We start from the raw sequence: 68393 nt of genomic DNA on the forward strand, positions 1-68393 counted from the left end.
ACAACTCTACACTTAAAACAAACTCCCATTAAACCCATATCAACATTCATATATGTCCAAAATTCATTACACATGTCATGTGATCATGTGATAATAACATGTTTAAGACATTATCCACACTCATCATGTGATAGGTTTTATCTAAAAGTATATGTTATATAATTTTTTCAACTCTATTTGACAACTTAATTGTAATTAAAATATAAAACACTTATTTTGTGGCAATTGATGAAATAAACTCTCTCAACTTGTACGACTTATTTAAAAGTATATTTAAAATAGTAGAATTAAGTATTTTTGGTTTTTGTTTTCTCAAAGGAACATTTAACAACTCTATGATCAAATGGAGATAGTGGGGAAGGAAAGCAACAAAAAGTGAACTATAGCTTGAAGACTCAATTACACCAAATACTAAACCCCACGGCAGCAACAAACATAGTTTGGTTGCCATATTGGTTCATTTCTGTTATTGGTGGGTCCATATTGCTCACAATTTCAACCTCAAGCCTTTCGTCCATTCCCTTCCTTCTCATCCATTTTCCAATACTAATTCCCTTCATCTCCACCCCACCTTCTCCTTCTCTCTTTCCACCACTCAAAAACACCAACACTCACCAAAACGACGCCGTTTTCCAAAGCGTCCAAAAACCGCAACTTCTAACTCCACAGACACAAATTCTCCACCTTCTAATCTTTTCCTTTATTCTTCTCTTTTCTCCTCGCATGCGCCATGTTATTATTATTATTATTATTGTAACGCTTCGATGGCGACGCGAGGTTTAATCTATATCCGTTTCGTTTAAGCAATTAATGAGCGTCGATTTCACTTACGTGGATTTCCAATCCCGCTTCGTTCCTCACACTGCATCGTGAAAACTCTATTAATCTCAACGAATGTTGATTATTGTTAATATTCCTTCAATTCCAGACAAAGAGCAAAGGTACGCACTGTTTTTTTAGATCCTGCTTTCTCACCTATCGTTTTCCCAAGCGAATCCGAATCCAGGTAAACAACGCCATTCCTTTCTACTCTATCTAGATGAATATCCTCGTGGCGCTCGCATTCTTGTGCCTGGCAACGTTGGCGCCATGGCGCGTTCGCTCGCAACAACAGAGGCTTCTCGTGAACATGACGCTCGTTTCCAAGGCCAAAGCTAGCGGCGCTCGTAAGTTTGTTTTAATTTTCATTTTCGTAGATTCACTATTAATTAATTTTGCATTATTATTCGTTGAAATTTGGAGGGAAAAAATGTTTGTAGTGTGTTTGGACGGAAGTTTACCGGCGTATCACTTGCACAGAGGATTCGGTGCTGGTGAAAACAACTGGCTTCTTCAATTTGAGGTACTGTGCACTCAACTTTCTCTGAATTATTTAAGACATGCGCACTTGTATGGTAAAGATGTAGTGATATATACTGCTATGTTTATGCTTACGAGTTGTTTGAGTCTCGCGAGTTTTATACTATTTTCTTGAAAAATGGGAAGAGTATGCTGGTTTTGTGGTTTGAAAAAGTGGCGATGGTGTCTTTGTTGTTTTGGGGAGGTGAAGAGGGTGATGATTGCGTGATTCATTGGTTGGTTTCTGAAAATGCCACATGACTATGGCTTTTTTGTCGTGCACCTAGAATTTTGCGCGCGCAGCTTTAGGGAACTGGAATTCACTGTTTTACCACTCAAAGCAAATTCTAAAATGAGCCCATCCACGAGATTTTTTTATCGAAACCATCCCCTCGTATTTACATTACGAGTTCAATTCAGCGGCTCAGCCGAAGACGGTGGCTGGTCAAGAGATCAAAATTCGGTTCTGATAACAGCAAATTCTGACCTGTTTTTTGTTTTTAGTTTTTTTTTTCAAAGGTTTTTTAGGAATATTAACATATTTTTAAAAGTATAAATATAAATTACTAAGGTAAATTAATTTCTATTATTAAAAACTGCATTTAATTTAAAATTAAATTATTTTTATCAGCTTAAATAAACTTTAAAAGTTAATTCAAATTATTTACACAGATTAATAAATTTATACATTAATATTAATTCTTTATTTAATAACTTATTTGACTAACATTAATGATTTACTGTTAATGTCAGATTATAAATAATAAACGAATGGTTTAATTGTTATTCATTGTGTTGACTATTATTATTAGTTTATATTTAATAAATTTAGCATTATTGAATGTCTTTATCTATTATATATATAAAATCAATATATAATACAAAATTATAAAGTTATTAATTTAAATTAACTACTATTAATATTTCTGCAAAATAATTTATCTTACAGATTATATTTATGATTCTTAATTTGAACTTTTTTTATTAATAATAATTAATTATATTTTTTGTAACTTTTTTAAAAGATTTTTTCATTTAAGTTATTAAATTAATTTATTAAAAAATGACTATTTAATTTAAAGGTAACTTTTTTCGCCTTACCTTTGATATTTTAAAATTTATGAGCCAAAAAAGTTAGTATTCAATAAACTTTCAGATTCATTGATTTTTAACACAATACGATAAGAAAAATAAATAATGGAAACGGTAAAAAGGTTATAAAATTAGAACTTTGTATTTATTCGAAATTTCAAACTCGTCTGAATATTATTAAAATAAAAATGGATGACGTTTTAATAAATTTGAAAATAAATATATTTAATATATTTTCAAAATGGTTCATTTGATAAAGAATTCACTTTTCTCCAGCTTGAATGGGTGGCCTGGCCACCCTTCAACCCGTTATAAAGAAAAAAATACAGGGCGAATTGAATATTTAAATCAGTTAACCTGCATAGACTTTGGATTTTGTTACTTACATATTTTTTTTTGAAAAAAAATATATTGTCATATAGAATTATTTATATATTGAACGTAATTAAATATTTTATTCATCATTTCAATAATTACGTTCTATTTTATATTCTTCTGTAATATATTTATTTATTTATAAGAAATAACAATTTGAGATATTTAAATCTAAAATTAAAAAGATTTCTATAGTTGATTTTATTCTAATCTTTTGAAAGTTATATGAGTAATTCTCATCATCTCAAATCCGCTTATTTTATTTAATGAGATCTTAGGTTAAAGTAATAATAGTAAAATTATTAATTTTATTCATTATAAAAGGTTTTATTTAAATATTTTTCTATTTTACTTTTTTTCAGTGATTTATTTTCATTGAAGTTTCTTAATTAATTGTCATGAATATTTTCTATATCATTTAAAAATTTCTTATTATGGTATCTCCTTAATTACGAATACTCCAAATTACTAGTATTTCGTTTCAAATTATGATTTAAGTTTCAGAGAAAAAAAAACATTAATTATTTTTCTGATTTAAAATTTACTATTTATTCTACTTATATTTTCAATTACGTTAACATATGAGTTTAAAAACAGTTTCCGGTTCAAAGATATATCTTATCATGAAATATAAAAAAATACAATGTTTTTTATGTTATAAATTTGATTCATCAATTGAAGATATTTTTTTACTTTTTCTTTACTATTGCGCGCGCGCGCGTATATATATATATATATATATATATATATATATATATATATATATATATATATATATATATATATATATATATATATATATATATATGAATAAAATCTTAAAACATTTCTCAAAGTTAGTTAAATTATCTATAATAGTTTTATGTTTTTTGGTATTAAATTATGTTCAAATTGTAGTATTAAAAATTCTTATATTTTCATATAATATATTCTTTACTTAGACTTGTATTATTAATATTTTTCTTTAATTTTGTACAATGTCTTTCGTGTGTATACAGGTTAGATGATGAAAGTTTCAAAATTAGATAAGAGTATATTAGAATAACAGTGTAGTTTATCCATCTTAATAACATTTTACTTTTAATTCTTTATTCAGTAATATAAAAATATTGAGTAGCATCTTGAAAAAATAAAAATAGAAAGAAAAAGACAATGGGTATTCCCCGGCAACACTTTTATAAGCAGTGTCGGAAGTGTAGAGTTATTGTCGGAGAATAAAGTTTTGTATATACAAACTTTGAATCCAAGCAAATAATGGAAACCTGAAATGATTGAATGAAATGACAAAATATTAAGTTCAGTTAGTTTGGTGGAGCCTAAATTAAATTCCAGTTAAATTTCAGTTGAAGAAACCTCCTTTGGATCTACCTTAATAAATCATCAATGATGATCATTGCCTATTTATTAATTATGGTCCCTTCCAGGGAGGTGGATGGTGCAATGACTTGAAATCATGCTTCGAGAGAGCCAAAACTCGGAGGGGTTCATCAAGTTATATGGTCAAATTGGAAGTGTTTTCTGGTATTTTAAGCAACAATGCCACCCTTAATCCTGGTAACTTAACCAACTTTTTCTCTGTTTTATTTTACTTGAGAAATATCAAAATTTAACTAAATATATTTTTAAGATACTGAATACAAATAAAATTTATTTTTATTATAATGTCTACTGTGAGAGTAAATTTTTCTTATCAAATTTCTAAATTTATTTGTGTTTGATGACATCTAAACAAATAAAGAGAAAACAAATATTTCCTTTGATAGACAGTGTTGATGGTAAAATATAATAATAGCTTGGGTCATAACATAACTTTTGGATCCACATCTTGCTGGGTTCTGCTATACCAAGTAAGGGAGGTTCCGTGATGTGCAACTATTGGTGCATTAGAAGCCGGTAACAACTGCATTTAAATGAAATAATACAGAGCAATTAAGTCAGATTGGGTGAATATAACTGTGTTTGGTTAGGTTGGGTCTGGAGCACAATTTCAAGCTTTTCCACATTTTTACATAAATCTGACTTCTAAATGAATATCCAAACACATAATATGACAAAATTCTTAAAGGTCGAGTACACAATGAACGCCATGTGCCTCAAGGCAGTGTTGAGGGTACTTAAAACCAGCATTATCGTGGATTTTAATTTTTATATATATTATTTTGAAATATTTATTTTTTTGTCCTATTTTTGTTGTAATTTTTTTTTTTAATTTCTATTCTCATTTTTAATCATTTCATATTTTACAAATTGCTGTGAAAAAAAATAATCACTGTCTCGATTTAATAGTTTATAAAAAAAGTCATTATTTAATATAATTTTTTAATCTGTAAATTTTTCTAGACTTGAATAAATACAACATATATTCGTAATATGAATTTTATCATTAATCGTATTGCTTTCACTGTTTTATATTTTACTTAATACTAATAAAGATTTTGTGCATTGTAGAAATGTTTTTGGTATTAAATAAATTTTAGAAAATATAATAAAAATAGTCTATGAAGCCAAAATAAAAGCAAAACGCTTAATGAAATTATCTAGAATATTGGAAATCTGTGGTAGAAGAGAAAAAATGTTTGGGATTATGAAATGCTTAATCAATAATGAATCATTTTAGAAATATAGTATTCTTATGCAAGTCATTTTAAAATACATTCAATACATTATAATTTAATATATAAACATGGATGGTTGTTGATGAGTATTGATATATTTTTATTTTTTAATCTATTTCAATTGTTTAACAGTACACAATACTTGATTGTTCTATAAAAAACGCACCACACACTTCATTTTAAAAAATTGAAATCCACACAATGATAAACGATTAATTCTTATATTACCATCAAAGAAAGTTGTCACAAATGTTTTTTTGCCACATTTTTGTGAGAAGTGTTCCTACTCTTTTCATCTCTTGCTTTTAAAATAAGAGAATATGAGAGCCAATTTAAATTTCGGTGACTGTTACACTGATGTCAATTTTTTATACTCTAAAATTTCTATTTAGAAATTTAAAGTAAATATTTACTTTATAGCATACTAGCTACTTTCAACTTTCCTTGAACTTTACAAAACATTTTATTTGTATATTAACATTCTTACTCTTAATTCCTATGCTATATCCCTTTTTAATTACCTCCAGATCCATTATTTCATAGTTCTTTTGGTTTATTACATAAAATAATATAATGATTGGTGATTAATATAAAGTAGTTACTATTATTATAATTGTAACTATCATATTTTTATAATCTCTTTTAATATACCAGTATTGACACTGTCGTGCAATGTAAGGACTACTAGCAGTTTTGTAATTGGTAACATCTTAAAATAGATATTGAATTTGGGGATGTCAATTTAGTTCATCCTTCACTTTACACCTTTTGTGTCCGAGTGGTCCTTAAAACACAGCTGTCATCTGAGTTTAAAAACGATAGTCACACAAATAGGCAATCCAGTTGTGTATACTGTAGACTGTAAACTATAGCTCCTGCTGGGTCATGATTCCCTTTCACGGACTCCTGTCTCCTATCGTGTCGTTTGACGTTTCATTTTTACTTCGGAGTGTTTCTTTTAATAAATTATACATTAACTATATAAATATATCAAAGCCATTATAAAGAAGATTCAAGAAGTCAAATAGGATAGGTGGAAAGAGCTTATGACAAAATAATATAAACGAAGTTTTATGTACATACATTTTAATTTTAACACATGTTTTTTGAATATTAAAACTATTTAATTTTATTTTATAATAATAAATAAAAATTACTATATGATTTTAATGTAAATATAATAAAAATGTTTTCTTTTAAAATAACACAATCAACAATTATGTTACACCCTTTCCAGACAAGTACCAAGACACTTTACCTTTCTCTCAGAACCGGCGAAGGTTGGCTTCATCCTTCGGTATTATAACTCAGAGTGGGCGTTCCATCGTCCGTTTCACATTACTTTAATTAATTAACTCTAGTAAGTTTCAGTTCAACTTCCCCCTCGTATTTGCAACCATATATTACTAGACTACTTAGTTGGCCTTCGGAGGAGGAGGGTATAGTCTTCTCCAGAAGTTCCTTGATAGACTTAACCAACCGATGGAAGAATGAACGAAATTCTTGTTTTTTTTTTGAATTGAAAGGTCACTTCCTTACTCTTCAATTGGGGTTCTCATAGAGCATATTTTTATTTACGATTTCATTTTCTTCATACTGCATCACCATTTTCTAATCACCATCTCCAGCTGAGCTGTCGGTGGACATACTAATCTAATTATTTGGGATGATGTGTATGAGCATCATGTGTTACGCTTAGATCCGCTACACCCACCTGTTAATTTCTTTTCATTTCTTGCATGAAAAAGAAAAATGTATTTCCCTTTCTGTGTGATGAAAAGGAACATCATTTTTGTTAAAAGGTGATTGTCTTAAATTGAAGAATAAAAATAAGGTCAATTATCCAACTCAAAGTTAATAACTTAAATTAAAAATAGTTTTATCCTTTATTCATGAAAATTAATATTTTTTTTATAAATGAAACAGTCAAAATCGTAACAACAAAAAAAAAAAATTCACCTACAAAATATAATAATAAAAAAATATTAATTTAAATTTTTAATAAAATCTTAACTGGTCACAATATCAATTTAGACTTAATTTCGGATTCATAAACGTTGACCGGTAAATAAACAAATTGTTAATTATGTTTATACAAGTTATTTAATTTAATACTAGCATTTTAGTAGTATATAATTGGTTAAATTTTATTAAACTAACTTAGTTTCGAAATCGCTGTTGCGATAGTAAAGTCTAACTAACTATAATAACTTTTTGTCGAATTATGTACTAAAGGAAGTATTTTTTTTTTAAATCTTTTTTTTACCTCTTAGACTTTGTCTATGAATGTTTACAAATTATTAAATCATTGCGTTTGTCCGTGAATGTACTGTATCAGATTTTTACAACTGGAACCGTGTAAAGCTGAGATACTGTGATGGAGCCTCGTTTACGGGAGACGCTGTGTTCTCTAACAAGGTAAGCGAACTCCTCGTTTACGCGAGTCTTGCATTCATTCCTCTATAATAAATAATATCTTTCACATTGGCTAAACCATTTCTCTAACCCAAAATTACTGTAAAACAATGAAGGTAGTTCACCAGTTCAGACTAAATCAGAAAGAAAGCCGAATATAAAGGGAAAACAAGAGCAATGTTTCTTTTGAATTTTTAATAACTGATATTACTACATTTAACACTATGCCTAATTATTATTTTTATTCATTTACTCTTTATTTTACACACTAAACTTGTATCTTGAAAATACTCTTCTACTGTTAGAAGGTCTAACTTTAAGTTATTTAAATAACAGTTTCCAAGGAAAGTTACACTAAATCAGGAGGATATTGGGTCAATTAACTTTACAGGCATTAAGTTTCATCAGCATATGTAACATGTCTAAACCAATTTTGTTGCATTGAAGTAACTCTTGGTGTTTGTGAGATGAATATCAGACAACAACTCTTCATTTCAAAGGGCAAAAGATTTGGGAAGCCATTATTGACGACCTTCTACCACAAGGTTTGGGAAAGGCACGGAAGGTATACTTCAATTCTGTAGAGTTCGCTTTTGTTCATTCTCGCAACTCTGAACTGAACATGAGTGTAAGTCAACAAATTTTGTTATAAGATGAACGAAATTTATAATACACACTATTTTGTGTGTAGGCTTTGCTTTCAGGTTGCTCAGCAGGAGGTTTAGCAACCTTTCACCATTGTGACGACTTCGCCAAGCGTTTGCCAACGGATGCTAGTGTTAAATGCTTGAGTGATGCCGGTTTTTTTCTTGACGAGTATGTTTAGTCTATCTTGAGCCATTCCAACATAGTTTTCGCCTGTATTTCTTCAAAATCTAAGTATTGAAGTTACTTTCCCCTTTTACAGAAGAGACATCAATTTGAACCACACCATGAGGTTTTTCGTTAAAAGTCTAGTTCGGTTACAGGTAACATTCCATAAATGCGACACATGTGCGGTACTTGTCTTTTATAAATAATATCAAAAGAGAATTGAAGGCCCAAATGGTTTGTGGGTATGAGCATTTGGTTTATATGTTATACGATTTTCATCTTCTTAGCAGAAAGAGATTTTTAGACAGTGCAACTGCTATGTTGCTTCACTTTTACAATTTCTCACATCTGATGACATTTCGTTCTCCATTTGTTCACTTTTCATATATTGAAGTTGAAACTTAACAAACCGCTTTTAGAATTTCTACACATTGCTGAATGGTTCAATTTCGTAGTAGATATCACATGGCATAACACGCTTTGGTTACTTTTGTCATTAAAATTGAGCTTAGGTAGAGGGAATTGTTTATATCCCGTATTTTATAGGCAGGATAGCTGAGCAATCGGTCATGTAAATAAGTCTTAATGAAAAGAAAATTTTAGGGCTCAAGCATAACAAAGAAGACGAAGATATTTCTTATTCATTGCTTGTAATCCATCACAGCAATATATTACAAAATAGACAAAAGAGCCTGCATGTTTTTACTCTCTACATTCAGTTTTGAAATTGCATAACAGGAAGCATAGCATTCAACAGTCTTAACATGCCAAAGTCTTGTGCAACAGGGGATAGAGCAGAACCTGAATAGAAATTGCACCAGAGAACAGTACTTTCCAGCCTTGGTATGACTTCCCATGAACTTGCATCGTTAGCTCAGGCAAATTATATACAATTTTGACGTTTTTCATGTTTATATGCAGTGCTTCTTTCCACAATATGCGTTGAAATACATATCAACACCATATTTTATTTTGAACTCTGCCTATGATGTATACCAAGTAATATTTTTTTATGACATATTTTGTTTTTTTAACATCCTATATAGCACAATTGTCCAATTATGAGATAATTACAACTTAAAATGTCAACAGTTCCATCATATATTGGCGCCACCCTCTGCGGATTTGCACGGACACTGGAACAAGTGCAGGCTGAACCCGGCTGCATGTACAGCAGACCAAATTGCTATATTGCAAGGTTCCTATTTCAAACTTTTATTTCTCAGCAGTTTATGAAATTCTATGTATTGAGAAGTCTCTAGTGTTTACAATACAAAAATGTTTTTATTTTGTGAATGATTATATATATAGTTCGCACTTGTTGAAAACTCTCCCATCATGATGTAAATAGAACTAATTTTCCTTAATCCACGTCTATTCAGGTTTTAGGCTCGACATGCTTGGAGCTTTGAAACCATTCTATATGAATTCAAGAAGAGGGGGGGTGTTCATAAATTCATGTTTTGCTCATTGCCAAAGTGAACCACAGGATACATGGTTTAGAGATGATTCTCCAAGAATAAACAACAAGGTGTGGATCTTACTCATTGACAGTGATGATAATAAACCTCTATATAGTGTGTGGAATTTCAAGTTTGTCCGGAGAAAATTTATATTGCATGAAAATAATTAACTGACTTTTAATCATCTATTTTATTTATCGTATATGGAGAAGCAGTTTGCTAAATAAAAGATAACAGTATAAGATCTTTGAACTGTGTCACTATTGTAGTATTTCGTTATTTGATGTTTCCTCCTTTGAACTTTTGGCACTACGAATTTTAGTCTGCGATTAAGGTAAACTATCTTTTACAGAGTATTGCAGAAGCGGTTGGTGATTGGTATTTTAGTAGGAACATAAGCAAGGAAATAGACTGTCCATATCCATGCGATGGAACTTGTCATAATATTATACCCGAACCTAAGCTCAGGTAAATGACTTGTATAAAATTATGTATTTGTTCTCTTGCGTATCTAGGTGGCTTTTAAGTTCCATTGTCTGACTCGATTTGAAATGTTGCAGGTAAGATGGAAGATTAAACTGAACATTTTTCCTCAAGATTCTCTATTTTTCACATACAAGCCCCGATGGTCCACTAAAAGAGATTTAAAAGGCAGTTTTTGTACAAGAGTAGAAAACCATACACATATAGTGAATGCTAGGCAGATAGAAAATTCCTTGATAGGAAGTGATAAAGAAACCAATAAAGAAAATGTTGTTTGAATGATTTCAGTTATTTTCCATTCATTATAAAATATTTTTACTCAATAAAATTAATTTCAATTTTTTTTTTCTTTTTTTTTTCTTATGTCTCATCATATGCACTTGAAACAGTTAATAATTTGTAACTAAAAGAACATAATGTCTCGGTAATTGAATCAAACAGATAAAAGGCGACTATATATAACACCAGGAACTTCATGATTCTTCGGTAGCAACCGATAGAATAAGATGCTTCAGATCAGTAACTAAGAGTTCCCGGGAGATAGCATGAGAGAATACAGAGGAAAATTGAATACCACAAGCCTATCTTTTCATTGTTCTTTCTCCTTCAATTTGATGCTTTTCTCTCATAGCCAACTTTTCCACATTTTTCGCCTCGCATTTTGATTTAATTCTTCTCCCTTTAAGGTTCTTTCTTGACCGCATGTTACAATACCCTTATATAAAAAAGTCACCTAGTCTTCTAGGTTGAAATGAGGGTAAGAGTTGCGAATATCCTCCTAGTCTTCCCAGATGGCTTCTTAATGACAATATGCCATTGCATGAGAACCTGTGGTACATTACAGATAATAGTACAAGTTAAAGTATTAAATTGCTGAACAATGGGACCCAACTCTTGTAGTAAGGCTGAGAGGGAGTTCTTGTAACCTTCTTCAGCAAATAAATATGAAATACAGAGGAATCCTGACATTATAGATAGCTGAAGCTTATGCTACTATCCCAACGCCTGCCAAGACCGGAATAGGACCACCAAAAATATTCTCAATTTAGGGCTTTCGAACCTTAAGTAAATTATAGCTTACAAGTGTTGTAACAACTTATTTCTTGTATGCAAATTTTCTTGGACAACAAGATCCCTATATTGAACTTCACAGCATACCAAAATTACGCAAAGAAGAATTGTAGTAAAACTGAGTCCAGGAAACACAGAATACCAAGCCTTCCAATTACCATAAACAAAGCAATGAGGTTCATTTCAACTCTCTTATTCAATGCTTTAGTTCATCTATTCAATGCTTTTAAACTATGAAGCACCTGGGTTACATATAATATTTTAGTTATTAATGAAGTATCAAATAGTGATATTTTTATAATGATAATAATTTATCATTTTTTTTATATTCACATCTTTAATATATATTAACTTTAATATATATTATTTATTATTATAATTTAATTTTATACGATAATAATAATATATTTATTATGTTTTTAAGAATTATTATATATATATATATATATCACTTTTAATATTTTATTATTTTTAAAATAAATATAATGACAGATAAAATAAATATATTGTATTCGTGCATCATAACTTTGAAGAGGTGTTGAAAAAAAAATAGAAATATGTATTTTATTTGTAAAACTCATTGGTTAGATATTTTAGAAGTATTAAAATATGTTAAGACGTTGAAAGAGATAAAGAATAATATCATAATCTTATACAAAAATAAATAAATTTTAAAGAATTTTTTTAGAGAAATAAAGATTTTTAATAAAATGAAACTTATTTTAATATAACTCTATAACTTAATTTTTTAATAATAAAATATTTGAGTATAATTTAAAAAATTTCTTTGCACTCTTAAATATTATCTAAATTTCAAGTGAAGTTTTATGTCGTGAATTTCCATTATGAGTTCAAGAATCCTTCCGTTGGAATGTTATATTTGTTTAATTTTAGAAGCATCAAGAACATGAATGCTTTATTGTGTATTAATACACATGTTTGAAAAACATTATTTTATTGGAAAAATTGTGAAAGCTATAATTAGTATTTAATGAATGCGAGAAATCACATTTTAAATGCTCGAATAAAGACACTAACAAATCCACCTTAAAGCAACCGAGTAATGTTCACCTAGATACTATGTAGTTTTAGAAGAGACTGATGTGAAAAAAAATATTAAAACACAATCTGGTTTGGAGTTGAAAAGCTCATTTCCCCTTTTTCAAAATCACTTTATTTTTTATAATTTTTTAAAAAGTTATTCTTTTTATTAATTATTTATAATTTTTAAAATACATGTTAATTATATTTTGAATAAAATAATAATAAGCAAGATGAATCATAGAAATAAAAAATTTAAAAAATTCAATTATATGTTTCATAATTTGTTTAATTTAAAATTTAGTAATAAATAGCCTTTATAATTAAAATTATTTAGTTACTATAATTAATGTACTTTAAATTATTTAGATAAATATACTCTTAATTCTGTTACACGAAGAAAATGATTGTGTAAAATTAACGCTAAGAGAATTAGTAACCGCCCTAGGAATGGATATAAATATAACACTCCGCCCGAAGTTTTTTCTCCATTCTCACAAGTGATTATTTCTGTCGACATATTCTTCTGCGAAACACTGATTTTCGTGTCAAAAAGAATGGGCAATGGTTTCATTCAGTTAACTTTGTAATAACACTACTTCTTGATATTAGAATTTTAGAAAGTTTTAGTCTTTTGCGGATGTTTTCAAAGACAAGTTGATTCTTTGATTGGCTGTAGGCTTCTTCTCTCATCATGCTTACCTCAATTTGCAAGTTAAATTTTTATTCTTTCTGGTACCCTATAAGTTCTAAACACAAGAAAAATTGTAGAAAGATTCAAGCAGGAGCAGGGGAGTGAAGAAAGAAAATCAAGATTCAGTCAGGGTTTGTCAAAGTGGTTAATGCACAGTGGCGTTCTTGATTGGGATAGGGTGTTTCAGGTTGATTCTATTTTTTGTTGTGTTTGATGAGATAATGTGTGTTTTGGCAGTTTTGGAAAGGTTAAAGTTTTCTACACAGTGCTTGTGACGCTGTGTTCTTGACCTTCTCAGAAAGATGATGAATTACAGATATTGATGCTGATTGCGAGTTATGTTTTTGTATTTGTAAGTTGCATTCTTTATAAGACTTTTCTGGTATAGATTACAATCTGAAGTTTAAGAAGTAAGAGATCTATTTGCATATTTTCTTTCAGCCAAGCATGGACTGTCTTTAATTGGAAAGTTATTCATACCCAGCAAAAGATGACACAAATTTTTACAGTAAGAAAGACAGATAGAGAGAAACAGAGGAGAAAGATAAATAAATCAATGACATGTTTGTCATACAAGAAGACTATAATAATGTTGTTGGAATAACTCTGAGCAAGAACTGGATGAAAAGAAATCAGCAAAGGTATTTCTACACCCTAACTCTAACTAGTCTCCTTGAAAAATGTGGTGAAAAGCCTACTAATGATCCATTTGATTCAACCAATCTGACTTTTGTTGGAACTATAAGTAAATGTAAACATAATTTAATACAAGTAAAGCACTAAAGAAGTAACTAGATAACAGGAGTCTTACCATTAACAACAGTAGTAACAATTCAATGAAAATTATGGAATGATAATATCATGTTCGATAACACTTGATAAAGAAACAGAAGTATAGGTAGAAAGATAAAGTGAAATATGATGAGTGTTAAAACTTAGGACAGTGTTTATCATATTTTGATATCATATATGAATACTTAAAACTTGAATATCATTTTCAAAAGAATTTAATATTATTCTGTAATTAAAATTGAAATTTTGCTACAATAATTATGATGATATCCAATGTAAATGTTGTGAAATTATAAATTTAAGTGAAAATAATAGAAAAGTTATTGAAATCTTGTCCTAATTATACCATGTAGCCAAGTTATGCAAGGAGTTGATTGTTACTGTGACAAAGGTTTGAAATGTTATGCTTTTTTCACTGGTGGATTTGTCAAACAGAAGAGTCAGGCAGTGCCCTGTATAGCTGCTGCTGCGGTTTCATTGAGGATTTTTGCATCCAGTTGCACACTTAGTATGGATATAAAATGTGCCTGGCTAAAACATAGTACTCAGCGAAGGGAGTTAAGGTATTTCTTATTCCATTTGTGAATTGTAAAACAGTAGTTATAAACATTAATCAAGAGACAAAGCCGTGTAATTTTCCAAAAAACATAAAATGGTACCAATCAAATCACATCTACCAATCCTATCTAAGATGAGTCCGTAAATACCACAGCCCCAGCGTCATCACCATTCAATTCATTCACTGCCACCCTTTCTCCACTATCACGTTATGCATAACCAACACACACTCTTACTCAGACTCCCCTCGTTGCCCTCTCACACTCTCACCACCATTCATCACCCCACAACAAAGACAAAGGTAAGCAGAACGACAAGGAAACGCAATCGCAGTTCCTCCTTCAGAAGAAGCAATTGGGTTGTCCCCAATGCATTGACAATGCATTGTACTTCTCGTAGTGGCAGCGATGATAACAACAACCACAACGGTGCCACTTTCCGCAACTCCAAGCTGAACGAGTCAACCTTCCTGGCTTCTCTCATGCCCAAGACGGAGATTGGGGCTGATCGTTTCCTTCATGCTCACCCACATTACGACGGGCGCGGCGCTCTCATTGCTATCTTCGGTGGGTACCCATTTTTCAAAAGGTGCTCCTTTTTTGTTCATGTTGTGGGTATTGGACATGAGTTGATGTTGGTGTTCTAATTTGAGTACTGGGTGTCTGTATTTGGTTGAAGAACGTTTTTGAATTTGAGGGGACAGTTTTGTTGGGAGACAGAAATATGAGTTTTAGGCATTACTTTCAGGCTGAATTGAGAGGAGTCACAATGAGTATGTTTGATGACTACATTATTAATAAAATTTGGTGTGGTATATCGGGTCCGGAGGGGAAGTATTGCAGTTCTTTAGGATCTTCAATAGAACTGACCTTGCATGATTATAAATTTTCATAGATGCAACTTTCACCACGTAGTACTGTCACTGGCATAGTGCTGATCTAATTTATTTCTTTAAAAAAATTTGATCGACTAATATCTATTATGTTTGTATTTTGATGATCAAATGGTGTACTTGTTTATATGATAAACTAGTTTAATCATAAGAACTGCTTGTTTACAGATTCTGGTGTAGACCCGGCTGCAGCTGGATTACAGGTGACCTCAGATGGGAAACCAAAAATTGTCGATATTCTTGATTGGTAGGAATTATCTAATAGATATTGAAGTTTTATCTTCTTTGTATTACTTTACCAATAAGCAATGATATACTTATTTCCCCCTCCAGCACTGGGAGCGGAGACGTTGATACCTCAAAGGTGGTAAAGGCTGATGCGGATGGTTGTATTTTGGGGGCTTCTGGTTAGTGCTAGCGAAGGAAAAATATGGGAAAATTCTTCAATATATTGTTCTATTTCAACTGTCTAGTGCCTTCATTTTTACATGTATCGCTTGTGATAGTTGCTTATCAATTTTAAATTCTATTGAATTTGAAGTGACAATCGTGGGTTTTTCACAGTTCTCATTTTTAATGACTAATATAAAGTTGTAGTTGATTGAAGTGAAACCATAAATACATGTGCACAGTGAGCGACTACTTGATTTCTAATACTTAAATAAAGTGGCGAAGTTATGAGTTTAATCCTACTTCAACTATTCTGTTTTATTTTTTAGCTTTGTTTTGTGCTCCGTTACTAAGAAAGTATATATAATATTTAATCATTCTTTTCTGTTTCTTTCTTCCTTCTCCCTAGTCAACGAATATGAACCACATTAAGTTCTTGTCTGTGTTTAAACCTTCATGCAAAATCTTTACAGGGGCATCTTTGGTCATCAATACTGCCTGGAAAAATCCCTCTGGTGACTGGCATGTGGGTTATAAATTGGTTTATGAGCTTTTTACTGAAAATTTGACTTCTCGTTTGAAGGTAGCATTGGACATTTTCAGAATATTATTATAGTTGCAATTTGTACTTAATGCCTATGGCTAATAGATTTGATTTTCCCATTTCTTCTCCTAATTTAAATAATTGGCAGAAAGAAAGAAAGAAAAAATGGGATGAGAGAAACCAGGAGGAAATTGCAAAGGCTGTAAAGCAGCTTACCGATTTTGATCAGGTTTTTGTAAAATTTGCTTCATTCGTGTTATATATGCCATTATTTTAGTTCTACATATGATCTACTCATAACAGTTGAACATTTTCAGTAGGCACTAGGCCTTAAATATTTCAGAAGCAAGCTGCTGCAAGAGCTGAGTTAATTTTTTAATGTGCATTTCTTTTTTTCTTGTAATTTTTTCTTGTTTCTCTTTTTTATGCATGCATATAACATGAATAAGGTTTCTGGAAAGACAAAGGGTACTCTCCTTCCTTTTAGTGACAGATGTACATTTTCTATTATGTTTCAGTTTGTTACATTTTTTCTAGTTTCTTCTCTCTATGATTGATAGAGAAATTGCTTCATAGCCTTAAAAGGAAAAGTGAATAAAAGGTGGAAAGAAATTATTGCATTTATATTAGCATTTTGGGAAGTGTGATTATTTCTATGATTATCAGTTTATATTTCTAATAACTTTGCGAACAGATAAAAGCCTTCTCTTGTTATAATATTCCTGTTTGCATTCCATTATATATTTCTATTCCACGTAACTCAAAATCTGATGTATCTTTTTTTCTAGGAACACGTGAAGGTGGAGGAAGCTAATCTTAAAAGGGTTCGTGAAGACATTCAGAATAAACTTGATCTTCTGAGGAAGCAGTCTGAGGTGGGCTGAACTTGTTATTAACTTCTGTTATTCTGTATATTGCTGCCTTTTCCACTCCTTGAAACCAGTATTGTATTCCAATATCCATTTAATTATATGACATTCTGAATTTATGTATTGCTGAATATACTTTTGATGTGTGAAATATGGTGTCATTTTCGTGGTGAATGATGTATTATTGTACCCTGAACTTTTGATTGTATGCAGTTGTTTTGTTTCCTCCACTTTGGGCATTGATCTATATCTTCTTCATGGGGGCATCTATAATGGTTATGGAAAGGAATTGAGGAGTTGTGAAGAAGTTTATATGAGATTCTGTATTATGCTCTGAACAGTGATATCTTTTTATAGTGTGATTATAACCAAGTAAATTATAAAGTAATACATTATTAACATGGACTCCAAATTTAACAGAATTAATGTTTTCTTTCCTTTTTCTTCGATTTCATGATTTTAGGGTTGTTTAAGAGAAATATCATCTGCTCCTGCTATTTCTACTTTTGATACTTTTGTCACAATGATTTTGGAGTATGGGTTGTCACACTGTAGGGTTTTGCAGTGCTAGTCACGTAGTTGGGATGCAAATATCTGGGGTTTTTATTGTTAAATACTGCTTTAACAAAAAAGGGGGGTTTTATAGTGGAGTACTCTTTGCTTCATAGAGTAAACTGGAATAACTCAATTCCAAAACAACATAAATCTATACGAACACATAAAGGAACTAGAAACAACTAGAAATGGTAATAAGAACACATGACTGAATGTATTAGAAGAGATGGTGTGATAGGAATAAGAACTGGAGCTAGAACATGAATATGAGGTCAAAATAAAAAATATAAAGGTGGAGAAGACTTAGATTGTGGAAATCTGGTCTCTCCACTTGCAAATATGCCGCACCTTCATCTCCAACATAAGTATTTGAGAAAGAATCACCACTTCTCCTAGGAAATCAAGGATAAGATTCAAAGAAGAAGATCACTTTCACAAGTGCTTTAAACTGTCTAAAATTTTCATATATGTCAAAAGTGATTTATAATGAGAAGAAATGACTATATATAGTCATTCAAGTTTTCTTTGGTTGAACCATGTTGCAAAAAACAAAAAGGAGGTAAATTCAAAAATCGAAAATTAAATTTCCTAGTTCTAGATCAATGACCAAGATTTACCTCATGCTTTCCATGTTTATGTCACACTTGTCATGCTTTTCCTACTTGGTCAAACTTGAAGCTCTTCATTTGGGGTTGATTGAATTTCCAATAAATCCCAATTATTACCTAAATTACAATTACTACTTGTACCTAAAATTATTGAGAAATTAAAGGAAATAAATCCTACAATTTAGAAGTCCAAGAAATAGAAATTAAAGAACTATTTTTATGAGCAAACATATTTTTACTTCATGTATTGCTCTTTTTCATTCACTCACTTGTCAATACTGCTTCCAATAAACCGAGGATGGAAATTGCCATGATGGTTGTGATAGTACTAATGGTCTTGCCTGTGATATTTGTTGTGTGAATTGGTGATTTTGTATAAGACATTAGTGATTATGCCAGGGGATAAGATTGTTCTGTGGTTACTCAGTAAGGACTATGGTTCATTTAGGTTTTGTTATTGTATGCCAAATGTTGACCTCACCCAGATATTTGTATTGACTGCAGTAGACGTGCAAAGATACCCCTAGTAAATGCTATTCTTAATCAAATTATACAGATATTAACATATGCTAAAACCAATATTCACATGAGCTGCATGTGCTATACTTAAAAGGCTCTTTCAACTTTACATCCTCGGGGAACCATGAACCACTGTATCCTTTGTAAGAACCATAAATTTATGATGGTTCATAGGGGTGAAGGTTGCTCAACACATGGTTTGTAAAGAAAGGACTGTCCAAGCCATATAAGAACTGGACTACATTGTTCATACTTCTAGTAGTGTGTGAGACTAAAAGCGCTCCCTCGAGTTGCAATTAAGGTAGCCCTCAAAGGTGCTGCATTAAAGATGGTTGGCGGTGATTGCAATTAAGGTGGTTTTCCAGCACACTCCCTTTTTGTTTAGAGCTATGGGCCTGACACATGGCATCTTACATTTGGACTTTGGACTTGGCTTTACTCCTCAAAATGGCTTGTAAGGTGAGGATTTCTCAAGCCTTATCAAGATTACATTGATCATATTTTAGTCAATGTGAGACTACTCTTCCACTCTCTCGAGCCTGCAACCATGGTGGATCAACGAGACCATAATTAAGATGACTTTTCAGTAGTAGCTCTACTGCTGTTAGTGATGCTCATAACTAACTAGTAGCAATGATAATATTTTTATAAAGCATTTGTTCCTATGTGAGACAATGTTGAAGAGCTGCGTTCTTCACAAATTTCTGCTTCATCTCTATCTTTCGTAAAAAATTCTTCTATGCTTGTGTTTTTTGCCTTTTACTTACCTTCTGATCTCATTCATGCTTTAGTCAGTTTGGTTTTCTTACCAAAATGGCAATGCTGTTATATGTTTTAGAGTTATGATGATAAAGGGCCTGCCATAGATGCTGTTGTCTGGTATGATGGAGAGGTTTGGAGAGTTGCAATTGACACAAAGAGCCTTGAGGACGATCCAGACTGTGGGAAACTTGCTAATTTTGTACCCTTAACTAATTATAGGTACATTTGGTTGCTTATGTTATTTACCTGAAGTTTTAATCTCAGTTGATTGTTTTCGTGCACAAAAGTATTTGGAAATTGGTAGATACTCTTTTTTGGCTGAATGAATTTATTGCTTAAGACCCCATGCCCTATATAATTACACATTGCGAGTTAATTAAATCTCGTTCTGTTTGTCATGAACTCATGATGTGACTCTTTGCTCCCCTGCCCCCTTTCTATTCGTTTTCTTTGCATTGAAAATAAAGTGTGTTGTCCTTTGAATTATTTATGAATTTTGTTTTCTTATCTTATTGCTTTGGCTTCAAAACAAATTTGCAGGATTTAAAGGGTATATTTGCTGCATAATGATGTACATGTTTTAAAAGGAAAATGTAAGATGATTGTCCAGTCATCCATTTATTTATAGTTTTTAAAGGACTAAAAGAATCTTCTGAAGCTCAATAAATGTTGAGCACGACTTGCATGCTTTACATGGAATTCTTATGTTATTTTCAAATCATATCTTGCTTCTAAGACAATTGAACTTTTTTTTTAATGTGAACAGTACATAATATTTTGAACTGTTTTTTATGACATTCTGGCACATCAGCTCTGTTTATTTTTTTAAAAATGGATTCTAAGATGTCTTGTAAATTTATGTATCTGTGAACAAAAATTTAACAAGAATAACAACCACGCCATGATGTACTATACAACTACTTGAACAATGTGCTATTGGTTTGTATCAAAAATAATTTTTAACTTAGTTTTATTGTTTTTTTGGTAACTCTTTCTAGAATGGTTTATTGATACTTTCTTCTAATGTTTTATGAGATCTTCCTCTAGTCTCACATATACTCTCAATTTTATTAATATTTGAGTTTTCTCACTGGAGCAGAGCTATTGGTCTTCTCACATTACTAAACCTATTCAATCCCGACTTTCTTATTTCCATCAATTGCCTCTTCAATAGGTGCTGTTTCAAAGCACCTCACACTTTCATCTCTACATCACAAATAATTCTGGGACAATTTGAAGAAAGGAAATTATTATTTTCCAGAAATAAGTAACATGACAGTTAAAAAGGAAAAATGCAGTGGTTTCTCCCATCTTTAATGTAGCGTAGTAGTTGATACTTGATAGATGTTTCTGAAGTAAGTAGTCAATTGTCACTGTACAAAGGAATGCGGTTTAGCTATACGAGAAATCAGCATTTTAGTTCTAATCATCGTGGTAGGTATTAAAAGTTAAAATGATTTGAATAATAACTGTTACTGCCTACTTTTCAGGACTGAGAAGAAGTATGGTATCTTCAGCAAATTAGATGCTTGTACATATGTTGTGAATGTCTATAATGATGGAAATGTCTTAAGCATGGTAACAGATAGCTCCCCTCATGGCACCCATGTTGCTGGTATAGCTGCTGCATTCCACCCAGAGGTACAAATATAGTTTTATCCATATATTGCAATTCCTATGGAAAGTATTATACATTATAATATAAAGTACTGTTGGCAGGAACCTTTATTGAATGGAGTTGCACCTGGAGCACAATTAATATCTTGTAAAATTGGGGACTCTCGCTTAGGTTCAATGGAAACTGGAACTGGTCTGACTAGGGCTCTGATAGCTGCTGTTGAGGTGGTTCAAATATTTTTTTTCTTCATTGCATAACTATCATTCAGATTTCAATAATGGATGTATATCTGTCTTTGGTATTTGTGTTTGATAAAACTAATTTTGTTTTATAATTTTTCAATGCTTGACATGGATTATTACGTTGTAGTGATGTGCCTTGTCTCATTTATGTTGTAGCATAAATGTGACCTTATCAATATGAGTTATGGTGAGCCTACTTCACTGCCAGACTATGGACGGTTCGTTGACCTTGTGAATGAAGTATCTTCTAAGACTTCCTTTTTAACTGGGCGAGTGATATCTTTCCTTTGTTATTTACTGTTATCTAAGCTATGGGTATTGTGTATCATTTATATCTAGGCAGTAAACAAGCATCGATTGATATTTGTGAGCAGTGCTGGTAATAGTGGGCCAGCATTGAGCACTGTTGGAGCACCTGGTGGTACATCTTCAAATATTATAGGTGTTGGAGCTTATGTTTCTCCTGCAATGGCAGCTGGTGCTCATTCTGTTGTTGCACCTCCTTCCGATGGGCTTGAATACACATGGTATATTTTATTCTATGTGAATTTAAAATTGGATTTCTTCTTATATCCTTTTAACTTTTACTTGGTTCTTCTGGATTTGCATCATTTTTCATTTCATGATTTATGGAAATATTTACAGGTCTAGCCGTGGACCAACAACTGATGGAGATCTTGGCGTCTCTGTAAGTGCTCCTGGTTGTGCAGTTGCTCCTGTTCCTACATGGACCCTTCAACGGCGTATGCTCATGAATGGGACATCAATGGCATCACCATCAGCCTGTGGTGGAATTGCATTGCTCATAAGTGCAATGAAGGTTCTTGGACATGATTCTTATTTAGAGTGTATGTTTCAGTTGGTTTTATTATGCAGTTTTATCGGTAATCTGTGATGTGAATTTCCGCATGCAGGCTGAGGGGGTTCCTGTGAGTCCATATAGTGTGAGGAAGGCCCTTGAAAATACATCTCTTCCCATAGGTGGTTCACCTGAGGATAAGTTGTCCACTGGGCAAGGGCTTATGCAAGTTGACAAGTATGATATTTTTACAAGTCTTTGCTTTCATGGAAGTTTTAGTAAATAGTATTTATTAAGATTTGTTTTTGACTTACATCAAATAATCGATGACAGGTGTTATGAATATATAAAGCAGTCTCAAAATATTCCAAATGTTCGGTATCAAATAATGGTCAAAAAATCTGGAAAAACAAGTGAGTTTACATTGTTGTGGACTTTCCATTATGCATTTAGTCATGTACAACTATGATGGTTGCTGACAATCTGATATTTGTTATTGTTGTAACATGTGTAAAATATGAAGCATGTTCAGTATTTGTAAGTTCTGAAACTTTTTTCGTTTCAATGGGGCACAAGGGGAAAAACATTGGAAAGTCTCTTACTGTGCTAAAAGGGCTGTTAATATAGTAGGAGATCATCTTCCTACACCTCTTACTATCGTCATCACACCCATAAAGTTTAAATTTGTTTGGGTGAAGTGGGGACGTTGCTGTCCATATACAGGTGTGATTGGTGTCACATTAAAAAGACCAAACTATTGTTTTAATTTATGGATATTTCATAAAACAATATAGATGTAAAGGTCTTGATTATATGATGGCTCATATGCCTACTTCAGCTTCTGGGCATGTGTACTTTATCCACTTGACTGTTTGGTTGATTAGTTTCTTTAATCCCCTACTTATTTAATGCATGATCAAAACTTTTTCTTAATCTATATATTACCTGCAGTTCTTTATTGATCACAGTAAGGTCTAGTTTGCTTCTATATTGCTAACAAATTAAAATTCATATTATAATTCAGGGGCAGAACTCATGTCAATCTAACTTATAATTCAGAGTAATAGAATAATAGGCCAAAAAGAAACTGGTGTAACCAAGCACCCTCAATAAATGTTGCTTGGCTACATATTTCTAGCAGTGACCTGTAAATAAAACAGGATGTCATTCACCTTTTTGCAAGTGCTGTATTAATCATGCTTTAGTAATCCAATAAAACGGACGAGTTACAGTGTTAGTAGTGCTTAGTTACTGTTGGAGTGAGAAAAATAAAGTGAAGATGATTTACTCGTAAGAGCATAAACTTTAAATGTCCAAATTATATCGCTTTATATGATTGCTGATGGCAGATGCTTGGTCACGGGGCATCTACTTGAGGGAGGCCAATGATTGCCGACAACCTATGGAGGTAACATCATTCTTACATTTAGTGTGCATTGATAATTGTAGCATGTTTCAAGTCTTGTAAAATGGAATAAAGATAGGATTGTGATAAAACAAATAATCAATGACTGATAGTTGGATGTACATAATTTTTATGCTGGTGAAGAACTATAAGAATTTGTTAATTTGACAAACACTATTTACCTTCCTTTATATAGAGTACAATAAAAGAAAAAAGTAGTGTTTGCTGATATTTTGTTAAGAAATTGTTGGAGGAGTGTTACAAAAGTGATGAGTCTTGAATTTTTTTCTTATGCTGGTAATTGTGCTTTGAGATTTCTGCTTACATATTTCATGTTTTATCAAATCTATGTGTATCTGAGTCTCCTCATCTAGTGGGGTAAGACTTTTTCTGTTGTTGCATTTGTTATTAATTAACGGAAAAGTGATTTATATAATAGTTCTTTTGTGCTCTGAAGGAGTAGTTTTTTATATAATGTGTTGCACTTATGACAGTGGACGGTGCAAGTTGATCCAAAATTTCATGAAGATGCCAAGAAGCTTGAGGAATTGGCTATGTTTGAGGAGTTCATTGAATTGCACTCATCAGATCAGACGGTTGTGAAAGCCCCCGAGTATCTACTGCTCACTCATAATGGCCGTACCTTCAAGTTAGTCAGCTATCTTTTATCATATCCTTTTCATTCTGAGTTTTAGTTTTTTAATGTTATATTTATCGAAAATTTCTGATTTATGGATAGAAATACGTTAATGTATGACTGATAGATATCTGAGAATGAATAAACAATTGAATTTTTACGACACATCCATTATTAGGCCATTTCTTTCGGCACCTCCATACTTTTCATGTGCATCCCACCATCTGGGTGATTAAAAGACCAAACTGCCCCTGTACTGCAGTCCCCCCTTGCCACCGACCTCTTTTCAGAAAAGTTTCCGGATTGTGTAATGGAAGTTTTTTTTGTTGAAAAAATGACTTTTGGATTGTGCAATTTAAATCTTCGTGCGAAAGGTGACTTTTGGATTGCATTCGAAAGTAAAAAAAATCTTCTAGATTACACAATCTGAAAGTAAAAAGTTACTTATGAATTGTGCAACCTGGAAACTGTTTTTCATTCAGAAAATGAATTCTAAATTGTGCAATCTAAAATTTTGAATTGCACAATACAAAAATAAAAAATAACTTAAGATTACACTATCCGGAAGTTTTTTCTTATGCAAAAAATTGACTTCTGGATTGTACAATCTATAAGTCATTTTTTAAAAAGAAAGTGGGGATTTTTGTATTTATAGAGGTGCGGAAGGACTTTATGGTGGTACAAAAAGAAATCCCCGTATTTGTATCTTCCCTGATGGCAAAGCTCAATGACCTTAGATCTCTAGAGTCAAATTAACTAACAACTGTAAACGAAATTTTAGTCATGTATTTATAACTTAGTCATATTGTTTGTAGGAATCACCTTAGATCTCTAGAGTCAAATTAACCTAAGTTATGATAAAAAAGTAGAAAATTTGGGAATATAGTTGGATAATTCGGAATCAGTTACATATACATATTGTGTATGTGTAATATACACTCTTCTCTATGGAAATTGAGAGGAAGTAAACCAAAAGGAGGGGATAGGATAAAATTCCAAATTTCCATTGTTTGTTTGAGAGGAGAAATAAGGAGGGATTTTTTTATGGGATCCACGTGAAGAAACTCAACCCAAATGTTGACCTGAAAAGAAGAGGAAATGATCAGCAAAAATTAAATATTTTCTTATAACAATTTTTAAAATAATAAATAGTTTTATGTTAGCAAAAGTAATGGGATATGCTGTTTAATTTAATATTTTTAGCTGACATAAAAACATATTTCTCACAAGTAATTTATTCCATTTCACTCGTTTTTGCACTAACAGAAATTTAGAAAGAAATTTCTCCACTTTCCTTATTTTCTATCCATCCAACCAAACACACCCGCAAATCTTTTCTATTATAATCTAAACGATTATTAGTGTGCATAGGGGATTGATATTGATACAACGTGATGGTAATGTTTAATTGTTTATAGATGCAATAACCATATAATTTTTACAGGGTTTGGATGGTCGAAATTTGTTTTTTACATTCTAATGCATACGTTTTAAGTAATTTAAAAGTGAATTCTTCCTCTGCTACCACATTTTTTAATAAACAAAGTTGTACATAGGGTTAATATTCTTAATGTTTAGGGTTAAAGATGTTAAGTATATGGCATTGGCATTTTATTTTCCATAAAAGCATTGTTCATGAACATATCTCTTTGTTTGAAATATTTGTGTTTTGTTTATTATAAGCTATTGTAACTTTTGTTTTAAATGACTATCAGGGGTATGTTTAGTTGAGCTTTTTCAAAAGGGCTTTCAAAGGAGAAAAATATGAAAAAAAAAAAATTTCCGTAAGTTTAAATTAACTTAACATCAACAAATTTGTTAAAATTCTCTCACGTAGTTTCTCCAATGTTTTTTCTTTTTTTCTGTTTTTTTTTACTTTGTACATGAGCTAATTTTAATTTATAGACAAGTCAGTTTCATTTTTTTCTTCATATATTTTTCTCTCCTAATGGTGCTTTTAAGGAAGCTCGTCCAAACAGGTTCTAGGTAACATGAACTTCCCGTTTACAGTAACAAAACTGGGTAGTTATGTGAGAAAAAAGTCCTCTACGGTTAATATACATAATCCCAACTTATTTTCCTTGAAATTGTTATACTATAATCCCTAATCTTTTATATGCATCATTCTTAAGCTTTTCTGCTAAAATATACTTTTCCCATAAAATAGTCTTCTTTCATTTCTTCATTTATTTCAAGAGAAAGAAAACTGATAATGTGTTATGGGATTTGGAGGTTTCTGATTCTTATTTGTTAAGGATAAGCTTTTTCAGCTAGCTTCTAATTATCTTACAGCTGCAGCGCTACTAACAGGTATTCTAGCAAAACCTAGGAACATTCTAAATTACAATGAAGTGTATGAACAACAACCTGTAACAGAAACATGAACATAAGCCAAGACATGTACTATATAGCAAAGTTGCTAATTTTTTTGGTTTTGTTTTCTTAGTGACAGATGAATTATATTCTTGTTTCAGCATAATTGTGGATCCTACCAATTTAAATGATGGTCTGCATTACTATGAGCTTTATGGTATTGACTACAAAGCACCATGGCGTGGTCCTATTTTCAGAATTCCAATTACTGTAACCAAGCCCATGGCTGTAACTGACAGATATCCTCTAGTTCCATTTTCAAATATGTTATTCCTGCCAGGTGCCCTTTTAAAAATGTTTCCAGAAATCTCAGTGCATTTAAATAATTTTTCACAGTGCTTTTGCAATTTTTGTCTAGTTTACATTCTTTAGTCCTAAAACCAATTCTTCTTAATTTTCTGCTTTACTAGGCCATGTCGAGAGGAAGTATATAGAAGTGCCAAATGGTGCATCTTGGATTGAAGCAACTATGAATGCATCAAGTTTTGATACAGTTCGAAGATTTTTTGTGCACACAGTTCAGGTACAAGCTGCAGTTTGAAACTATTGTAGATTAAATATGGAACTTCTTTTGACATGCTCTCTATGTGTAGATATGTCCATTGCAAAGACCTTTTGCACGGAGGAATGTGATAACTTTTTCCTCTCCTGCTGCCAAAAGCTTTACCTTTAGGGTAGTAGGTGGTCAGACATTGGAACTAGTCATAGCTCAGTTTTGGTCAAGTGGCATTGGCAGTCATGCGACCACCAAGGTGGATCTTGAGGTAACAGGATTCATGTCTATATCTCATTTTTTTCGAATTGGTCAAACTAAGTTATGATTGTTTCCCATTCATTCGGTTGGTGGTCTTGAGAATTTATCTAACTCCTTTGTTACGCCATCTTATTAATTTGATAATGGCTACCAAGAGCTTTTGGCTATGTGTGGCACTAATGTGGAGGAGATTTTAGTGTTTTTTTTTTTTTTTTTCTGTTGTATAATAAGAAGAAATTTACTTCCACCATAAACAATAGAAGATGCTAAAAATAATGCTTCTAAAAACATTATTAGAAGAGAGCTCTTCAATCCCTTTGTGCATAATAACAAGGAGATTCTTGAAGTACCTGTATGCTCAGAACACTGAAAGTTTGAAGAGATGCCAACAAAACAACCACCTTCCAAAGCGTTCCTCTTCAATCAGATAGTAACCAACTATTTTTAATCCACATTAATAACCCTGAAGAAATCTTTCACGGTAACAGATGGCATCAAGATGTCTGGGATTTGTTTGGCATTGTCAACTGAAGTTGAATCTCGATTGAAATCCAAGATTGTTAGTTATGTCCCTTAGATTAATAATTGAAGAAAATAACACGGCCAAGGACAGACAATAAATGTCTAAATTAATTATAAATGTTTCCCTTTGTCCAAAGGGAGTTTTGATATGATGGTATGAAAAGAACCGATGACCTAATACATTAATTAATCTTCAAGCAGGGCATAATTTTCCATCATTTTGAACCCAATGATGTTTATGGTTTTCAAATTTTCCCCATTTTCTTTGGCTTGTGCAGTTTAAGTCGAATTTTATTAATTAGTGGAAAAATCAGGCATGTTCTTATAAAGCATACTAATGAACTTTCTTTGTAATTCACATTTAAAGAAATTGTGTGTTAGAATTTAGATGTGCAAATATGTGTTTACGTATGTATACAGTCATATCCTTCAAGTTCAGCACCTTTTGTAACTAGGCCTTGCATATTGTTGGATGCTTTGAAGAGAAAGGTGCCTTGTTTTCTTCTGTGACTGTAACTTTTCTAATAGCTTCTGGTCAAAGAATTGAATGGGAAATTACATTGATTTTTCATTAAGATACAATGTTGTTTAGTTATATAAATCTGCAGGTTATGTTTCATGGTATAAAAGTCAATCAAGAGGAAATTGTACTTGATGGGAGTGAAGCACCAATCAGAATTGATGCTGAAGCGCTATTGGCATCTGAGAAACTTGCACCAGTAGGAATTCTGAATAAGGTTATCTTGTAAAATTAAACTTCTTTTTGTGCTATTCCATTGTGCTTCTGATGTGGGACAGTAATGAGCTTTAACTTATTTTCCTAATTTATGTTAAAAAATTGCAGATAAGGGTGCCCTATCGACCAATAGATGCTACAATTAGCTCACTTTCAAGCGATCGTGACAAACTCTCCTCTGGAAAGCAGATACTAGCATTGAAGTTAACGTGTGTAGTTATAAATTGCTTTGTGTGCTTAATTTATCTTTGCAATGTTTAGCCGACCTGTTCTCATTATTCTGATTTCAGATACAAGATCAAATTGGAAGATGGAGCTGAAATAAAACCTCAAATACCGTTTCTAAATGATCGGATATATGATACTAAATTTGAGTCTCAATTTTACATCATTTCCGATTCAAACAAGGTATATTCATTCTGATTTTAATTTCATTTTTCTTTTGAAGATTGAAGTTTGAGTGATGGGGGAATGATTTATCATATATGATACTTTTCTGAGGCATGTGGATAGCAAGATTTGAAAAGAAGATTGATTGTATATTATTTTCTTAGGATATACTAGTCTGGACCTAGTGATTACCGGGAATAATCTTGTTATCATAATTACTGGAAATAAAAATGGAAACAAAAATTGCTTTAAAATATCCTCATATGATACACAAATAACACTTTAGAACTTGCAATTTAATTTTAAACAATTGACTCGTTTAAAGATGGATCAAACTAATCCAAATCCAGGAAAAATAGTGGTTTGAACTAATGTTTATTCTTTTTACCTTTTAATTTTAGTCTAGAACATTTTAAAGATAAAGTAGGAGCTGTATACAAATTTGAAAATGGACTAAAAAACTTAGTTATTTTTTTTATCAGTTGTGTACAAAATTACATTATACTAGTTCTAAACTAGTATTTACCGGGAAATGACCTTGCCATTATTAACAGGGAAATACAAATGACACATGTTGAATGTCCTATGTCATATTTAGAACATGCTAAATATGTTCGAACAGAAACCTCCGCGTAATTTATCTTCATATTTATCAATTCTGATTATAGAAAGTATATTCAATTGGAGATGCCTATCCGAGCTCTACAAAACTTCCCAAGGGAGAATACAATTTACAACTGTATTTAAGGTACAACTCTTTCTTAACCATGTAATGGGATGACCAATTATGTTTGTTTCTTATGGTGTTTGATCTTTAGTTGGCATAAATAAACTTTGAATAGTCCAGTTGTGTTGTTTTTTAAGGACCTGAAGGTTTAGTTGTTAATGCTTACAAAAAAAAGATGGCCTATTTATTACAAGTGTAATAGCTTTAGGGTTTAAAAATTTGATAAGGAGAGAGACATCAAAAATGGTCATAGACTTGTTGGAAAATCGCCTTATCGAGGAAACCTCTAGCCTGCTTTTGTTGTGTGGTCTCTTTGTGGGTTGTCTTAGTTACAGTCTCAAGGATAGTAATTTAGTCTTACATTCACTAGAGACACTTAAAGAGAACTTCTGAAGTTTGGATTCACCTTATAAATTGGTTTTATAGGTCAGTTTACATTCTAAGTCCATATTTTAAGAATACTCAATATAATTTATTGTTTCAGGCATGACAATGTGCAGATTTTGGAAAAGATGAAGCAGCTGGTGTTATTCATCCAGCGGAATTTAGAAGAGAAGGTAGTACATGAAATTTTGAACGACTTTGTGCATCCCTTGTATCTTTTGCTTTAACAACAGTCTCATTTGTCTTTACATGATTGTAAGTTTTTCCAATGGTTTTCCAAAAGCAACCCCCAAAAGCTGACCGAAAACAAGAAAAAGTATTTTCTCACCATAAGCTAATACAAACTTGCAGTAGAAGAATTGCTATACAAATTCTATTCTGATGAGAGGTATCCATGAACCCCCCTCTATAACATTCGAGTATCACTCATTTCTTATAAAAATTCAAAGTATATTTAATATCTTCCTGCATAGTAAGATTGTTATTTCCTTGAACAAATCAACCTCCTGAAAACCTAAATTGTTCATTCAATTTTATAGATGAGTTTGCTATTTCCTTGAATAAATCAACCTCAACAAAACCTAAACATTTCATCAATTCTTCTTTCTTCGCAACAACACATACACTCATACCCAGGAACCCCAAATTCACATCACCCGTTGTCCTCTTTGTTGGAGATCCCACATTTAGAATAAGAATATGGCTGAACTCAACTAATCTTGGTAGGGTAGGTCCTTTATAAGCTATATACCATCTTAAGAAAATGGCATGTAAGTCTAACTTAACAAACTTCTAAGAGACTAGGTTTCCACCTATTTATATACTATAATTTGGTCCAATCTGGGATCTCAAATACATTCCATCACATTGAGAACTAACCATCTCAAGCTTAGGACCCAGGAGAACCTGATAACAGGGTGACAAACTTGACTAGGACAGGCTTTGAATGCTCTTAGAAATTGAATTTATGCTTAACTCAACTTAACAAAACTAGCCTTGTAAAGTGAGATTTGCACTTATATATTATAATTTGATCATATCACTAGTCATTGTGGGATTGTTATAACATTTCGGTGGGTTAGTTTTGTATAGGTCTTTACTTTAGGTATCAATTCCTATAAATAAGAATTGAGTGTTGTAATACACAATAGTAAATACATTTATCTTCTCATACTTCTATGCACTTTGGTTCCCACTGTCGGGTTCCAGCTTTCTGTATCTCTGCTGGTCTTCTTTGTATCTGGTTCTTCTCTCTTTCCCTTCCCTCTCTGTGATTTCTCTTTTTCTTTGTTTGCTGTTGCGCTCCCTGGCAACTATCCTAAAAATTGGTATCAGTCATGGTGATCCTGGATGGCTGATTCAACAGTTCAACAATGGCCTATAAACAAATGGAAGAACGCTTGGCTGCATGTTTGGAAGGTTGACTGGAGGATTTGGCTGGAAATCTTCAAAGAAGATTGGCTGAATTGTTAAAAAATAATATTCAAGAAATAGTTCAACAAACCACTTCTGGCAATAACCATTCTTCCAGTTCAATAACAAATTCAAGGTCTGTTCATTCGTTGGCCAATACAATATTTTCATGTATTGATAGGTCTTTACCTGAGGTATCAATTCCTATAAATAGGAATAGGAATTGCGTGTTGTAATACACAATAGGGAAAACATTGTATTCTTCTCATACTTCTATGCATTTTGGTTCCTACTGTCGGGTTCCAACTTTCTGTATCTGTGCAGCTCTTTTCTGTATCTCATTCTTCTCTCTTACCCTTCCCTCTCTGTGATTTCTTTTTTTCTCTGTTTGGTGTTGTGCTCCCTGGCAACTATCCTAACAGGGATCTCCAACAACCTCCCTTCCTTAGTTGACTTCAGATGCTTAAAGGACTTCCCTGAAATCCTTTTGCCACCTTCTAGAAGGTTTTGAAGTCCACGAAATTCAGAAACAAGACTGGCATAACAGAAAATGTGGGTACAAACAAGAGCCAAAAACCTAAGCATAAGAAGCAAAAAGGGAAAATGGAGGGCTTTGGACAAAAGGGTCAACACGGTGAAGGTCAAAACCAAGTCTTCGGAGAAAGAAATTGTGCATGTTGCCAGAGAAGAGAAAAGAGGCATTGGCGAAGAAGCTCATTAATCATTACGGTCGTTTCTGTGATTATTTTGTAGTGTCTGAGGAAAGAACCCAAGTTCTTAAAATCTAGGCCGGTGACCAAAGTCTTGCTGAAAAATGGTGTCCCTCTATTTGTTCATCTTTCGATTGTCACATTTTGTTGTGTGAAACTATTGCAAATAGGGTTTTTCCTCATAAGGATTTTAGAGTATGAGGGGGTTGAAGAGGTGCATTATGCTTATAGGGTTCACAACCGATTGAGGAAGGTGTTAGTGCCTTTGAGGAAGATGTTGGAGTTGCCAGAGGCGTTAATTGGGACCAACTGTTGGGATTTGATTCCTTACAATAGGGTTGCCTCTGTGGCTATGAAATTTTACAAAGAAAGGTTTTGGAAGCATGATAAGGAGAGGTTTGAGGCTTACTTGGAAAATGCGAAATGAAGTTAGGGAAGAGCACTATTGTTGCTGGTGCTTTGCTTCCCCACGAGATCATAAGGTCATTGAATGACGAGGATGGTGGGGATGTGGCTGAGTTGCAGTGGAAGAGGGTGGTAGATGATTTGGTGAAGAAAGGGAAGATGAAGAATTGTTTGGCTGTTCGATGTGTTAGGGAGTATGGATGGGGTGTCCATAGAGGTGTGTGTGGCAGTGGGGTTGTTGGTGTCTGAGTTGTGTGAGGAACCTTGGAAGGGGAAGGTTGTGACTTTCTCTGCTGACCCTCAATTTTATTTGATTGAAGGGGGTGATCTAAAGTCCAAGATTGAGTTTGTGAAGGAAATGAATTGAGGGATGAACACTGATTTTCAGAGTGTGTTTAATCTCATGTTGGAGGTGGCTGTGCACGGGAATCTGAGGCTGGATCAGATGATAAAGAGCTTTTTTGTATTCAGTGACATGGAGTTTGGTGAAGTCTCAATAAACCCTTGGGAAAACTGATTACCAAGAAATCGCTAGAAAGTTAAGAGAGCAAAGGTTTGGTGATGTCGTGCCTCAGATAATTTTTTGGAATCCGAGAGACTCTAAGGCCGCCCCAGTTCCAGCTACTCAAAAAGGACTTGTACTGCTTAGTCGATTTTCTAAGAACTTACTCACATTGTTCTTGGATAAGGAGGGGAGCTAAGCCCCGTAGAAACCATGGAGGCAGCAATTTCTGGGTCATAATATCAGAAACTAGTTGTGCTGGGTTAGTTAATTACTCAATTTTTATTTCGTTTTCTGATTCAACTAAATAATACAAAAAATGGAAACACAATATACCTGATACAATTTTCCTATTCCTATCTTATAGACATTTTTGCTAGTTTATTTATAACATTTTAGCTTCTATTTGGATGCATGGGGCGATTTGTTAAGAAACGTAAAAAAAATGGTAAACACCCAGCATGAGATGTCAAACATAGCACATATTACAGTAACTTATTTTCTATAAATTAATAACAGAACCTTGATAATAAGAGACTAACAAACTCATCCATATTATCCTGCATAACGGCTTACACTTTGAATTCTGAAAAGATAGACTTTTACTCGAATGCTCTATTGAGGGATCCTCGGATAACTCTCTCTGGAACACAGTCAAATACAGAGAATAAGAATGAAGCTTCTTATTTGGTCAGTTGTTCCTAAATTTGATTTTTCTCTTGGAAGTCTTGATGTGATTTCATGATTAACTTACCTTTCTTGGAATGCTCGTGGAAGATACAAAATTTATATACATTATCAAAGCTCTGGCCACTTATTTGATTCCTTCTATATTTGTTTAATCACCACTTATGTATGGTTTGTTTCCAGGAGATCATTCGGTTATGCTTTTTCTCTGAACCTGATGGTCCAGTGATGGGAGATAGTTCCTTTAAGTCCTCAACATTAGTTCCAGGGTATGTAACTGGTTTATAGTCCCTACCTTGCTCTTAAGGTTTAAATGTTAAATTTTGCTGTGGTACTGATGTTTGATCATTGATAGTATAAAAGAAGGATTTTATCTTGGTCCTCCACCAAAAGACAAACTTCCCAAGGTATACTGTCCTCCTTGCTTTGTGTATCGCCGTTGGAGTATTGTTAAAATTTAGTAACCTTTGTAATATTATTTTGACAGAACTGTCTACAAGGATCTGTGCTGGTGGGATCAATATCATATGGTAAACTATCAGTTGCTGGTCTACAGGATGGTAAAAGTCCAGAAAAGCATCCTGTGTCACATCGGGTTTCTTATATCATTCCCCCAAATAAGGTTATCACTTACCTATGCAGTTACCCACCTTAAGGTCTTCCTTTGTGCTCTGTAATTGTACATACCAATACGTTCTGATTTGGACAAGCACCAAGCTTACTGATGTATCAACTGTTATAAGCGTATGCTATACATTAATGTCTAATCATATTTCCCTATTACCTTCTGCTGAAAGGTTGACGAAGACAAGGGAAAAAGTTCTTCCTTATCTTCCAAAAAGACAGTTTCTGAACGCTTAGAACAAGAGGTATGCAAATATTTGGCCGAACAGCTTCCTTGTTTTTTATCCCATCCGATATTTGACTTATATGAGTCTTGCTTTTTTGGCCTGACTGAGAATGCGATCTTTTATAGTTATTTTTGCTCAATAAAAACATGGGTGAGCCTAAGCATTTGTATTGTTATAAAACGTTAGTGCCTTGTGAAACACCTAGATCCTTGTATTTTTCTTCATTAAATTCTAGTAATTTTATAAAAATATATTTATAATTTAATTGAAGAGTGATAGACAAGCCTTGACTTTAGCTATATATTAAGTAGAAGATGCGAACTTTTGTTTTTATCAGTAACAGTTTAAAAATATATGTAAACTAAATATAATAAGTTATTGTAAGAATATCTTGTGCTGGAAGGTCATAATTGTTTTTATTTTTCTATCTTTCCAAATCCAGAAAACATTCTCTAACAGTTCTGATTTATCACAAAGTAGATGTGAAAGATTTCAGATCGTATGTCTTTTGCCTTAATTGGTAAGATCCAAGGGTAAGTTTGAGTTGCATATTGAGTAAAAATGATAAAGCCGAGCAATATATGATGAAGAAAACTCAAACTCATACCTTGAGATTTTGGGTGGAAGGTAGTGTTGTAGTCTCTTATGTGGGTTGACTCATTGGTGTCAAATCTCCCTATTGAATTTCCCTTCATAAGACTCAACAATGGTATTCTTAAGTTGGGCTTGACTTGTCCTTCAGGTACGAGATGCAAAAATGAAAGTGTTTGGTGGTCTAAAACAAGGAAGCAATGAAGAGTGTCTTGAATGGAAGGAGTTGTCTGCCTCACTCAAAGTCAGTATACAATTCTTCTTCTCTCTTTTTATATATATATATATATATATATATATATATATATAGGTTGAAATTAAATCATTGCAAAATTTATGTTTCCTTCCAGACTGAATATCCAAAGCACACACCGTTGCTTGCAAAGATTTTAGAAGGTTTAGTTTCCAGAAGTTATATCAAAGACAAAGTTCTTCNTCATGAAGAGGTACATATTGTTCGAGTCAATGTTTTACTATTATTTCCCCCCTTCCCCCTCTCTCCGATTTTCCTTTACAAGCTTATATTGATGAAATTTTGTGTTGATAAAAGTATTCAATTTAGTAATGCGTGAATGATATGAAAAGGTTAGTTCTTTGACAATTTTGAGTACACTTTGCAGATAATTGATGCAGCAAATGAGGTTATTGACAGTGTTGATAAAGAAGAGTTAGCAAAATTTTTTGCACTAAAGCATGATCCAGGAGATGAGGAAGTAGAGGTGCTTATCTATGCTCCCTATCCTTTTAGTTATCCCTGCCACTGACATAGCATGTGAGTGTTGTTTGTTCAGAGCATTTTTCAATATTACATGATTAGTTGTGATTTTGGCACTTGGATTTTTATAATTATAGAAGTTGGCTGTGCTGTTGTTTGTCTGAAAATGATAGGAAATTGAAAATGAACATCTATACCCTGATAATGTATAAAATGTTAGAACAATCATTGTCAGCTAAAATTACTTCGGAAGTTCCTTCCCCTAGAGAATGAATTTTGGCACTACATTAATATCACGATGTACTTTAACTTTTCGATTTGTTGGCACTCAATAATATTTAATCTCACTGTAGAAAACCAAGAAAGAGATGGACTTAGCCCGTGATCAGTTGGCAGAAGCACTTTACCAAAAGGGGCTTGCACTGGCAGAGATTGCGTCTTTGAAGGTTAGAGCTTTTATGTTCTTGAAAGCAATGAGCGTACACTATCAACAGTTACAGTATTCACATATGCAAAACGGGGAAATACCATGTAGATGATATTGAAAAAGGCCAAAAAACATAGATCAATTTCTTTATATCCTTACCATCACTGGTCTAATGTAGTAAAGACACATGGATGTTCTTTTTAAAATCTCAAGCACATTTTAATGCATGTTTTTTAATATTAGAAAGATCACCCACATATTATTTTTTTATTGGAGGACTCGATGAAAAGAAATAAGGAACTTGATATTAGAAAGATCATCCACATGGATGTCCATTGACAAATATGTTATGCCTGCTTCATTTTCCATGTTAGTTTATCTTGAAAAATTGTTTAACCTAGTAGCTGTTTAGATCTGTTATAGTCTTTCATTGGCTAGGTATATAGCCAACATCCACCCCAATTGATGTAGCTTTGTAGATTCATTTAGGCCTAGTCCATTCATAACACTAACATGGCATTGGAACATACAGACTCCATGCTCCTAATATGTAATCCTGGGCATAAAGAGTGTGTTTGAAGAGCCCATATTGGCTAGGTGTATGGTCGAAGTACTCTTAGTTAGCTTTAGTTGAGCCCAATACATACTCGACTGTAGATATTCATATCGTCAGGTAGCCGTATATTTTCCTTCTTAAGTTCAAACCTTGATGTCATATTATGTGAAATAGTAAATGCTGCTCTTTTCAAGTTTGGAAGAGCTTATTGGGTTGGTATGATGTTACAATGTCAGAATAAGTTAAAGATTTCCATTATGACAATAGTATCACTTAATTATTGTTTATCAAATAAAGTTGACTTACTTGTATATTGTGAAAGGAGGGAGATAAGTCCTTGGCTTTGGTTGCCACAGAAGGTGCAAAACAAGATGTGGAGAAAACTGATGAGCAATCAAAGGATGATGAGGTTCATCCAGACTTGTTCAAAGAGAACTTCAATGAACTGAAGAAATTGGTTGATGTCAAGTGCAGAAAATATGGAATCCTGTTGGTCACAAACGAGAGGCGTAATCAAAGGCTTGGGACAGCATTAAAGGTATTTTCCTTTTCCTTTAAGTTCTAATGTAGCAAAAAATTTAGTCCTCTTGTTGACACAAGTTGTCTCAAACTCCTTATACAAACAATTGGCGTACTTTATTGATTAGGAGTGTCCAATACATTAGGGTGACAAAACAAGTTAGGTTTCTCGTCAGCCAGTGTTAAAAGGGATGGCCAGGTTGAAGATTTCAATCCATTTCTAGCTAATCAATTTGACATATCAAAATGTAGGTCAGGCCAGTCCGATCCATTTTTTTAAATTAAAAATTAAAATAAAAAATAATTAAAAGGATTAACTTTTATATAATAGTATTGTAATTTAAATTGTTAATCTTTACAAATTAAATTTTAATTATTAGTTATAATGAAGTAATTTAACATGTAATAATTATTTTAATTTGTCTAATTAAAAATATTAACCAATTAAAAATTTAGAAAATGTTTTATATAATTAAATATGCTTTTAATATTCGTTTATATGTATATATAAAAACATATTAAAAGTAAAACAAAATTTAACATTAAAAAAAATTAATAAAAAAAGTTATTCATCTTGGTCCGATCGGTTACCCCATCTTATAGGGTAAGGATTATCATTATTGACCTATTTTTTATTATGGGTTAGTCTAGACCAACCTGTTTTTAACATATCATTAAAACTGTCAAAATGGGTCACAATCTCATGGATTTGGGTTAGGTTGAATTTGAAAAAATTGAATTTTTTATACTAGTCCGATTTTAACCTGGTTCATCCGGGTTGAACCTGTAATGAGTCGGGTTGACCCACCAACCCACTTACCTAATTTTATTGTATTAAAATTTAATTTTAATTTTACAAAAAATATCTATTATTATTTTTTGCTTGATAAAATTATTTAAGTTTCTTATTTTCAAAATTAATTAAACACCTCATTTGGAGAGGGAAAATTGGGAGTGAAATTTTAAAGCGAAGTTTGTTTAGATTTTAATTATAGAAAGTTTATAATATTTTTATTAAAAAATGTAATTAAGTGAGTCAGTGAGCTAACTCGTGATGAATCAGGTCGTATTCGAATTTTTCTGACTTGCTAATAAATGAACTAGGTTGAATTGGCTTACTAAATGATCAATTGAGGTGGCCGGATAACCTGTTTTAACGGTTCTACATACCATTGACATGCATGTCAAAACGGGTTAGAGTAGTTTGTTTTGTCACTCTTACAATAAATTATAGTGATGATATATGTGAACCTTATACAGGTACTGAATGACATCATTGAAGATGATGGCGAGCCTGCCCCGAAGAAATTCTATGAACTAAAGCTCTCTTTGCTTGAGGAAATTGGGTGGACTCATTTTCGTTCATATGAGAGGGAATGGATGCTTGTGCGTTTCCCCCCAAGCTTGCCCCTTTTCTAGGCTCTTCCCGTTTGAAGTTTTTAAACAGCAATGCAAGGAAATATCCTTTTACTTAGTTATTTATTGCCATGGCAACCATTCATGCAACATAAGATTACTCCAACAGCCTCCCAGACTTGTATAAATAAAAGAAAACAAAATATGACTATTTTTGTTTTATACATCTTGTAATTCCATTCAAGTACTAAGCAAACAAAACCTGAAACGTGATTCCAGGTTGAAACACAATAGAAAGGATACGATCAAGGTAAAGAAAGTAGTACTTAAAGTATCTAAGTATTATGTACTGTTGGCTTCTTTGCAACAACAAGATAAGCTTTAAGTAGAAGTCGTCTAATAACTCTTACAGTATACTTTGTGCAACTATTAAAGTGTTTTCAAATTTTCAAAATAATTGCTAACTGCATACCAGACATTATTATGTTTAAGATTCATTCTTAAGAATTCGATCATAAGCACCGAACATCAAAATTAAAGGTTGATATTAATAAAAAAAAATCATATCTTAAAAACTTGTGGGAATCGAATACCTCTCTATAAGAGCCTACAAAAGAAAATCTAAAACTTGTATTTGTAGATATTTGTGATGATTGATTTGAGATAATTCGTCAGGATTGTGTATATTTGTTTTAGGTGATTTGTGATGATTTGTAGTGAAAGCTTAGAAAGAGGAAATAAAGTGTGAAATGAGAATAGAATAATTGATTTGTAGGAATGATTTGATAAATTACTAATTTTCCCTTACATCTAGCATTTATTTATTTTTCCAAATAATTCTATTTGTTGGAATTTTCTTTTCTTTTTGTAATTATTATTGAAAATTAATGAATAATATCTGTAAATCATTTATATTTAAAAAATAATTTTTCATTTTTTTAACCAAAAATGTTTATATATTAAAATATACATCTTAGAAACTACAAAATATTTAACCCTTATTTTATAACATAAAATATTTAACTGAATTTGTCACCACGAATTATATTAATAGAAATACATTGTCTTTTATATTTTGTTTTCTTTCTCTCTATCATCATATTTCTTAGTGAAAAAATGAAGACCCTTTCCAACTTAGAATTTTGTAAATATAAATATTTTCACTTTTTTTATCTCATTAACATAAATTATATTTAGTCAAAATGTATTTTATATATTTTTGCCGTTCAATTAATGTTAATGCCAATTAATTTTAATCCTATCATTATAGGTTTGTTTTTGTTTGTTATCGTACAATATCTTTAAGCTAAATAATACAATTGTCTAGTTAATATAAATTTTTATCAATAATTATATCAACTAATATAGACACCTTTTAAAATAAAAATAAAAATTCTCAGGACTATTATTATTTTATATGTTATTTCAAATAAAATTAATGTAATATCTTCATAAAACCATATTATAGAAGTGATGATGTGTTAGTAAAAATCCTTTTGTTCTTCTTTAATATCATTTCCTCCAATAATACAATCTCACCACTCATCCCAACGACACCTATCACTAACCCTTCTTCTCCCTTTTATAAGCACTATCATTAATGAGTCATAAACATTTTATATGAAAATAATACATATATAAGTTATTTTTATATATTATTTTTTGAAGTTATTCCCACCAAATCGCAAGAAAATCTCATCCTAAAACCTAGAAGGAAGATTATATTCTGAAAACATGCACCAAATTTTTCTTTATCTTATCTCTACGTGTTTGTTTTCACTCCTATAAACCAAAAGTAGGACTAAGTTTATTTTATTTGTTTTCCATTCTACAAAAACAAGATTTGAGTGCTCCATGGCCAAACTAGGTATCCAATATTCCTTTCTTTTCATTCATACAAAAGAAAAAACTAGTGGACGTCCATTTTATTGAAAACGACATTTGGTTTTTCCATAGGTTTTATCGAAGTCCAAGATACAATAAAATAAACAAAACCCTAAACAACGTAAGCGTATCAGAATGTACGAAATCACTTCACAACTATACAGTAACAATTATTACACACTTTAACGTTAGCCTATCAAAACATTCATTCCCATACTTTTCTCTTCATTTTTCAATCTCTATATCAACACTCTTTTGACATATATGCATAATTTTACACATTTCATTATTTGAATTTTTACAACATTCTACTTTTTGTGGATTGGATAACATTCCACTTAAGAATACATGTAAAAGTGATCATCAACTTTCAACACGGAAATCAGAACACTCTGTGTGACCTTTTTCATTAACATTATATATGCATGCGTCAATCTTCTTTTATATTTTTCATCATTTTCTTCTCTTTTTTTTTTTTCTGTGGACGGGGGACAAAGTTTTTTCTTTAATAAAGTAGTGTTTTCTATTTTTTTTCTTTAATATGATGGCTTCAATCTTTGCTGCTTATATTTCTTTCTTAATTCATAATTGAGTTAAATTAGTAACACGTAAAACGACATATCCTACTTCAAAGTCAAAAAAACTTCAAAACAAAAATAAAAAAGCTGTAATTAAATATAAAATAATTTTAAACCTCCAATCAGAATGATAACAAAGCTAATTCTAAAAGTGACTGTGGGAAGATAGTCTCTATTCAAACAGTTGAAATTAGGTCAACAAGGATGGGCTTTTAGTCAACCACACGGTTTATCTGAAACTATGAAAATAACAAAGTGTGAAGCATAAGGTGATAAGCTGCTGCTTAAAGAGCAGATAATCTCTTACTTCTTTCATATTCCAGCCCTCTCATCAAAATTGTTCAAAGGATCAAAGGGAATTAAAGGAAACATAATTATAAATTGTTTATGTCATATTTGTTACTAATATAAGTATAAGTTGAAAAATCTATATTAAATGAAAATGAAAAAGTTCAGTGTTTTATATAATTTTATAAAATTGATTTATAAAATGAGATTTGCACACACTTATGTATTTTAAATTGATGTTATCTCTAATTAAGGTAGAACTTCTAATGCATCTTTCATGTCGACATTTATCCATGTCGAATGTAAAATTAGACATTAAGAGGTGATCCATAATAGTCTGATAACGAATGAAACAATAAATCTAATCCAACCATAGGTTCTAACTCATAACTCTTATACTATATTAAAAAGTGAGTTTTAAGTCTAACTCAATCTTCCAATAAAATAAAGTTTGTACACAAATTGGAAATGGTACCATATCTTAAAGGTGATCAATCTCCTAACATATACTACTAGAAGAATTATAACAATTTTATATTTTGATTTTATTTTGTTTATGGTTATTTTTTCTAAAATATTCATTTTACAAATATTTACATGTAACATATAGATATAAAGATTAAATATTATATATAATTTGGCTTTATATGTTTAATTATGAATTTTCAACCCTTTAAACTAGTTTTTATGACTCCATTTGTGCAAAAACATTGATTTCGAATCTGATACATGAGTACAATATTAATATGAACATAAGTACTAAATTAAATTAATTATTATTGGATTGAATATGAATTTAAGGAGTCTAGGCACATTTCCAGGCCTAATTTAACTTGCACCAATTATATTTTTTCTGATAATGCAGAGAAGGCAACTTTAATTTTAGCATAAGGTTCTAAATTCAAAGATTTAAGAATATAAATATTTTTATTTTTTTATCAGCAGGAAAAAAAATATATATAAGTGAGGTGGTGGATGGGTTCTTAGGGCATTATTGAGAGCCTCTACTTTTTCACAAAAGAACAAAAAATGGGCACTTAGCAGATATAGCATTGGATGTTGGATATGAGGTTGTCGTGATGATAGATAGATCAGCTACTCATGCATTCATTGCTTTGCTGGTTACTTGTCTAATCATAATCATCACTTCATCAAATTTATTTCTTCATTTTCATTATTTATGTAAAATTATATAATTTAGATTTTCTTTATCTTATATATATGTATATTTACTTTTTATCTATACATTTTCGATATATATCTTACTTAATTTTCTTAGTTGAAATTCCCTGACAAGTTATATAATCAATGTTAAGATGATTTATTATATTTTTTATTAATATATTTTAAAGTAATGATAGAATTTTTTAGAAACATTTTTTAAAAATTCAGCATATTAAAAAGTTATATATTTAATTAATTAAATAAATTTTTATTTTCATATCTATAGCTAATAGTTTGTTTTATACATTATTAGTAATTTTTTTTTCTTCTATGGTGTATCAATTATGTTTTTAAAAAATATTGATTCTATAGCTAATAGTTTGTTTTTGTCCATATCATTGTATTAAAAAATAATGATCACAAGATGTTTATTCTAATAATAAATTTGGTTTTTATAACTTATATAAATTGCTTTTCAAATTTTACAAACACAGTTTACAATATATCTACGTTTTATCATGAGAGTCAAGATCAATCTCTTTTGAAAGTTAGATGGTATCTTTCACGTTTAATTTTCACATTATCAACTACATGGTGTTATTTATAGAATGAAAATAACAAAATTGAAATCAATTATCTGGGATAAAAAAGAAAATGTAATCAATACTACTTAAAAAAGTGTTGTAAACAAAATTGAAAATCTTTAAAAAAAAGAACCTATAACATTCAACATATATCAGGTGTAATTGTTATTCTATTTGTAACATATTTATTTTTTATTTGTCCCTTTCTCAAATCTAACTTTTTGATTGTTTATTGAATAAAATGTTAATTCATAAACTTCATGAATATTTACGAATTATTCGTAAGCGCTTTCAATACCAATTATGCAATAATAAATTTCAATAAAATAGTTTAATATTTGAAATTTACTACTCATTACAATTATTTTTATATCTTATTTTTTTTATGTTGTTCCTATCGGTTGAATTTATTTAAAATATTGAGTTATTTATTACAACTAATATATAACGATTTTTTCATACGAGTAATTTATCTTCTAGAATCTATTGTTGTTATTATTATTGTTCTAATTTAAAATATAATATAAAGAGTAATCAATTTTTTGTATACCATAAAGTTATAATATGAAACTTTTTTTTTTCAGAAGAACTAACAATAGCTGAATGGTGACTAATGCTTCTTAATTGTAATATTTTTGTAATATAAATAACTTTTATTTAGTTCATTTTTAAATTATTAATCATGATTAACAACTCATCAAACACAAACACTTCATAATTATGTATGAATTTATTGAGTCGGGTACCCGAAAACAATATAAGTACAATACTTTAATAAATATATTAAAGAATTTGTTCTTTTTAATAGATTCATTAAACCTATTGGAATTTAACCCTGTATGGAAAATTTTATACAAATCGGACATTTGTCAGTTTATTATCCTATAATACACATTTACATTTTAAATAGTAATTACTTCAGTGTAATGAATCAACAACTAACCTTTTATTTGGACGTTACAAGAACATTAAGCAATAGTTTATTTGATTAATTTTATACTTTATATAACTTTTGATGTCGCAAGCGTAAAAGTTTGACATTTAGTATCAACTATAATATAGAAAGTGACGGACGGGAAATGATGAAATTACTAAAAAATTCCTCATTATTTTTTTAACTTAATAGTTTTAAAATTATTTTAAGGTTAAATTTTTTATACATTAATTTTTATATGCACATTTTAAAATTATTTTACAAACTATAATGCAAATATTCACTTTTGTAAGACAAGTCGCAAATGCTACACGGATGATGATCAAAATATGAATTTTATTTTATGGTGAACATGATTATTAGTATAGAACTGAATCCACCAGTTCAATTGAGTACTATTACTCCAATCATTAGCTTGAAAGTGAAACATCATCCGTACCACCAGAAATTCTTATATGAGATTTATGAGGGAAAAAAAAAATGTAACTATTCATTATAGTTTTTGTCGTGTGAGATATATAAAAGTATACTTAAGCTTTTCATAATTTACATTAATTTATCATCAATATATAAATTAATATTAAAAACAGATGATTTATCATACATCACGGATTTATAAAAGGTTATAAAGTTTGGTTTGTTGGTAAACTTGGAAAGTGAGAGAGAGAGAAACTCATCATCTACAAAGTAAATGTAATGAATAAGTTAGAAATAAGAGTAAAAGATATGAGAAGTTGAATTCTCCCACTAATACTAATTTGACTGTTGTTGAAAACATTCATGTTACATCGGAAGTGCTTACAATGAGTGGGAGAATTTAAAAACAAGTTTGAGCACGTGCTTGATAAATGTAGGGATTTATATCTATAATGAGCTAGATTCCATGCATACAAATATATATACTGATAGAGAAAACAGGAGTACAGAACAGGAGCAACAGTATAGAGATGTTATGAGAGATATTTGAGGTTGTAAAATGAAAATTGTGAATAAATTTGGATGGATGAGGAGGAAGCAAAGGTGGGCGGTGGTGAGGGAATTGTAAAAAGGAAAAAGTGTCTTTAAGAACTTTTTTTTTACAACTTTTTGACAACGCATACGTGACAGTCTATAATTGATCTGTTTCAAATATTTTTTTAAACATAAATTCAAACAGACCAATAAGATGATGACACATGTCCTATTGTAAAAAAGTTGTTAAAAAAGGTTGTCAAAATATCATTGTCGTTGTAAAAAAGAGTTGAAATATTTAAAGTGGATGAAGAATGAGTGGAAGACCATAGGTAGGCCTTAGGGAGAGCATAATAGATGGTGAGTGATGGTAAGAAGGTGAAATCTGGAAACTAAACCTAGAGAGAAGAAGGGTTAAAACGATCTTGTACTCCATAAAGGTAAGATTTCTACCAACACACATTCTCCCTCCAAAACCAAAAGGCAAATAACCCATCTTGTGCTTGCATCCACCATTCACATCATTCATGAACCTCTCTGGTCTGAACTCATTCGCATCATTTCCCCACAGTTCAGGATCATGGTGCATCGCCACCACATCTATCCACATGTTCGTTCCATCAGCCACCGTTACATCATCCACTTTTATGTCTTCTCTTGCTTGCCTCTGCACATTTGGTGCTGGTGGGTACAGTCTTAGAACTTCATTCATAACCCATTTCATCTGCATGCAACATTTTTCAATTGCGTCAACATACATATTCTCTTCATTTTCTAATCACCACGTGCTCAATTTAATTACTTCCTTTATATATTAAATATCAAAAGGAAACAGACCCTACGTATATGTAAAGTCAATCTTGTAATCAAATGCCAATTATAAAGACAAAAAACCACGTCAGAATTGGAAAGGCTTCCGCTTCACTCTATGAACTAAATAAAGTTATAAAGAAAGTGACACTTTGTTGTGTGTGTTTTGTGGCATCTAAATTCTCACGAGTTAATAGTGCGATTATGACCCACATGATACCTGCATCCCAATTATTCAAACAATAAATAATAAATGGAAACTATTTTATTTATTTTTTATATATGTATGTCAGCAATTAATTTACCTTCTTTAAACCGGCGAGCATAGAAATATCAAGTTCTTCGGTGTTTCCCACCACTTCTCGTATCTCATCTCTCAACTGGGTTTGCCAATCTGGGTGCATGGCTAGAAGCAGCAAGGTCCACGTGATGGCAAGTGCTGTGGTTTCATGCCCACCGAAGAAGAAGGTCTTGCATTCGTCAACAACTTCTCGCGATGTTAACGTCTTACCCGACCTTCCGTCAACCTCGTGATTTTCTTGCAGCAACAGACCTAACAGATCTTGCTGACCATTTTTCCTCCCCGACTTCTTCCGAGATTCTATGATCGACAACAAGAGTTCGTCGATTTCTTTCCCGAGTTTCTTCGCCTCTAATGTTTTCTTTACGTTGAAATACTTCCCAAAGGGAACACCTACGTATCGATTGGTCTTAAAAAGGGTCATTTGCAAGGCTCTTAATTTGTCGAAAACATCTCTTGCATTGTCATCTTTCATGCCAAAACTTGTTCTTGCTATGATCTCTCCAGCCGTTGCTATAATCTCTCTCTCCACGTCGATTTCGGGGTTCCCGGAGTTTATTCGGGTAAACCATCTGTCTATCATTTGATTCGTGGAATCAACCATCATGTTCGCCATGTCCTGTGGATAAAATGCAACAACTAGTCAGAATATATGCTTTTGGCCAAAGCAGACATCAAGCGTTTGACTCAAAGGAACAATAGAATAATATTATTGATTGAACAATAGTCATTGATTTCGGAGTAATTTCCTGCATGATAATGTATCCTTACATGGTTATATTTTATGTTTGAAACGTGAAAAACATATTAAGTGTATCTATCAAAAGAGCAAAAACTGAAGATTAATTGTGTAGAATTGGATGAGTAGTCCTGAAAAATTTTACGGTACCTTCAAGTTAATGGGATTGAAGGCAGGGGCAACAATGTGCCTGTGACGAACCCATTCGTTGCCCTCAACCATGACCAAACCACTCCCAAACATGGGGTCTCTGTCAGTTCTAAAAACACTTGGTTTTCCCCATCGCTTGGCCACCACCACTGTCGACATTTTCTTCAAGAACTCTGGCTCTGCAACGTACAGGAATGGCTCCGTGCCCAACCAGTACACAAAAACTTTACCTACACAAACAAAACCTATGAGTGGTGTTTGCGGGAAAACAAAAGAAAAAAAATAAAATTGCAATGATATATGACAGAGTAGGCTTACCATGTGATTTCTGCCAGCTAGAAAAGTAGGGAAAAACGTTAGAGTGTATATCATGAGTGAGATTTGAGGATGCAACTGAAGATTGAATGTTATTCTTTGTTTTCATCTCTTTAATGTTTCCAAGAGGAAAACTTGGGATTGGACCTCCGAACCCACATTTCTTAAGCTTCTTAAGTGTTTGGTTAGGGAAAACCCACCAAGAAAAAGTTAGTATGAAGAGCAAAAAGAGGCAAAGTGCAGCTGAGAAGGCAACAAGAACCCCAACTAGCCCTAGAGACTCCATCTCTTCCTATCTTTCTCTCTCTTGTATGTATTAATTAAGCTTTGTAGCAATATATCTCTTATTTCTGTGTATGGTTCAATGTAGTGTTTGGTTGTGTTGTTGGTATTTATAGGAGGCTCATTGAGTAGTAGAATTCGTGGATTGACTTCTTAAACGAGTAGAGTAGGACATTTGTGATTACTATCCTTTGAGATACTTTGAACATTTTGACCTTTTCATTATATTTGAATATTTTGTTTCAGTTTCGGTCCAACTTTCGTTTTCGTGTCAAACGCATTTTTTGTTTTTGAACATTTTTCGGCTGGACCTCTAAGACTGGACCACATTGGAATTCAGATAAAAACTCTTTTTCTTTTTCTTCTTCAAACATCAAATATGTTAGCTCATCAATCCTTCCAATTATCCTTTTGAGTCTTTATTTTATCATCAATATAATAATTTTCATACCAGTCCGTTGAACAGTAATAATTTGTGAACACTTTTCATTACAGCATTTCATAACACGCTATTCTTTTAAAAAAATATTCACAACCAAAAAGGTTTACCAACACCTAATATGCACTAGGAGGGAAAATAAATATAATAAGTTTATATGATATAAAAAAAAGAAAAAAAAAACGTGTAATGCATGTAAAATCAAACCTTAAACATTGCTTTGGTATCTGTTTTGTTCAGTTTTTTAATATGTTCTTGATTCTTTTTTTAATCGAGTCTTAATTTTTTTTTTAATGTTGTTCAATTAAGTAATTTTTTATAAGGTGGTTTGAATGGTTAACATTGTGGGAATAATATATGTCACTTTAAAAAATTCCTGTTTTTTTATTATTTTTATAACTTTTTATATGTTTTTATCATTTTAAAAAAAATTATTTACGACGTGACTATCATGTGTCATATTTTATATTCAATTATGTTTCTTTGTTATTTTTATTTAATATAACTTATTTTTTTTAAATGAAACCATTTTACTCTTTTTTAAATTAATATCAAATTTAATTTTTATATAAATGTCATATTGATATTTTTGTTAAAATTTACATTTTTACTAACTAATATTTATGGAATTATTTTTAAATTAATTCTTGTAATTATATTATAAGAATATAGTTAGAACTGATTTAAAAATAATTTAATAAATATTTAAAATCAAGTGACAACATTAAATTTATCTTTTATTTTTAAATGTTCATCCAACTTATGTGTGAAGTTTGGAAGAAAAAAAATGAAGCATTGTGTTTCACTTGTTACAGTTTTTATTTTTATTTTTAAGTTCAATTTGTTCTATTTCTTAAATTTGAATGTGTATATTAAAAAAAGTTTAACCGTGATTTGTTATTTTAAATTTAATTATATTATCACTCCATTATTTTTTTCATTTTAAATTTTCTAATATTTTAGTTTATTTTTATCATATTTTAAATTAATTCTAACTATATTTTGGAATATACTAATAAAAATGTTAATTTTAATAAAAACGTCAATATAAAATTTACATAAAAAATAAATTAAATTAAATTTGGTTTTAATTTGAAAAAAGAAATTACTCAATTTAAAAAAAAAAATAAATAAAATAATAAATATAGAAATTGAATTAAATATGAGATATGGCATATGGTACTAACACACGTAAAATCAAAAAATTATTTTTAAATCAAAAAATTAAAATAATTTTAAAAGATAAATAAATAGAAAAATAATTTTAAAAGATAAAAAAATAGAAAAACGATTACAAAATGAAATGTACTTATTATTAACTATTTAAAAAATATTAATAGAAATAAATTAATTGAGTAAAATTAATAAAAACTAAAACTGAATTTAAAAAGCATATTTTATAAACTAAAAGATATAATTACCTAAAATAGTTTATAATTAATTTATAAATTATATTCTAAATTAATCATTATTATTACTCAAAATTTTAACTACTTATATTATTATATCGTATTAGTTTTATTTGAACTAATCTATTATATTGTATTAGTTTTATTTGAACTAATCAGAGTGTCTCTTCTTTTCCTCGTGTCTTTATCTCCGCGTGTTCAACAAAACTACTGATGTAGTCTTAGTATATCATATGAGAAATTATTATATTTCAGAAGATTCAGACAATATTCAAAAAAATAATATTTAAAAAGTATTTAATAATAAAAGTACATAATATGCATGTTATTGGTGATAAAGTATTCTTTTTTTTTTTTTTACCTTTAAGATGTATAGTTTCAGAACTTATATTACTTTAATAAAAAAGTTGCCTCAAAATGGAAAAGAAAGTGTACATATACGCGGTATGTTTTTGTACGGAAGTTGAGAAGAAAAAGAAAAGAATAATATAGAAAAATTGGATGAGGTATGAAGTATGGGCGGTGCATCACCGTCATACACTTTATGTATAAAATTAATTATATGTATGAAAAAAATAAACAAGTTAGTTATATTATTGTACAAAAATATGGAAGTTGTATTATGAAATTACTGTTTTGGTTCTTTAAGGTTAAGGTTACAATAGAAACAACGTTAAACTATCTTTTAAGTTTTCCTGACATGTGGATAAAATATATATATATATATATATATAAGTAAATTATATGAGACATAGGAAATAATTGATAAATAAAATTGAATGTTTGAGTAGAATAGTAACTTATATAAGGTCATAATGTGGTCGGCCAAATCACCTATTTTACCGGAGTGGAGTGGAAACGTTTTAATTTCATCTTTTACAAAACATTACAAACGTGATTCTTCTTCTTCTCACACGCTTATATATATATATATATATATATATATATATATATCTCAGACAAATAACATATATATTCTTTTAATATTATTTTTCGATTTTCTAATTGGTATATTTCAAAACATAAATCAATTTGTATTTTCTATTTTCCAAATAAGACATAAACTAATTTAGCTGATAATAATTAAGTTCCTTTACTTTGTTGTGTTATCATTTAGAGAACACTTCTATATTTGGCAACCCATAAATTTGTTGAAGCAAAAACTTACGTGCTACAATAAACTTTTTGCCGAGTTTTCTTAGGAGCAATTATTCGAAAATCTGATACCAATAATCATAGTATAAGAAAGTTAAAGCATTACTTTCAATTTCAAAATTTAAAATAAAAAATATGTAAACTTTCTTTCTTATATACGAGTCTTAAGACTCATTCTTACTTCCAATAAAGTAAATTCACATTCAAAATCATAACATTTTCGTTCTTCATCAAGCTAATTATTTTTCTTCATACACTAACTCTAATTTAATTTTTTTACTGAAAAACATCAAACACAAATCACCAAAATTAAAACCAATCATAATGAAAATATAATAATTTAATATTAAATATAAGGGTGTCTATGATTTATGAATTCCAACATTTAAGTGAAATTTAATTTAAGTTTCAAATAAAGTTTTAAATTCAAATTTTGTGAATGGAAAAATATACGGAAGAAAATTTTAACAGATAATCCGTCAAATTTTTAGAAACATTAATTATACTGAAAAAATAATAGATATTTCACACCAATAATCCAATGATAAAAAAAAAAGTCTATTTATGAATCAATATTTGATTAAACAGTAAGAAAGGTGAAACCGCGACTAAAACGTGTGCGTATATAGTTTTCTAAAAACTTGCTGCCAAAACTACAGTTAATTTGGTTGGTTTTTTTCCATTTTAGCAGACTTTGATTTATATTTTTTAACTAGAGAGAAATTTTTGTTAATTAGTTCCCATCACTTTCTATTTTGTTGAAAGAAGTGCGCCATGCATATTAAAAAATTAAATTAATTCAAAAACCAGTAGAGAGTATTACCATTTTTAGTAATACTTTCATATCAGAATCTAAATAGGATGGATGACACTAAAAATTATTGTTCTTCTGTAATCATCTATACAATTAGGTTTTTAACCACCCACTAATTTAAAAAAATAGGTTTTAAAAAAATTACTATTCATAAATTTGAAGATTTTATATGATCATCTATTTACAAGATATTTTTTTGTTCTTAATAAAAATTTTAGATAGGTCTGTATTTTCTTCCAGAATCTTAATTGAGTCTTTATTTTTATAAAATTAAATCAAATAGAAGCTTGTCGTCAAATTGAAAAAACACAGTTAAGGAGGGTGTTACTTGACATGTTGACAATATACATGTGTAAAGGAAATTGGCATGTATGCTGACACCCTGGTGGTCAGCTTGGTAGTCAGCCACTTGCTCTGGTGGTCGGCCTTGTATTCAGCCACTCAGTCTCGTGGTCGCCCACTCAGTCTCATGATCATTCCGATGGTCGGTCTTGTGATCAACCACTCGATCTGGTAGTTTGTCGACTTGGTGGGTGGTTGTCCTGGTGGTGTCAATTCAATGAAGATTTATGATAATTGGTATATGAGAGCCAATTCAATGAATATTTTATGACTTGTTATAGCAGTAGGGAAAAAATAACTGATTTGTACTATACTGCAGTTAACTGTACTATATTATACTAAAAATAACTGATCCACTTTTACTAACAGTTCAGTAATTTAGTTTAAAATAGAAAATAACAATATTAAACTGAATTGTTATACTATTTAGTTTAAAAATTAGTACAATTTAGTTTAAAATTAGTATAGTTAGTAGTTCAATTCAGTTTATATTGTAGTTTAGTTAAAATTAGTGTAGTTTACAATTTAGTTAATAGTTCAGTTAGTGCAATTTACAATCTAGTTAATAGTTCAGTTCAGTTAGTGTAGTTTACAGTTCAGTTAATGTAGTTTACAATTCAGTTAATAGTTCAGTTCAGTTCATACTGTAATTTAGTACAATTTAGTATAGTTCAGTTCAGTTTGATAAAACAAAAAACAGTTCAGTTCAGTTTGTCTGAACTGTTTTATTGTTCAGTTTTTAGTTGTGCAATACAGTTTAGTTCGATTTGTCCACCCCTAACAGTAACATATGACTTGTTTAGTACCATATGGTCTCCTGACACCACCAGGTCGAGTGGCTGACCAGGGTGTCAGCATGTCAACTTCCCTTACACATGTATACTATCAGCATGTCACGTAACATCCTCGACGTCTTTTCAATTTGACGGCAAGCCTCTATTTGATTCAATTTTACAACAATAAAGATTCAATTGAGACACCAGAAAAAATGGACCTATTTGAGATTTTGGACGAAAATAGAAACCTACCAAAACATTAAACCAAAATTTTATTTCTATTTAGATTCATGGATATGATAAGATGGTGATCGTGTTGAAAGTTTAGTAGGATTGCCACATATTCTTTTGTTTTTTATTTTCTAATGAATTTTTACATTTTAATTTTGGGTTAAATATGTTTTTAGTCCTTATACTTTGGGGTGATTTTGGTTTTAGTCCATCTTTCAAACTAAAGTACAATTTAGTCCTTCAACTTTAGAAAACTCTGGTTTTAGTCCTTTTTACCAAATTTTTTAAACTTTATTTGCTGTTTCAAGCACTTTACATTATAGCATTTGGATTGTTTACACTGTTTGACACATTTTTACTTCAATGTTAACTAAGAAACGCGTTTGAAACAACAAATAAAGTTAAAAAAATTTGGTAAAAAGGACTAAAATCAAAGTTTTCTAAAGTTGAAGGACTAAATTGTACTATAGTTTGAAAGAGGAACTAAAACCAAAATCGCCCAAAAGTATAGGAACTAAAAACATATTTAACCCTTTAATTTTTTATCCTCTATATAAAAGAAACTATTTTTTTTATCTATTATTTACATTTTTATGTCACGAATTATTCCTTGAGTAATCATGTCAATATCTGAGTTAATCAACGTGTCTTATGTTAAGATTTTTATCTCTTATTCTTTTTAACATTCCCCTTTTGAGGGTTAAAAATAAAAATGTTGAAGAATTTGAGAAAAAAAAATCCTCTACAAATCAGATTCTTCAATAAGGAAGATTGAAAGATATATAATATACAAACTCTAACAAAAAATAACATTGTTTTCCTCGTGATACTTTTTTTCCTTGAAAAATTACAATGTCATCCTATTTATACGACGCAAAAATGTCAGTAAATGGTAAAAAATAAAACAATAAATAAACTTTTTGTAAGTAACCAAAATAAGAAAAAAAAAATATTGAGAACCAAAAATAAATGTAAAAAAATTGGAACTAAAAATAATAATATTCCACCGTTGGCGTATCACTTAACGGACAAATTATTATTTAATAGATGTTAATAAACGGGATAAATAAAGCTATTTTTTTTTTATAAAGAATCATAACAACTTTCTTTTTTATTGGAATCTTATTAAAATTCTGAAGTAGCATACAAAGTTATTTAAACCTGAAAAATAAATTCATAACGGGATGTTTAACAACAATATAAATACAATTTATATATTTAGAATATTTCTTTATAATAACTTTAACTATACTGAATTTCTGTGTAATTAAAGGAATATGTTGGCATTTCTGTGTAATTTTTTCAAAATAAAATAAAAATAAAAATTGAAAGTGACGAAGCATGGTCTAAAATTGTGATGTATATTTGTTAATTTGTAATCGATCACGTTGATCATGTTCAATGACATAATTGTTTATTACGCAATAAACTCTTTAATTAAGCAAAAGCTTTGATTACCAATACAAGTGCTCCAACTTTATCCAATGGATCTTTATTTTACGAACTCTGAACAGAATAGGTCGTCTTTCTCATCATTCTTACAACTTTCATGAGACCCAAAAATCATAATCTTAAATTATCATATTCAATTTTAATTTTGGACAGAAACATATAAGCTTGACTTTGACCTCCAATATAAGTCTTTTTAATGATTACATTTAAATATTTTCATCTTTCATAAACCTTCTTTTGTATAAGGTGCTCCTTCATCAATGTAATTATGTAAGGTATGCAACCATTTATTTTAATGTCTTTCTAAACAAAAATGTAAACTATAGTAGTATTTTGAAGACACTATTACATTTTTTTTTCTTTTTTAAATAAAGGTTGCTAAGTCTTATTATATATTAAGTTTGAACAACTTGAATTAAAGTGAAATTTAATATGGTATGAGGAATTATTATTCGTGTTAATTAATAAACAAGTGTCTCGTTCCCCAAAGAATATGCAATTTAGCCATTAATCACACATATATTAATTGAGTAATTCCGTGGTCAATATTGTTGACCAGACTCCAAAATATGGTGAAAACTTTCTCAACGATGGACAAATCGTATTTATGATTAATAAATAATTCAATGGTCAAAACTGATGACCAGTAAAAATGTAAATGTTTTAAGTAAGAATTTTTATATTAAATATAACGTATGCGTGAATTATATATTTAAAGTATTTTTAATAAATTATAATCAATAAATAAGTTTTCATTTATTTTGGGTATAAAATGTATATTAATTGAGTTTGAATTATTTCAAAAAAGTAAAGTTCAAAATATTTTCTAAATTTAGTAAATTTGGAAGGGCTTTGCAATTTCCATTTCCACGCGTATCTCCACAAAAAGCGTGTGTCGCGACATACATCATGAACTCCTTGGTTATAGTATCCGTACGACTATTCGTGATTGTAAAAGTATTAAACCTTATTATATATAATAAGACTGGTAGTATAATGTCCTATCGTATTATTTAGCATACTAATAATATATAATTCTTTTCACTTTCTATTATATGGCTTTAATGCAATACGTTATTTTTTATTAATTATAACAGATGTTATGTTAAAAGGTGATATAATAAAATAATCAAATTTTGTTTATGGTGGATATTTTTATTACAACTATTTTCATAAGTTATTTTTGTTTTTATTATTATTTATTATGAATAGATGATTGTTTATTGATTTATTATAATTATTTATACGATTAATTAATTAATTGATTTGTTATAATTATTTATATGATTGATTAATTAATTTTTACGATGAGTTTTAGCTATTTATATTAACTATTTTTAACTTTTGGGTTGTATCTTTTGGAAGTTATATATTTTGGATTATAAATTAGACTTTTTCTCCAAATAATATAAGAAAGATAGTTTTCATTCTCCTTTATTCTTTCTTCTTCTTTTTTTATTTTTTTGTTCATTATCAATTTTATATTTTATTAACACACGCATGTATTAATCTAAACTCTTTTTAATTATTTTTTTCATTTACTGATAAGAATTATTTGACATTATTAATTTTCATCTATGTATTATTCTTATTATTTTTAGAATAATTATTATTAGGTTAAAATCCTATTTTGGTACTCTAATTCTTATAAAAAAATTTAATTAATCCCTAATTTTTGTTTGGTTCAATTTAGTATCTTGATTTTTTAAAATGATTCAATTAGTTCATTTTCATTACATTGATCAGATTTTTGTTAGAATTTATACATTAAATCATTCTATCTAAAGAATAAAATTAATTTGAATATTTAGAAAGTTGATAATAAGATCATTCTTGTACCTGCATGTTCCAATTATTTATCATGCCTGCATTGCATATTCATAAAGAAAAATTGATAATATTCACTGGTGTGGTGTAGAAAACTAGTTTTATATCATTTAAATGGTTTTTTTATACCAATTCCAAAATCGATATAGTTCATGTGGTATATATAGTTTAAACTTTCTATTCATATAGTTCACTTTAGAATTATTAATTTGTCTAACAATGTAAATTCTAAAGATAATTATTTAATAAAATCGAACAAATCCTTTTTATGGATTAAAGCAATCGGGACATACGCGGTATAACCTTCTTAGTGAGTACTTGTTAAAAGAAAGGTATAAAATTGATTTTATTTGTTCTTATATTTATATGAAAAGATAAAAAAAAATGAATTTGTCATATAATTTTTATTTATATAGATGACATAAACATCAATCAAACTCTTAATGAGCTCACAAATACAATAGATTTGTTTAAAGAAATAATTTGAGATGAAGGATTTTGGAAAGACTAAATTTTGTTTCATATTACAAATTATGCATTTAAATAAATGTGTTTTTTTACATCAAAAGGCTTATATAACAAGGATACTTAAAAGGTTCTATATAATCAAGTTACACCCATTATGCACTCCAATGAAAATGATATTTTCTTGCTTGATAAGTATCATATCTTACTGTTATATGAGCATTAATGTATCTTGTTAATTATAGTTTTTCATTTACAAGAAGACATTGAATTGAAATAAAACATATACTTTGTTATCTTAAAGGTAATTGAATATGTGTTTATTTTATACAAATTATTCAAAATCAAATCTAATAAATTATGCAAATGTAAGTTATTTATCATATCCTTATAATGTTTGATCAGAAACAGATACTTCTTCATATGTGGTGATACAATGATTTCATGATGGTTTGTGAAATAAATCATAACAACAAAATTCATACAAAAATTTCAACATTACATTATGGAAATCATGAATGTGTTTGGTATATGATGGGTGCACAAAATAATTAGATGAATTTTTTTCTAATTTCACCGAACACAATTCTTCTCCACTCTTACTCTCATTTTTGTTGTTCCTTCAAATTAAGAGAAATTGTAGGGGAGTCCAGGTTTCGCTTTAGGATTAAACCAATTGAAGTAATCGACAAGTCTTTTTTAGTATTTTACTTTCTTCTTCATATTTTTTTAATCAATAAGGAAAATCAAAACAAGGGAAGTTAATCTACAGTAAAAATGGGCTGCGAATTCTAAATTAAGAAACATAGTCCTTATTTATGCTTTTGAACTACGAGAATCTATATGTTTAGACATTTTTTCCCATTACTCCGGAATGTTTGATGAACTAGATTGTAAAGTCATAGCTAACACCAAGCTAAAATTTGGTATGGATCCAAGAAATCAGGGTATTTAATTTATCACTTTAAAATGACAATGGAGCTTAGGAACAGAAACACATGATTTACGGAAAGATATTGTAGAATCTAAGTAAGATCATGAAGATTTTTAAAAGAAGAGAGTATTACTAATACTGAATCATGGTGGTGGAGTGATATGATAGATGCTTGTAATCCTCAAATATTGTTCAACTTAAGACATAAATAAATTGAATCTACAAAGCAGAGGGAGTGAAATTGATGAAAACTTCACATAGATGAAAACATATCTTACAGTGTTTTCCAACATTGACAAACCCATCTCATGTCTGTAAAATTGAGCTGATCTACAATCCCCTAATCCTGAATTTTTAATATCTACGAGGCTGAATATGTAAAGAACTATGACTAGGAGAGTCAACAAAAATTGGGTTAAATTGTCTAAAGGGGCTCAAGTATGAGTGGAAGTCCATGACTAGGCCTGAGGGAGAGCATAATAGCTGGTGAATGTTTGTAATCAGGGGAAACCTTAAAACTAAACCTAGAGAGAAGAAGGGTTAAAACGATCTTGTACTCCATAAAGGTAAGATTTCTACCAACACACATTCTCCCTCCAAAACCAAAAGGCAAATAACCCATCTTGTGCTTGCATCCACCATTCACATCATTCATGAACCTCTCTGGTCTGAACTCATTCGCATCATTTCCCCACAGTTCAGGATCATGGTGCATCGCCACCACATCTATCCACATGTTCGTTCCATTAGGCACTGTTACATCATCAACTTTTATGTCTTCTCTTGCTTGCCTTTGCACATTTGGTGCTGGTGGGTACAGTCTTAGAACTTCATTCATAACCCATTTCATCTGCATGTTTCGTCAAACACCTTTTTAGTTCACTAATCTACGGATCATACCACAACAAATATCAACGGACAAATCTTATAAAAACATCAAACAACGTACCTTCTTTAAACCAGCCAGCATAGAAATATCAAGTTCTTCAGTGTTCCCCACCACCTCTCGTATCTCATCTCTCAACTGGTTTTGCCAATCTGGGTGCATGGCTAGAAGCAGCAAGGTCCACGTGATGGCAAGTGCTGTGGTTTCATGACCTCCGAAGAAGAAGGTCTTGCATTCGTCAACAACTTCTCGCGAAGTTAACGTCTTCCCTGAGCTTCCATCAACCTCATGATTTTCTTGCAGCAACAGACCTAACAGATCTTGCTGACCATTTTTCNTCCCCGACTTCTTCCTAGATTCTATGATCGACAACAAGAGTTCGTCGATTTCTTTCCCGAGTTTCTTCGCCTCTAATGTTTTCTTTACGTTGAAATACTTCCCAAAGGGAACACCTACGTATCGATTGGTCTTAAAAAGGGTCATTTGCAATGCTCTTAATTTGTCGAAAACATCTCTTGCATTGTCATCTTTCATTCCAAAACTTGTTCTTGCTATGATCTCCCCAGCTGTTGCTATAATCTCACTTTCCACGTCGATTTCGGGGTTCCCAGAGTTTATTTGGGTAAACCATCTGTCTACCATTTGATTCGTAGATTCAACCATCATGTTGGCCATTCCCTAGATATCACATAACACAGGATAATGCAAAACTAATCAGACGTATGCTTATATATGATCATTAACTAACATCAAAACCACTCCAATGTGAACCGGATTCAATGTAATTATTTTTTTTCATACATGCACCACGTTTGTCATGGTTGGATGCAGATCGAAGAAAATCCAAAATGAAATTAAATGTAATGTAATTAATGGATAGATAGATACCTTCAAGTTAATGGGATTGAATGCGGGAGCAACAATGTGCCTGTGACGAACCCATTCGTTTCCCTCAACCATGACCAAACCACTCCCAAACATGGGGTCTCTGTCATTTCTGAACACACTTGGCTTGCCCCATCTTTTGGCCAACACCACTGTCGACATTTTCTTCAAAAACTCTGGCTCTGCAATGTACAAAAACGGCTCCGTGCCCAACCAGTACACAAAAACTTTACCTACACAAACAAAAAGTAAAATGCATACTTAGCAACACCTCCATGTGCATCATGACCGATGTGAGTTATTATGAAGATGAATATACATGAGATGGGAAACCTACCATGTGACTTCTGCCAGGTAGAGAAGTAAGGGAAAACGTAAGAGTGTATATCGTGTGGGAGATTTGAGGAAACAACTGAAGATTTAATAATACTCTTTCTTTTCATCTCCTCAATGTTCCCAAGTGGAAAACTTGGGGTTGGCCCTTCCAACCCACATTTCTTAAGCATCTTAAGTTTTTGGTTAGGGAAAACCCACCAAGAAAAAGTTAGTATGAAGAACAAGAAGAGACAAAGTACGACATAGAAGGCAAGAAGAACCCCGTATAGACCTACAAACTCCATCTCTCTCTCTGTGTTTTAATACTTCAACTTGTAAGATTATGGTTGTGTTGTGGGTATAAGATAGTAATATAAGTCTGTATTTATATAAGAAGGTTTTGAATGGTGGCTTTTGACTACGATACGGGTTGACTTTTTGACCCTCGCGACATGTTTGAATATTTTCCCTTTTTGGGTCCACAGAGCTTAATTATGTTTAGAAGTGAAAAGTTGTGACTAAGAAAGTGTGAGAAAAACACAATCTTTGTCGTCCATGTTTGTAGTCAACGCGATATGCAAAAGCAACAAAGATCAGGTCTTCACCGTCACCGTGTTTCGCCATAAAGAAGCCAAACGTAGTACATGTTTTGCGAATCCGCGGTTAACATAATAAGTTCAAATATATACATTACAGCCATCGAGAGCATCACACTCTTTTTTTTGCACTGCTACAAGAGAAACATGAACTAGAAAAATAATGCCAACTTATTATGTATTTATTTTAAAAAATTTTAATTTTTTAATAATTTATTTTACGTCTAATATATTTATTCACAATATTAAATTTTAATAAATAGTAAAATTAATATTCTTTAATTTTTCAATAATTTACACTACTAGAGGTAATTGTTTTAAAAAAAATATTTTTAAAAGTCTTTTTGAAGCTTTACTTCATGTAAAGTTATTTTACACACACAAAAAAGGGACTTTCTAAACTTTCATAGAAAAATCAAATATAAAAGAAATAATGGTTAGTGATTTAGAATAAATTGATCAACATCTTTCCTTGAAAATATATATATTATAAACTTAATTACGTTTTGTTAAATCATAAGAGAGTTAAGATTTTATGAATAAAAGAAATAAGTAAGAGATAAAATGAGTATTTCTTAAAAAATAATAACTATATGTACAAGATTAATAAAGATCATTTACCATTATAATATCAAATTATGTTATTGAAATAATATTTATCTCAAATAAATAATAATAATAATAATAAAGCAATATCTTTTCATAAATAATAATTATAGTATTAAAATTGCATGTTATGATTGTTGTTAATGTATAAATATTTGAATATTTTTGAAATAATGTATTTTAGACAGTTCTAATATAAAGAAGTTTAATGTATTTTATTGAGTAGCGTTCTATAATATATCTATTAATTCTATAATATGTCTATTAGTTTTATAATATGTCTATTGCATTGAGTAAACACATATTTTAACTATTTTATAAATTTTGAATACTTTTAAATGAAATTTCATTATGTTGGATGTAAATAATAAAAATTATTTGAATACTTATTATTTGATTTTGTTATAAGTAGGATAATATATCCGTCTTTCCATCTTGAAATTGAAAAATAAAATAATGAATTGACTGATGAATTAAAAGAAAATAGGAAAATAACTAATCGACGACTTAAAATTAAAAACGAAAAAATAAAAATAATTATATCATTCCATTAATAACAAAAATTAAATAAAAAGAACTTGAATAAAAGAAATATTTTAAATAATCAATAAAACGTACAAAATAATTAAATTTTAATTAACCGGTTTATTTAAATGTAAAATTAGATTAAAAAATACCTTTTTTAATAGACAGCGACAAAAGAGGGATAACGGCAAAGTACAAAATGATAATCCAAAAGATATATGGATGGGATTTAAAACATGTTTGGTAAGATGGGCGGAGGAGAAAGTCGTAGTTTATTTTAAATCAAAGAAAATATTATTGTGGCAAATAATAAACACTTGTTTATAAATGTTGTGTGATAATTTTTTAATAATGAATTTCTTATGTATGTATTACTGGAGAAATAAATGACTTTGTTCTTTTCCAAAAATAAAAGTATTTTTTAATTGATGAACTGGACAAAACACTGTGGATGTTCAGAATAATTTCTTGCAAAAGGGAACGAAAATTAAATTCAATGAATTTGCAAATAAAAAAGTATAAACGAACAAGATATAATTTAAAATTGAAATATTATTATAATAAATTTATAATATTTGGGTTTAATAATTACTCCAAGTTTAAGCTGTGCATACATAACTGTATTAAATATTTTGCTGAAAATAAAGGTTTTTTTTTTTCACAATAATTTGGTAAAGGTGAATTAAAATTGTCTAAATCAAAAAAGAAATAGACGCGAGGCCTGTTAGTGCTCAGGCTTAGGTATAAACGTTTTCAACGGGAATTATAACCACTGCCTATTTCAAAACATTTTAAACGTGCATCATCCCATCCTTCATATCTTTAAAAAAAAAAAAACAAAAAAAAAACAAAACTATTGAAGTACACGAATTAATCCATCTTTTAAAATTATTAATTTATTATGATATTTTATTTTAAAAAAACTTAAAAACTTTAATTATGGAATAAATTATAATGTAATAGAGAAATGAAAATTAATTTAAAGTATTAAAAAAAATGTCTCAATTAGATAAGACGGTATATTACATAATGTGATAGAATAGTGGTTTGTTAACAGATCACTATATCTTCTTGTTTGTTTGACTATCAATTTATCATTGATTTTGTGTGTCTGTTTTTGTGAAGTAATAGTATCAGATGAATTATTTTTAACATAATTATAGTTTTGACATTTTCATTTTAAAATTTATTATTAAATCTATATAAAAATTATTTTGAGACAAAGTGATTAAATATTTAATGAACAATTTATTTTAACATCAGCATATAATTTATATTGAAATTTCTTTGATGAGTATATTTAATAAAATAAATAAGTATATTTTTCGTAAAAAGGATATACGTAAAACAGGTAAAAGAAACATAAATGTAAAATATTTTGAAAGATTACATGATACTTCTCATAACAATACATGCTATAATTCAAAACTAAACATACTTTAGTTTTAATGAAAATAAATAAATAAATCAACGTAGTAGGAAATATCTGTATCTATCTATCTATCTATCTGTAACACGGGCCACAAAAACTTATTTATATTTCTGTGCATATTATCAAAAAAAGTGTCATGTAGATTTTCTTCACCCAGATGGTTTTGGACTGTAAAAAAAAAAAAAAAAATTAACCGTAAATTTGAATACTTCTATACTTAATTTGTATGATGTTACCGTCTAATACGTGTTGATTAAAATAAAAGTTGTGTTTTCTATATGCAAGTATCTGCCAGTTTGTTAACGGCAGTGAAAGTGAAGTTTCTGGCTGTTAGGAACAGTTAAAATTTGTCATTCTTTTTATAAAAAAGTAAAATATTATAATTATCCCAAAAATTTGTATTCAGAAATCATGGAAAAGCATGAGAGCTTCATCGAGCTTCGTCAATGATGACCCCAGGAGACGCCAGACCCTTACTAGCCGTTTGTATTTCTTCTGCAGTGGTCCTGCCTCGTTAAGCTTGACTCTAGGAACATTTAAAAGCTGAAACAAGTAGCAAGAACACTTCAGTGCAAACCAAGCAACATATATATTAAACTTAACGCAGCAAAATGTAGTCAAAATGCAAAGCATTGCTTGTTGTACAACAACATGCCATTAGCACTAAAAAGTACCAACTACACTATATATTTTGTTTCCGAGTATCAGACGAAGTGAAAAAATGGGGGGAACTCTATTCTCAGTTGACAACTGTCATTATGCCAAGTCCATGGAAATTGGCAACAGCTCAGATAATGAATTATAGCACCTAAAACTACTTACTGAACACTGCCCTTTTCTAATAGTAATCGAAGGTAGACTCCATAACTATTACTTCAGACTGGAATATTTGATAATGGGCAAAAACAATGTACAATGCAAACTTTATAGCCATTTGCACCTAAAAGATTTTTACAAAGACATGATTATTAGTTAAGTTGTAATATATGTATGCTTTAAAATAGACGACAAATCTGTATAGTCTACATATCAGAAACTTGACGACTTAACTTCAACAGTCTCAGTATGTTGGAATAATTTAAGTTGTTGATTTTTTAGCTGGTGTTGGAGGAAATAAAAAATTGTTTTTGGAGAGTTATTGATGGTTTTGGGGGACGTTTGTTTAAATTTAAAAAAGAAAATTAAAAAGCTGATTTCATGTTTCTAACAATTTAACTTACGATAATTTTTCGATGTTTATTATATGTTAATTTCACAGCTATCTCACACGTCCTTAATGTATCCCTTTTTGCAGATAATAGGATCATTATCATTACTTGAATATAACATTTTATTAACTCAGCTATGATTTTTTTTCAATAATTTTGCAAGACATTGATGACCGACAAAAATACAGTGATGATTGTAAATCAATACAAATATCAACTATATTAGGAATAAAAACAGAGATGAAAAACTCCTTAAAAAAAATCTATGGAGGATGGGAAACTACAACAACCACATTCGTCTCAAAACGAGGTTTACACAAAAACGACACTTGCTTAAGATATTATAACCTAATCTTATTAACATTTTTATTCAATGGAGGTCAATCAATTTATGAACAACTTTAGATGTACTAACCTCTTCATCCTTTTCCTGCTCAAAAGCCATTCTTAAGCTCAAATTTAAGGCAGCGTGGTACATCTCATCCAGTACATGTTCCCAAAGCAGAGGTTTACTGACTTTCCACATCAAAATAGTTGTTTGCTTCACTCCCGTCGCAACTACTTTCTGTAAGAATGATTAAGTTGTGAAAAGATGAAATATCAAGACACAAAGGTAAACTGATTTCTAAAATGTTTATAAATATTGAATAGATAGACCACCTCCATATACAAGTAATTGTCCTTCCATAACCTATATAGCAACTTTGGAGCCTCCTTTTTCTCAACCAGAGTAGATGCTGCTATCTACAAAATAAACAGAAGCACTTAAAGGTCACAACAACACTACAGAATGAGTCCATCGAATTTATTTATTATTAGATTTGAAAAAAAAGAAGGATTACGTAATTCCTGGCAGAAAACATCAGTTTATAAATATTTCATTGGATTTCCGTATATGCGAAGCATCACGGAAGACTGTCAACGTAGATGAAGTTATTACAGATCCTAATCTAACAGCTTTTGTATGAGATAATTGGTTATTTGTGTCAATAATGGAATCTCTTTTATTTTAATGAATATTTTCTTATTCATTATAGAATTTTAGCTTTCCCGATTTTGATTAAATAAGGAAATAGAATTAGAGTCTTAATTAATGTCAATGGGTATGCAATATATATAGACATAGAATGAAGGAAATCATCAAAGAGAAAATTTTTGACATGGAATCATCCCCGGTTTCCTTCAGCGAGATAGTCACTCTTGTCTTCTTGATGGCTCCTAGTTCCTGTGGGTTTCATGCTCGATGATTCTAGTTCATGGGAGTTTCTCTCTTTTTTCTCGGTTATTGTCTTGTGGCTACTGAAAATTTTATGGTTCGCTTTAACAGGAAAAATGATCCCGCCTGGTCATTTTAATTCCAAATGTTTGTGAAAGGGAAAAGATTCTTGGGTCATCTTGATGAGTCTTCTACTGTACCCGAGGCCCAACCTGAGCTGATTACATAACCTATATAGCAACTTTTTATAGTGATTTGGACAAAGATATTTACATGACTTGTCCTTTGGGTTTGTTCTCCTTTTATCTATGAAAGAGCAAACGTTATTGTAGGGATACCTACAAGCTCCTCATGCATGGTTTGAAAGGTTGAAAAGTTCCATTCTACAGTCCTTGGTTTTTCTTTTACTAAAGCCTATATGACTCCTCCTTGTTCATTCATCGTATGAACAATGGAATTGATCTTCTTATCTTGTCAATGATATGATAATTACTGTTCCGATCTGTTAGGCTCTTATAAGTAAATATTGTAAATTAATTTTTTTTATCAGCCACCTCAATTTGAAGGGGATGTCAATAAGGGGATTCTGTTATTACTTTGTTTGCTGACATACATTGTATATATTAGGAATAAATATCTGCTTATTCATGGTAGTATATTATTAGCTTTCCTAACTTTGATTAAATAAATTAGGAAATAGAATTATTTTATCTTCATTACTATCAATGGGTATGTATTATTTAAAGAAATGAGCGGAATAAATGAAATAACCAAAGGGAGAAATTCTGACACTAGGTGCGAAATGTTGACGTGGGAGGTTTGATCCTCCATCCATATTGCACTAATATGGGTACAGTACCATAATCCATTACATAATAGAGCAATTTTTAAAACTAAAGGTATATGTGTACACTAATATAATTTTTAAATAACACAAATGAAGATATAAAATATTTAGAGATTGCTGTGAGAACATTTATAATATTTCAAACAGCCTTAAATGTAATTACTCAGTTCAAACTTTAAAACTCACATGGGGTTACTGCAGTGAACTATAATCCAAAGCATCAAGTTAATTGGACTAAAATCTCAAACTGTCAACATCAATGAAAGAAGACTGACAGAATCACTACATTTATTAGCAAATTTAATTTTAACTTCATTAATGAGTAAATCACCTTATCGGTGTCATGAAAACAACCATCCTTTGACAGTAGCCTGAACATTCTGTACGCATCCCTTCCATACCTTTTCAACACAATTGACTCAACCTGCAATACGGAACATAAAATTAGACAGTTTTACACAACCAAAATATGTATGTGTCTGCATGTGTGTGTAGTGCAATTACTAAACAACACAAAGATTAAAACCTCTTCATTTTGAGCCCGCTCAATAATTTTCTTCAAATCTGAAAAGGGAAGAATTCTGAATTACAAACCACTAAAGGAATCATAAACCAGGACATTGAAAGAGTTCTTCAACATTAGCAAATAAGAAAATAAAATGATAGATGTTTTATATCAGAAGTAGTCCTCCATGAGGAAAATATCAACTTTACCAATACTATATGCATCATCTACAATCATCCTCTGTGAACAGCCCAACAGGCTAAGGGAAGCTCTGATACGATCTATAGTCATCGTTCGTCCTGTATCAGTCTTCATCACCTCTGCAGTAATTGTATCCAGTGACAGGGGAACTGAAACATAGGATGACACGGCATAAATCAATACATAACCATGAGATAACAGTGGTCCCATGGACGTCTTTCTTTTCTCTATATGGTGAAACAAAAATCCGTTATAACTGAAAAGTTACAAAAGTGAAGCGAGGTATGGAATCCTTCTTAACAAAAGAATAAAACAGAGAACAAGGGAGAGAGAATCAACGGAACAAGCTACATGATCCAACATATCTACTAGGGAAGCCCATTTTAAGAGGCCGTATGCCTCCATCTATCTACAACAGAACAGTTAAAAAAGAGAAGGAAGGATAGGGAATCCTTAATAAAAGAACAAAATAGAGGACTAGAGGGAGGGAGCAAACGGAATAAGATGTACCATACAACAAAACTACTACAGAAACCCCTTTAAAGAGGCTAGGCCATATGCCTTTATCCATCAGTTCATCCATCCATCTATCTATGGCCTCATTACTTCCACCAAAATCCTAGGAAGGTGAAAAACACGAATTAGTTGAGACAGGTCACACACAACAGCAACCTTGTCACACTGGGTCAGCTACATAGATTGGGTTAAGTTAAAAACTTAAATTATCAAGTATATTTCACCAAGAGATCCCTTTTAATAATTTCCTCAAAGATCTTGTGTTTTCCCTCTATTCCTTCTCAACAGTGAAAAAAAAAACCCAATCATAAAGCAAGGAATTTGGTTCACCTGAATTCTCCATTTTCACTTTTTTCTCTACAGTTTTTGTTGCCTCCAATACTGCACTTAAGACAGTAGCAGTTCCATCATCATGCTGAGTTCTTATATTATCAATCAATGCCTACAATATTATGCATAGAATATTTAATTGGAAGCTTCTGACAACAATAAGCAGACAAAAGATTAAAAAAATTATCTCAATCAATTCAACACAATAGCTTATAAATATGATATCCATGAAACCTTTACAATCGTTAATTAGAACAATTAAAAAGAAAACAAAGAGCACATAAACAATATAA

General features: G+C 30.7%; 5 protein-coding genes and 1 pseudogene across 15 annotated transcripts in view; 3 read left to right on the top strand and 3 right to left on the bottom strand.

Annotated features, from left to right (window-relative positions):
- The first annotated feature begins 418 nt into the window (after window positions 1–418).
- On the top strand, window positions 419–10881 carry LOC106772750 (pectin acetylesterase 9). The gene is made up of 14 exons (XM_014659328.2): window positions 419–941; window positions 1040–1166; window positions 1260–1342; window positions 4230–4359; window positions 7759–7838; window positions 8314–8400; window positions 8527–8651; window positions 8743–8803; window positions 9435–9491; window positions 9570–9647; window positions 9741–9846; window positions 10031–10179; window positions 10464–10579; window positions 10672–10881. The coding sequence occupies exons 2-14, from the start codon at window positions 1040–1042 to the stop codon at window positions 10673–10675; spliced, it is 1203 nt and encodes a 400-aa protein (XP_014514814.1). The 5' UTR covers window positions 419–941; the 3' UTR covers window positions 10676–10881.
- A 2320-nt stretch (window positions 10882–13201) lies between these two features.
- Window positions 13202–39622, top strand: LOC106771922 (tripeptidyl-peptidase 2). Of its 11 annotated transcripts, none has more exons than XM_014657975.2 (38): window positions 13202–13587; window positions 13699–13752; window positions 13842–14041; window positions 14546–14755; window positions 14991–15316; window positions 15811–15889; window positions 15976–16049; window positions 16506–16615; window positions 16725–16805; window positions 17365–17451; window positions 19966–20108; window positions 21380–21530; window positions 21609–21731; window positions 21906–21989; window positions 22089–22276; window positions 22395–22569; window positions 22664–22785; window positions 22882–22961; window positions 23898–23956; window positions 24448–24602; window positions 27065–27243; window positions 27374–27486; window positions 27557–27727; window positions 28848–28976; window positions 29084–29184; window positions 29266–29383; window positions 30034–30113; window positions 30577–30649; window positions 34377–34462; window positions 34549–34600; window positions 34681–34815; window positions 34991–35062; window positions 35787–35879; window positions 35986–36081; window positions 36256–36354; window positions 36704–36796; window positions 37656–37871; window positions 39113–39622. In XM_014657975.2, exons 3-38 carry the CDS (start codon window positions 13962–13964, stop codon window positions 39269–39271), a joined length of 4392 nt encoding a protein of 1463 aa, XP_014513461.1. In that variant the 5' UTR covers window positions 13202–13587; window positions 13699–13752; window positions 13842–13961; the 3' UTR covers window positions 39272–39622. The 11 variants fall into 11 exon arrangements, 9 of the variants coding, with proteins under 9 accessions (XP_014513461.1, XP_022641324.1, XP_022641325.1 ...); XM_022785603.1 differs by having other exon boundaries at window positions 13202–13531; window positions 13638–13752; XR_002669421.1 differs by having other exon boundaries at window positions 13202–13752; window positions 37690–37871; window positions 39113–39247.
- Window positions 32440–34150, top strand: LOC111242234 (annotated as a pseudogene).
- A 6213-nt stretch (window positions 39623–45835) lies between the features above and the next one.
- LOC106771793 (cytokinin hydroxylase-like) lies at window positions 45836–48207 on the bottom strand. Its single transcript, XM_014657779.2, has 4 exons — window positions 47910–48207; window positions 47592–47821; window positions 46707–47321; window positions 45836–46315 (listed from the first exon to the last, which is right to left on the bottom strand). The coding sequence occupies exons 1-4, from the start codon at window positions 48190–48192 to the stop codon at window positions 45890–45892; spliced, it is 1554 nt and encodes a 517-aa protein (XP_014513265.1). The 5' UTR covers window positions 48193–48207; the 3' UTR covers window positions 45836–45889.
- Window positions 48208–58158: 9951 nt separating this feature from the next.
- On the bottom strand, window positions 58159–60423 carry LOC106771725 (cytokinin hydroxylase). Its single transcript, XM_014657729.2, has 4 exons — window positions 60141–60423; window positions 59807–60036; window positions 58982–59596; window positions 58159–58882 (listed from the first exon to the last, which is right to left on the bottom strand). Exons 1-4 carry the CDS (start codon window positions 60421–60423, stop codon window positions 58457–58459), a joined length of 1554 nt encoding a protein of 517 aa, XP_014513215.1. The 3' UTR covers window positions 58159–58456.
- Window positions 60424–63612: 3189 nt separating this feature from the next.
- LOC106769808 (DNA-directed RNA polymerase III subunit rpc3) overlaps window positions 63613–68393 on the bottom strand; it is an 8307-nt gene continuing 3526 nt past the window's right edge. The window contains exons 8-14 of the mRNA XM_014655576.2: window positions 68101–68212; window positions 67263–67403; window positions 67075–67112; window positions 66880–66972; window positions 65146–65229; window positions 64901–65050; window positions 63613–63820 (exon numbers count right to left, since the gene is read on the bottom strand). Of these exons, the coding sequence (XP_014511062.1) occupies window positions 63680–63820; window positions 64901–65050; window positions 65146–65229; window positions 66880–66972; window positions 67075–67112; window positions 67263–67403; window positions 68101–68212 (759 nt within the window). The 3' untranslated portion in view covers window positions 63613–63679. The remainder of the gene's footprint in view (window positions 63821–64900; window positions 65051–65145; window positions 65230–66879; window positions 66973–67074; window positions 67113–67262; window positions 67404–68100; window positions 68213–68393) is intronic.

The sequence above is a fragment of the Vigna radiata genome, chromosome 8, assembly GCF_000741045.1.
Source record: "Vigna radiata var. radiata cultivar VC1973A chromosome 8, Vradiata_ver6, whole genome shotgun sequence".
NCBI lineage: Eukaryota > Viridiplantae > Streptophyta > Magnoliopsida > Fabales > Fabaceae > Vigna > Vigna radiata.

Coding starts and splice junctions, on each gene's coding strand:
- LOC106771793 (XM_014657779.2), bottom strand. CDS start 48,192: ATGGAGTCTCTAGGGCTAGTTGGGGTTCTTGTTGCCTTCTCAGCTGCA. Junction 47,822..47,909: donor TAGCTGGCAGAAATCACATG/GTAAGCCTACTC, acceptor TTGTTTGTGTAG/GTAAAGTTTTTGTGTACTGG. Junction 47,322..47,591: donor TCAATCCCATTAACTTGAAG/GTACCGTAAAAT, acceptor TTTTATCCACAG/GACATGGCGAACATGATGGT.
- LOC106772750 (XM_014659328.2), top strand. CDS start 1,040: ATGAATATCCTCGTGGCGCTCGCATTCTTGTGCCTGGCAACGTTGGCG. Junction 7,839..8,313: donor ACGCTGTGTTCTCTAACAAG/GTAAGCGAACTC, acceptor GATGAATATCAG/ACAACAACTCTTCATTTCAA. Junction 9,648..9,740: donor CTGCCTATGATGTATACCAA/GTAATATTTTTT, acceptor AAATGTCAACAG/TTCCATCATATATTGGCGCC.